General features: G+C 57.6%; 1 protein-coding gene across 1 annotated transcript; it reads left to right on the forward strand.

Annotated features, from left to right (window-relative positions):
* Positions 1-23,230: 23,230 nt before the first annotated feature.
* H6PD (hexose-6-phosphate dehydrogenase/glucose 1-dehydrogenase) lies at positions 23,231-34,551 on the forward strand. Its single transcript, XM_084242711.1, has 4 exons — positions 23,231-23,860; positions 24,679-24,796; positions 31,842-32,111; positions 33,166-34,551. The coding sequence occupies exons 1-4, from the start codon at positions 23,243-23,245 to the stop codon at positions 34,527-34,529; spliced, it is 2,370 nt and encodes a 789-aa protein (XP_084098837.1). The 5' UTR covers positions 23,231-23,242; the 3' UTR covers positions 34,530-34,551.
* The last annotated feature ends 34,819 nt before the right edge of the window (positions 34,552-69,370 follow it).

The raw sequence follows: 69,370 nt of genomic DNA on the forward strand, positions 1-69,370 counted from the left end.
TCAAGGTACAGGACGACATCCCCCACTCCAGGCTGGACGGCTCATCAAATTGCATCAGACAAAGGGAAAATCGTAATTTCTAAAGAATGGAGTCCACCACGCTCTTTATTTTGTGTGTAGGGCCCTCGGGCATCTTGTCTGTCTTCACACGATAGACAAGAAGGCGGTGACCTCATCCTCACCCTGGGAGCAAAGATGAAATTCTCAGGTGGCAAGGACATGTCCACTGAGGAAACTGCCCCTGGGTGAGACTCCCCCAAACTATGTTTATGTGTGTCCTGAAAGGGGGAGCAGTGATGATTTCTCCTATTGAGAAAGGGCAGAAGCTTAGGGGACACCAATCTCTTTCAATAAGGGTGTGGGGTGGGGGCACTTAGGCCAGGACAGGAGCTTCTCCTCAGCACCAGAGCCTCACTGCTCACGACGCAGAGCTGCCTGCGTTCTCCACGTCATGGCACTGGGGGTCTCGAGGCTCACAGGCTCTTGGTTAGCCTCTGGTTCCAACACCGAGTGACCAGAAGCCTGCAGCGGACACACTGAGAAAAGCCTGTCTCACCCTTCCAGGAAATGGACCCCACAGGACAAGAGCTAATAAGCTACAGATGTGAGAGTTGCTAAGCAAATAAAAGCTCTCACTAAGAGGAAAAACCTGTTACTATGTGTTGATATGGTGGTAGATGTGACCAAGACTTACTGTGGTGATCATTTCACGGTGTGTACCAATATGGAACCCTTAGGTCCTACTCCTGAAGCTCACAGGTCAGGTGCCAATTACACCTCAATTTTAAAAAAGGAAAAGAAAAAGGGTCTCATGTGATAAGCTTTAAATACCTGCCCAATCCCAGGGAGCGGTGATACTAGCCCATGACCTGCAGTCCAGGTAACCCTCACCTGTCCCTGTGTCCTCTTCCCTCGTCCCCCTGAAATGTGGGAGGAGGCAGAGGCCATATAGCTAGCAGGTGGAGGCATCGAACCAGCGGAAAAACAGTACCCCACCCTTCTCCCCTCCCCACCAGGAGCTGGGGGTAGTATAGGCTGTAACTTTGGGGGTTGGCTTGTATAGGAGACCAGGCGTTTTAAATCCTGGGGGAGAGAGAGGCCAGGAACATTGATTTTTATCCTTAGATTTCATCTAAAGCTGGAGAATGAGCATTGGGGCAGGTCTGAACCAGCGGTGGGAAGATAAAATTGTTTCTTTTGCACCCAGCGAATCCCACTCTTCAACTTACCCGCGACGCACATATTTTTAAAAATATCTCAGGGTTAGTCCTCCAAGTGCAGGGAAGCACATTAACACATGCATTAATTAGGGCTCCATTTACACCTCCTGCCTCATCTCTAAATACCTGTTTACATGGAGGTAGCTCTCCGAAGGGCTGCGCTCAATTGTGTCCTATTTGGAATGTGGATTCTTCAAGCACCTGGGAGCCTCGCTCTAAACAGTGCCCAATGTCTTGGAACTTAATGCGGAAAAACTCATTTTGAGCCTCATCCTGGTGGTGTTTAATTCTAGAAGAGTTAGGAGAACATCTTGTCGAGTTACCCCCTAGCACGGGCTCGGGGCAGGAAGTATTTCTGAGTGCCTGGTGAGTGTCTGAATTCCACGGCCTTTCCTCTTGTCACAGGGGCTCACTTGTCTGTCCAGTCAACCCCCGCCCCTCCTGGACTTGTAATCAAGGCAAAGCGTCTGGCTTAGGCTAACGCAGTTACGATAAAATTGTAGCCAGACAGGTGTGGGCCAGACAGGTGTTCCTGCGGTGACACTGACTGCCTCCCCAGCGTTGCCAAGTACCAGCTTCTGGGATAAACCTCCGTGTGTCCAACCCTCCCCATACAAACCCACAGGCTGCCTGGCTGGTCCTAATCTTGGGATGCAGGGGAGACAGGTGGGCAACAGGCACTTTACACAGAGTGCCTCTCAGCTCCTCTTCCAAGATGCTGCCCCAGTGTGACTTTTAAAAAATCGTATTTGTTGAATTTTTTAACCACAGTAAAATATACACAGCATTTACCATTTTAATCCTTTGTTAAGTATATAATTCAGTGGCATTGAGTACTTACAATGCTGGCTAACCACCCTTATCACCCATCTCCAGAACTTTTCTCTTCTTCCCAAATAGCTCTGTCTCCATTGATCACAAACTCCCCACCCCCTCCTCCCCTGCCCCTGGCACCCATCCCTATTTTAGGGTTGGCATGTAGTGGAATCATATTTCTTTTTGTGCCTGGCCTCTTTCAGTCAGCTTGCAGCAGAAGTCTCTCCCTTTTTTGTGGCTGAATACTATTCCATTGAACAAGAGAGCACATTCTGTTTATTCCTCTGTTGACTGATCCTTAGGCGGTTTCCACCTTTTGACTGTTGTGAATAACGCTGCTGAGAACATTGGTGAATAAGTGAGCCCCACTTTCAAATATTTTTTAATTAATTTATTTATTTTTGCATAAAAGAACTGGGGTACAGGCCAGAGGTTTGGCGGGTGAGAGGATTCGCCAGAGACAGAGTGGGGAGCAGAACAGGCAGATCCACTGAAATACCCTGCTGAGGGGAGACAGGAGAGGTCTGCTGTGCCATGAGGGTCAGCTCCCTGGCTGGCGATCGAACTCAGGCCGCAGCTGTGATAGCGCTGAGCCTGAACGCCTAGGCCACCAGCGAGCCTATTTAATTCTTTTGAGTATGTACCTAGGAATGGAATGGCTGGATCACAGAGTAATTCTATGTTGAACTTTTGAAAGAACCTCTACGCTTTCTCCACGGCAGCTGTATCATTTTCCGTGCCCGCCTGCAATGCATGAGGGTTTCCATTTCTCCACACTTGTTATTTTCGAGCTTTTGTTTTTTTGATTGATTCTGGTCATCCTCTTGGGTAGGAAGTACCGCCTCCTCATGGCTTGGAGCTGCATTCCCCTGGTGACTGAGGGTGCTGAGTGTCTTTCCAGGTGCTTATCAGCCTTGTGTATCTTTTTTGGAAAATGTCTATCCAAGTCCTTTGTCCACTTTTGAATTGGATCATTTGGGTTTTTGGTGTTGAATTATAAGGGGTTTTGCATATTTTGAACATTAATTCCTTATGAGATGTGACTTGCAAATATTTTCTGCTATTCTGCGGGTTGTTTTGTCACTCTCTTGACTGTAACCTTTGATGCACAACCAAATGTGACTTTTTGCATGTGTTGAACAAGAAGTTGATCTGATGAAGAGCCACCAGCTCTGCTAGACTTAGCATTTCGCCCACTGAACCAACGAGCATGTTGTTCAGAGAGCCTTGGGCGGGGCGCTGGGAGGGCTTTATGTCTTTAAGGCACACAGGCTGCTCACCTGTGGTATATATAGTCCAGGTGACTCTTGCCACAAAACAGAGAAGTTGAAAAACAACAACAGACGTTTGCAGGTGTCACACGATCATTTCAAACAAGTGAATTTCAGGTGATGTGACGGGGGTGCACCAGTTCACTCTGGGGCTCTAGCACCCCCAGCTAATCCCTTACCAGGTCAAGACTGAGTATAGGGAGAGGGTGGAGGCTGCACCATCAAATCACAGAAAGGCTTTACACAACACCTATTTTATTTTTTTTTTTTTTTTTTTTTTGTACTGCTAATATTTATTTATTACTTTGGACTAATGCAGTTGATGACATAACTTTTTTTTTTTTTCCCACACCTTATCTCATTTAATCTTTTTTTTTTTTTAATTAATAAATTTTATTTTTATATTCCCCATACAATTGCAATCCCCCCATTCTGACCCCAATCCCTCCCCTCCCGCCCCCCACCCCCCAAAAAGTGTCTCTGGTTCATAGTTTTTGTTGATTTTGATTTTCACTTTCTTACAGTTATTCATTTTCCTGGTCCCTTATTTAAGTTTTCTAGATCCCTGCTATGAGTGAGACCATCCGGTATTTTTCTTTTTCTTTTTGGCTTATTTCACTGAGCATGATCCCTTCCAGCGTCATCCATGTTGCTGCAAATTGCATGTGTTTATCTTTTTTGAATGCTGAGTAATATTCCATGGTATATATGTACCACATCTTCTTGATCCAGTCATCTATTTTTGGGCATTTGGGCTGTTTCCAAAGCTTAGCTATTGTAAACAGTGCTGCTATAAACATAGGGGTGCAGGTGTTCTTTGGAATTGATGTTTCTGTGTTCTTTGGGTAAATACCTAGGAGTGGAATTGCTGGATCCTGTGGAAGCTCTATGTTTAGTAGGTCCAGAAATCTCCACACAGCTCTCCATAGTGGTTGGACCAGTTTGCACTCCCACCAACAGTGCAGAAGAGTTCCTTTTTCTCCACAACCTCGCCAACATTTGTTGTTGCTAGTTTTTTTAATATGTGCCATTCTCACTGGTGTAAGATGGTATCTCATGGTAGTTTTGATTTGCATTTCCCTGATTGCAAGTGATGTTGAACATTTTTTCATATGCCTGTTGGCCATTCGCATTTCCTCTTCAGAGAAGTTTCTTTTTAGTTCCTCTGTCCATTTTTTGACTGGATTATTTTCTTTGTTGTTGTTGAGTCTCATCAGCTCTTTGCAGATTTTTGTGATCAGTCCTTTATCATTAGTGTTGTGTGCAAAAATGTTCTCCCAGTTGGTGGGGTTTCTCTTTGTTTTTGTTATTGTCTCTTTTGCTGTGCAGAAGCTCTTTAATTTGATGTAGTCCCAACTGTTGATCTTTGCCTTCACTATCACTGCTTTGGGTGATGTGTCTGTAAAGATGTCTTTGATATGCAAATCACGTAGTGTTTCGCCTATATTTCCTTCTATGTATTTTATGGTTTCAGGTCTTATGTCTAGTTCTTTAATCCATTTTGAGTTGATTTTTGTATATGGTGTGAGGTAGTGGTCAAGCTTCATTCTTTTGCATGTAGCGACCCAGTTTTCCCAGCACCATTTATTGAACAAACTTTCTTTGCTCCAATGCATATTCTTTGCTCCTTTGTCAAAGATTAGTTGACCATAAATCTGTGGGTTTATTTCTGGATTTTCTATTCGATTCCATTGGTCTGTATGTCTGTTCTTGTTCCAATACCATGCAGTTTTGATGATTATGGCTTTGTAGTAGAGTTTGAAGTCTGGGAGTGTGATGCCTCCATTCCCTTCTTTTTTTTTCAGGAGCGCTTTGGCTATTCGGGGTTTTTTGTGATTCCATATGAATTTCATCAATAATTGTTCTATTTCTTTGAAGAATGACATTGAAATTTTGATTGGAATAGCATTGAATCTGTATATTGCTTTTGGTAGGATGGCCATTTTAATAATGTTTATTCTCCCAATCCATGAGCAGGGGATGTCTTTCCATTTCTTTGTGTCTTCTTCTATTTCTTTTAACAGTGTTTTATAGTTTTCTTTGTATAGGTCCTTTACCTCTTTTGTTAGATTTATTCCCAAATATTTGATTTTTTTTGTTTCAATAATAAAAGCGATGGTTTTTTTGATTTCTTCTTCTTCAGATTTATTGTTTGTATATAGGAAGGCTACTGACTTTTGCGTGTTGATTTTGTATCCTGCCACTTTACTGAACTGATTGATGAGTTGAATTAGTTTTTCTGTGGAGTTTTTGGGGTTCTCTATGTATATTATCATATCATCTGCAAAGAGTGATATTTTGACTTCTTCTTTTCCTATTTGTATTCCTTGGATGTCTTTCTCTTGTCTTATTGCTCTGGCTAGGACTTCCAGTATTATATTGAAAAGCAGTGGTGAAAGTGGACATCCTTGTCTTGTTCCAGATCTTAATGGAATTGCTTTCAGCTTTTCACCATTGAGAATGATACTGGCTGTTGGCTTGTCATATATGGCCTTTATGATGTTGAGGTACGTTCCTTGTATCCCAAGAATTTCAAGGGCTTTTATCATGAATGGGTGTTGCACTTTGTCGAAAGCTTTCTCAGCATCTATTGATATTATCATATGGTTTTTATATTTCTTTTTGTTGATGTGTTGGATAACGTTGATTGATTTTCGGATGTTAAACCATCCTTGTGTCCCTGGAATGAATCCTACTTGGTCGTGGTGAATTACCTTATGGATACACTGTTGGATTCTGATAGCTAAAATTTTATTGAGGATTTTTGCATCAGTGTTCATTAGGGAGATTGGCCTATAGTTTTCTTTTTTTGTGTTGTCCTTGTTCGGTTTTGGTATTAGTGTAATGTTGGCTTCATAGAACGTGTTAGGTATTATACCTTCCTTCTCAATTTTTTGGAAGAGTTTGTGAAGGATAGGTACCAATTTGTCTCTGAATGTTTGGTAGAATTCATTTGTAAATCCATCAGGTCCTGGGCTTTTGTTTTTGGGGAGGTTTTTGATTACCATTTCAATTTCGCTAATTGTAATTGGTCTGTTTAGGTGTTCTATTTCTTCTTTATCTAGCTTTGGGTGATTGTAGAGTTGTAAGAATTTGTCCATCTCCTCTAGATTGTTAAACTTGTTTCCATATAACTGTTCATAGTAGTTATTAATAATTCTTTTGATTTCTGCTGTGTCCGTTGTGATTTCTCCTCTTTCATTTATTATCCTATTTATTTGTGCTTTCTCCCTTTTTGCCCTTGTGAGCCTGGCAAGGGGTTTATCTATTTTATTTATTTTTTCGAAGAACCAGCTCTTGGTTTCATTGATCTTTTGGATTGTTTTTTTAGTTTCGATTTCATTTATTTCTGCTTTGGTTTTTATTATTTCTTTTCTTCTACTGGTTTTGGGGCTTTTTTGTTGTTCTTTTTCTAGATCTTTGAGTTTCGAGATTAGGTTGTTTCTTTGAGTTCTTTCTTGTTTCTTGATGTGAGCATCTATTGCTATATATTTTCCTCTTATTACTGCTTTTGCTGCATCCCATACATTTAGGAAATTTGTGTCCTCCTTGTCATTCAATTCAAAGAATTTTTTAATTTCTTCTTTTATCTCCTCGTTAGTCCAGTGGACTTCCAGTAGTGTGGGTTTCAATCTCCACGAGGTAGGAGAATACCTTGCCTTCTCTTTATGGTTTATTTCTAGTTTGATGCCTTCATGGTCAGAAAAGATGGTTGGTATGATTTCAATCTTGGTGTATCTGTTGATGTTTGTCTTGTGCCCCAGTATATGATCGATCCTAGAGAATGATCCGTGTGCGCTTGAGAAAAATGTATACTCAGATTTTTTTGGGTTTAGTGTTCTATATATGTCTGTTAAGCCTAAGCACTCTAGATCCTTATTTAGAGCTTTAGTGTCTTTATTTATTTTTTGTCTTGTTGATCTATCCATTGTTGATAGTGGTGTGTTGAAGTCTCCCACTACGTATGTGTTTTCTCTGATGTCTGTTTTCAGAGATGCCAATAGTTGTCTGATATATTTTGGTGCTCCTTCGTTTGGTGAATATATGTTAATGAGTGTTATTTCTTCTTGAAGTATTATCCCCTTGATCATAATGTAATGACCACTGGGGTCTCTTTTTATCTTTTTAAGTTTGAAATCTGTTTTATCTGATATGAGTATAGCTGTTCCTGCCTTCTTTTTTGGTCCATTTGCTTGTAGAATTGTTTTCCATCCTTTAACTTTGAGTCTATTTTTATCTTTTGCAGCTAAATGTGTTTCCTGGAGACAGCAAAAGGTTGGGTTTTGTTTCTTAATCCAGCCTGCAACTCTGTGTCTTTTTATTGGAGAGTTTAGTCCATTTACATTTAGAGTTAGTATTGATATGTTAGCATCTGTATTTGCCATTGTGTTTGTCTTTCCTTTGATTTTATTTATTTATTCTTTTAATAACTTTCTTTGGCCTTCTTTTGTTGTTATTCGTCCCTCTGAGGTTCTGGCTTTAGGACTCCTTGTAGTATTTTTTGGAGTGGGGGTTTAGTCGCAATGAAATTCCGGAGTTTCTGTTTGTCTGGGAAGGTCCATATTCTTTCTTCAAAGAGGAAGGAGAGCTTTGCGGGATAGAGTATTCTTGGTTGGCATCTGTTTTCTTGGAGTCTGTTGACTATGTCCCTCCACTCTCTCCTTGCCCGTAGACAACACCTATTTTATAAAGTCCTGGGTGTACCGTTTTCTTAATCTTCATTTAAAAATACTACTACTAGGAGTTATTTACTGTTGTATATAATTGAATTTCATGAAATAAGTTCTTAAAAAAACGAAATATTCAAAGGCAATTATTCACATGGTCGAAAGAATCTCTATTTTTGAAAGGCCTCATCTTCTTATGAAAGGATCTTAGACACGGATAAGGTGGGCTTAGAGAGGTGCTTCATTCCTGGATCATAGCAGCAGAGTCCCTCATCGGGGAAGGGAGCAGGGTCTCGGACATGACTGCTGAAGTGACCATTTAAGTGTGTGGTAGAAATGTGATTCTAGATGGTTCGCATGATGTTTGCATCACATGTTACTTTTTAGCAACACTTTTGTGATCTAAGGCAAGGCACTTCCCGGAGCCTAACCCCACTCACTTGACTCCCCAACCCTCCCTGCCTAGAGCTGGGCTCTGCTAGGAGAGTAGAGGCTCCCTGAGGTCAGGCTCCCCAGGAACTTGCAGCAAGAGTGAGGACCCAGTCATTAAGCCAAACGCCCAGGAAGCATCTCTTCCTCACCCCCATCACCCACCCACCTCCAGCTCCGTCAGTGTCCTCCCCAAGTTGCTCTCCGCAGAGTCAGCATGTTACCCATGTTAACCATGCGCTCCTGCTGCCCGACGCCCTAGGTGTTGGTGACCCTGGAGGGGTGTCTTGTCTGGGGGTCAGTCAGTTTCTAGAGCGAGCACACAAATCACCTATGAGTGGGACTTTCACAGCCAGCGCAGAGCCCACCCCAGCCCTTCCGCTGCGGGCCTCCCCCACTCACGGCCACTCTTCCCAGCCCCCAGACAACTAGGTGCTGCGCAACCATCCCTGGCCGGGCAAGTTCCCAGTTGATTCAGGCCAACAGAAAAAGAATCTTGGAACCTCGGGTGTATGTGACAAGCCTTTAGTGCTGAAGGAGGGGACCAGATACGCAGGCGGAACAGCACGCAGGCAGGCAGGCAGGCAGCGGCTGAGCCTCCTGGCCCCTCCTTGCGAGCTCTTGTTTCTTGGCCTGGGTGTCCGTACTTTATAGGTGCACATGCCCCACGCTCGCACTCCTAAGTGCCTGTTGCAACAACACGGTGTCACATGTGGGTAATGACACTGGGAGGAAAATGAAGCCAAAGGTGGTGGCAGCAGAGGCTGGTGGCGGGAGGCAGAAAAGAGCCCGTGTTACCCCACATTCCTTACATAGGGGCAGCACCCCCCAGTCTGCCGAAACCACTCAAAATAGCCAGTCCTAAACGGGCTCACCCCGCCCGGGCCAGCCTCCCCATGGAAGCTGCAATCCAGGCTCTCGCCCACATTTCCCTGGCGCCCTCTGGCCCAGGCTGGTGCTGTCCTGTGGGGGAGGCCAGGCACCCCCCTCTTCTCGGGAACTGTAGCAAACTCTCTTCCAGGCGTCCCTGACTCCTGCACCTGGCTCTCGGCCGCCTCTTGCTCAGCTCCAGCCACACTGGCCTCCTTTCAGGTCTACAGAGATGCCAAGTGACTTCCTGCCTCGGGGCCTTTGTACATGCTGTGCTGTTCTCTCTGCCTGGAACGCTTGTCCCCCAGCTTCTGTGTGACTGGCCTCTCTCCCTCTGGCCTCAGTCAAATGTCACCCCGTGGAGCCGTCTCCCTTAACAAGAAGGTCAGCCAACCTAGGCCTTGATTCTGTTTGCTCTCTTTCCTTGCACTGGTCACCCTGTAATTATTCTTTAAATTCTCTATGATCTGTCTCCCCACCGCACACCCCACGTGGAGAAGAATATAAGCTCCTTAAGAAGAGGGGTGTTGCTCGCAGCTGTGTCCCCCAGCCTGGCCCAGTCTGGCCTGTAGATGTGAGTAATGGCACAAGGGGGTTCTTACCTGTATTTCCAGAGCTGGAGAGGGGAGTGCCGTGGGCCGAGGATTGTGAAATAGTTCCCAGTGGTGACCCCGCAGCCATGTGGGAGCAGCTGCTCACCAGGGCTCTGCACCCCTGGCCCCTGACCAGGCCACTGCAGCGTCAGGCCGAGAAAGGAGCAGAGTCTGCTTCCTGGAGAAGCCCCCGGGCAGCTGGCTTCTGTCTCCTGAGGGCCTCCTGACCATCACATTTTTCCTGCAAGGGTGCCCTGTCCTTCCCCTGGGCCCCAGGCTCGTTGGCTGCCTGCTCCAAAGGCCGGGCTGTCCCCGGGGCTGCGTCTCCACTTGGCCCCAAGGATACGATGCAGCTTTTGTTGGTGCAGAGACATCTGGGGCGGCTGCCAACACTTTTATCTTTTCGTTTCATCTGCCAGCCAAGAGCTTTTCCCTGCTTTTGCCTCTTGAAGCTTAAGGCAAAAAGTATTGACCTTGAGGACAGGTCTCTCTTACTGCATTAGTCAAAGTCCCCTGGTCTGGTTCACATCCAGGCCAGCTGCTCCCCAATCTTCTTCCTTCTTTTCCCCTGACCCCCATCCCTTAAGCACCCTCAGAACACCATTAAGAAGTTTTCCCCTTGAGTTCTGCTCAGGCAGAAACAGCACTGCTAGTTTTCCCCTTTCACCCAAGGGACCCAGCACCCCTCTTTAGCCTGTGGCCAAATGGTCACTTGGGGAGAACATTCTCAGGGCCACTCACAGCCACGTGCAGAGATAAGGGGACTCCGGCATCTGAACTTGGCAGCTCTGCCTCCCATCCCTGCCCCTCCTTGCCCCTCATTCATCTGACACATTCTGAGGGCTGCCTGCCGGTCACACATGGGTCTCTCAGGTCCTGTCTTACTGGACCAGGGAGGGATGCCAGTCATGTCACTGCTGTGTCGCTATCCAAGCGGATGCTTTCGGAACATGTTATTTGACAGTTCAGCAACGCAGCTGGGTGTCCACATGCAAATGAATGAAGTAGGACCCCCTCCCTCTCACCTTATAAACCAAAATGAACTAGAAACGGACCAAAAGCCGGAATGGAAGAGCTGTTCACCTCTTAGGAGAGAAGGCAGGAGCACATTTTTCACGACACTGGATTACAAGAAGACAAGTCAGACATGACACCAACAAAAGGAAGTAAGTTGGACACATTATAATTAAAAACACTTATGCTTCAAAAATACCCATCAAGAAAGTGGAAAGACAACCCACAGAGTAGGAAAAAATCCTGCAGAGTGGGATAAAATCCCGCAAATCGTGTAACTGTAAAGGACTTGCATGTAGAATATACAATGAATTCTAACAGCTCAATAATAAAAAGATAACCCAATTGAAAACTGGGCAAAGAATCTAACCAGACATTTCTCTGAAGAGATACAAATGGCCAGTACACCATGGAAAGATCTTCTCTGTTCTGCGTCATCAGGAGGACACAGATCAAAACTATACGGAGATACCACTTCGCACCCACTAGGATGGCTAGAATCAAAAGTCAGATAATAACAAGTGTTGACAAGGATGTGGGAAAGTTGGAACCCTCACACATTGTTGGGTGCAAATGCTGTGGAAAACAGTCTGGAGGTTCTCAAAGACTCCCCACGCAGCTACTACATGACCCAGAAATTCCGTTCCTAGGGACACACCCAAGAGGATGGATACCTGTTGTCCACACAAATGTACCTACACATAGGTTCACAGCAGCCAAGCCATAGAAACAACCGAAATGTCCATGAAGTGATGAATAAAGAAAATATGATCCACCCATACAATCAACTGTAACTTAGCAATAAAAAGGAATGAAGCACTGATATCAGAATGTACATAGATGCACACACGTGTGTCTGTGTAACACATGTACAGAAAAGACCAAATACTATATGCTCCCCTTTGTGTGAAATATCCAGAATAGGCAATACACAGAAACAGAAAGTAGATTCACGGTCATGTAGGGCTGAGAGGGTTGGGGGGGAAGTGGGGTGTAAGTGCTAATAGGTACGTGGTTTCTTATTGAGGTGATAAAAATGTTCTATATTGATTGTGGTGATGGTTTCACATCTCTGAGACTACTAAAAACAAATGAATTGTGCACTTTAATTGGGCAAATTACATAGGATGTGAATTATATCACAGTAAAGCTATTATTAAAAAAAATCATGTAGTAAACATTCCAGGTAATCAAGAGAGTTTGAGACTCTGCAAAGATATCATTTGGGGGTAGACAGAATAAGGACTCCCCAAAGGTGTCCAGGCCTTGGTGACCCCAGACTGAGTTCATCACAAAGGACTTTGCAGAAGTAATTGAGGGTAAGGACTCTGAGAAGGGGACATTGGCCTGGATTGAGTGTCCAACCTGATCGCACGAACTCTTAAAAGAGACCCTTCCTGTGCTGGGGCAGAGAAACTGAAACTCCCAAAGGAGGCGAGATTACAGCACTCACTCTTGCAGTGCTGGCTTTGAAGATGGACAGTGTCACCAACCAAAGCACAGGGCAGTTTCTAGAAGCTGGGGCTGACCCTCAGCAAGCAAGGACACAGGGATCTCAGTTCTAAAGCTTCAAGGAAGTGAATTCTGCTAACACCCAAATGAACAAGAAAGGGCTCCTCCAGAAAGGACTGCAGCCTCGAGACCCCTTGGTTTTAGAGTATTGAGTCCAGCATCGGCCCTCCGACCTCCAGGACCATAGGAGAACACAGATGCATTAAGTCGAAATGCTGGGAAAGCAAGACTTTATGAAGCCTTGAGCTCTGAGGTTTCTCATGTCTGGAAATGGAGAGATGAGCTGGTGGCTGGGAATCCACAGCACCTGTTCTCCCCTCCCCTCCCCTCCTCTCCCCTGCGGAGAGCATAGCCAGCCAATGGTGCGCTGACTTGGAGTGGAGTCCAAAAATAGAAACTGCAATGTGATTTTCCTTCTACCTCCTCAGACATCCCTGTGAGCCATTCATCTTTCGGGGTCTCCCTCTCCATGTCTGTGCTGCAGGCTGAGTTACCCTGACCTCGGCCCGCCCCATGGTGTAGGGAGATGAAAAAAAAAACAGCTCCACAAATCTAGGCCAAGCCACAGACACAGATGGGGCCCCAGGACCCCCAGGGGCATCACTCCCTTCTGGCTTCCTTCAGGGGCTCTTGGGTCACTTGGCCCCCTGTGGTGAAGTCTGGAGAGTCTGGTAGCTGCGTTAGCACAGAAACAGGAAACCTGCAGGTAGGCAAGGTGCTGGGGGTAACCTCACACCTGGATGAGACCAAATTGTTTTCAGGATGGGAAGAAGGCCAAGCAATGGCTCCGAAGAAACTGGAGGTGGGCAGAGTGATGAAGCATCTCAGTGATGGGTGGGAGGGGACCAGCAGGGGGGCATGGCCAGACCCTCCAGGCCCATTTCACATCACTCCTCAACCCCACCCCACAGGTACCTGTGTGGCCATTAACATTTTAATAAGCTGGTTTAGCAGACTTGGCATTTTAAAGATGCCTCCCAAGATGACCCTAATGCCTGCAGAGGGGCCTGAGGAATGTCGTCTGGATCATCTCGGTCTAGGGCACCATGCCTCCCCAGGCCCTGATTACACTGCAGTGCATGGAGAATAGAACGTGGCAAGGCTCTGGGCCAAGAGTCCGGTTTGGCTGCCCACTTCCAGCGGTGGCAGCAGCCTAGTGAGTCTTTGGCTCCTTGACCCTCCACCCAGGTCCCACTCAGCATGACCCAAATCTTTCCTGAGGCCCAGGAGCTCACAGCAGGCCCCCAGATGACAGTGGGGCACAGCGCTTCTTGGTCCCTAATCTTGCAACGCTCTTGCCCAACTTCCTGTGTGGTCAGCACGTCTGTTGCCCCACTTAGTCTTACAGACCACCACCGAGCTCCCTCTGCTCGTCTCCAGGGCTCCCACCTCTCGTGGAATCTTCGTGAAATCAAAAGCTGCCACAACTTTTTTCTCTCTCCTTTGGAGCCCTTCTGTTGGGTGGCCCAGGCACTTCAGCAGAGGAGCCAGCATTCGCCTGTGCCTGGGAGGGAGGAAGGTGCAGCTGCAGAAGAGACAGGAGTAGGGAGGGTCCCTATGTCCGGGAGGTAGTCCTGGCTGGTGGGGCTCGCTGGTGCAGCTGCAGCCCTGTCTTCATTAACTCAAGGTTGCTTGGGCTCTGCAGAAGGAACAGCATCTTCTAGTGGCCGGGACCCCAGTGGGGACACTGACAACACGTAGGGCTGGAAGAAAATTGGGCTGGAGATTGCTGCAGTTCGCACACATTATGAGGAGAGGGCGGAGCACAGCTCCCATCCAGGGGGCACCTAGTGGGGCTGACCCTTCACGTCCCCTCCCCTGCAGAGAAGGCCACCTTCCCCCTGTCTTTCCAGTGAAGCCACAGAGCGGCAGGCAAGCTATTGTTTATTGGCGCTTGTCACCAGCCAGACACACCTCCTGAGACTGGCGCTCCCGCTGCTCCCCCTGCACAGGTGAAGAAACTGAGTCTGGGGTTGGTGTCTTCAGGGTCCCTCAGGTGTGAAGCTGTCAGGTGGAGGCGGGGCACGTGTGCTCTGTGACCCCCACATCACCACTTTGGATGCTGAAAGTGGGAGGGCGCGAGCCGCTGGCCCTAAAGATGGGGGACCCGGTTCCGGGTCCCACTTCCCCTCCTCGGCGCAGGCCCCGGGGAGTCAGCCGTCGGCTCCCAGGCTTCCGCCACGCCTGAGCCACTTCCCTCAGCCGCTCCGGGGCCTCGCGTGTCCGAGCAGGCGCCCCCCTGGGGCGCGGCAGGGCCCCAGCCTGAGAGACCAGCGGCGGGAGGCGGCCGGACGGCCGCTCGCCCGCCCACTCGGCTCTGCGGCCCGGCGCGTCCACGCAGCCGGGACTCCCGCGGGAGGCCCCGCCTCCTGCCCTCGGCGACCCCGAGCTCGGGGCGTGGCCTCACCTGCGCCTCCGCCTGCGCCGCGCGCACCCCCGGGCCCGAGGCCCTCTGCGTGCGCGCACCCCCAGTCCGGGGCCCTCTGCGTGCGCGCCCCCGGCCCGGGGCCCTTTGCGTGCGCGCGCCAACGGCCCGGGGCCCTTTGCGTGCGCGCGCGCCCGGCCCGGGGCCCTCTGCGTGCGCGCGCGCCCGGCCCGGGGCCCTCTGCGTGCGCGCGCCTGGCCGGCGGCTCCGCCGCGCTCGCGAAGCCTGACGCGTCCCGGGCGCCGCCGCGGACGACTTGGCCGCGCGCCCTGCTCCCGCCCCGGCCTCGCGGGAACCCAGCGGGCGCCCCGGCCCGCGGAAGAGGATGCGGGGGGCCCGCGGGGGGCCCGCGCGCGGCCTGAGCCCGGCCCTCCGCGCCCCGCGCCCCGCGCCGCCCCCGACCTCGCGCGCGGCAGCGGCCGGCGCCGACCGCGGCCTGAAGTAAGACCCCGCGCCGGTATTTATAGCCGCGGCGCGCGCCTGCGCCGGGCGGGCCTGGAGGGCGCGGCGCGGCCGGGGGGGACCGGCCCGGGCCTCGGGTTCCGACGCGCCGCGCGGGGGGCCGGAGTCCCCGCGCCCCCCGCGCCCCCCGCGCCCCCCGCGCCCCCCGCGCCCCCCGCGCCCCCTTCCGCAGAGTCAAGCTCCAGGTCCTCCGCGCGGGGCCCCGCCCCGGGCTCCCCGGAATCCGGCCCCTGAGAGCGCGAGCCCGGGCCCCCCGCCCCCCGCCCCCCGCCCCCCGCCCCCCGCCCCCCGCCGGGCCCGCTGCTGCTTTCGCTTTCGCTCGGGTTTTCGTCGGCGCGGCCGGCACCCCCGGGCCCGGGAGCGGGCTCCAGAGCCGGCCTCTGGGGCCCTGACGAGCAGCCCCGCAAAACCGGAACCCCGAGTTCCTCGTCCTCCCCGGCCCGCCCCGGGGGCCCGACGGGGGCAGACGGGAGCAGACCCCGCAGGCGGCTCGAGGGGGCTTGTTTGGAAAGGGCCGAGCCCTGGGGGCGCAGCGGGGGGCGAGGGCTTTCCAGTGGCCGAGGCTGCCGCTGGGTCCCCTGGGGGAGCGCCCGGGGTGGAAATGCCCGGGGCTTGTCGTGGGGGGCTTGTCGTGGGGGGCTTGTCGTGGGGGCATCGCTGCGGACGGCTGTTTGCTGCTCAACATTGAGTCACTCCCGGCAAACGTTACAGTTACTTTTATCCAACAAGTAGAGTTCGCGAAGTTACTGTTACCGTCCAGTGGATTTCGGGCTGGTGAAAGGAAACCGTGGCGTCTGCGGGCGAGACCAGGGGAACGCAGAGGCCCCGGGGTGCGCCCCCCCCCCCGCCCCCGCTCGCTGGACTGGTGAGCTCCGAGGAAGGCGCGCGCCCTGACCCGTTGCCAGAGCCCCCGTGGGTGTGTGCGGCCTCACCCAGGGCCAGAGTGGGAAGCCTGGCTTGGCTCTTTGCTGCCCGGGACTTGGAATCCAGGTGTCTGTTCATCTGGGACCGCTTTTACCCCAGCGCCTCCCACACTTTCACAGCCCTTGTCGGGTTTTTGTTTGTCTTCATCAAACATTAAAAGGAGGGGACTGATGGGCCTGCTCCAGCTGGAGGAAAGACGGGGAAGAGAAAAGTGACAGATCTGTGGTGCCAGCTCTTTTCTTTGCTCCCAAATTCTCTGGGCCAGATTATGAACCCCTCAAGGGGGTTCATGAACCCCTCAGGGGACTTTTTAATCATCTCCGCCTTCTATCCCTCTGGCTTTTGGTCTGCGACATGGCAGGAGAAGTGGCGGGCTCTGCGCTGTCCGGAGCTGTGCCTGGGTATGTGTCTCCAGTGTGGGAAGGTTCCTCGGGTTTGCAGCTCTTAAAAAAAGTCCCTTTATTCCTGAGATTGTTGGTTTAATAGTGACAGGAGCTGGTGTTGGCAGCTCACCTGGGCGCTCTCTGCTGTGCTTCTCATCAGCTTGTTTTCCCATTCTGGTACTGAGGGAGAGGTTGAGTAACTCGTCTGAGGTCACACAGCTGCTAAGTGGCGGATCAAAGGATTTAACCCGGAAGTTCTCACATTTAACCAGTTTTCCAGAAACTAGCACTTTCTCCCCCCCCCCCCAAGTTTTAACAAAGCAGCTAAAGCTTAACCTTTTGCACTCCGAACCATTCTGGACATTGGCTACCAATGTCCCCTGAGAGGGGACAGGGAGTGCAAAGGGTTAAACAATGTTTAACCACTAGAGGTGCTGACCAGCGTGGGGAGCTCATGGGAGAGAAAGAGCCTGCCTGGCTCAAGCCACTGGGGTTCCAGTCTTTCAGGGGAACCTGTTCAGGCCCCATGCTAATACAGTGTTTTCAGGCTTGCCATCTGGGGTTGCAGTCACATGTTTTATGGATAGCTGGGAGGTCAGCCCTGGAACCAGAACTCGCATATGCAAGTCCTGTGGCCTTGGTGCTACCTGACCTTCAGGAACTTATTTTCCCTCCTGCACCTTCATTTCTCCTATACTTCTAAAAACAGGGGTAACAATGCACCTACCTCCCAGGGTTGCGGTGAGAATTAATCGGTGTGATTCATGTCAGGTTCTTAGCCTAGCATGTGGCTTTTGAGTAAACCCTCCATCAGTAGCTCTTCTTATGAATAGCATTGTAAGAGTAGTAAGCTGCCGTGTGCTCTGTCACAGTGCTTGAAGTCACCGTTAGACACTTCACTTAGACATTTCACCTTGGTGCCATCATTCAGAAGCAGAGAGCTCACATACTACAGGTGACAGTGTCCTGGGCAGGTGGGCTTGATCTCCCAGCAGATACTTACAGTGTACTTAGACTTTTAGGGGGAGGGGCGACAGACAATAAACAAAATAAATATGCTAACCACACACAGTATAGTAGAACAAGTTATGTACTACAAGAGAAATAAGGCAGCAGGGAGGATGTGTGTGTGAGATGGGGGTAGGATGTTGACTCTTTTCCACAGAGTTGTCTGAGAAAGTCTCACCGAGAAAGGGACATTTAGCAATGAATTACAGTTAAGAATGAACCATGTGGATGTCCACAGGGAAAAGTGCAGACAGAACAGCAAGTGCAAAGGCCCTGAGCCAGGAAGGTGAGTGACTGGAACCTCGAGAGAGGCTGAGCCATAGGAGGAGACACAAAGAGACAATGCATGGGAAGCCAGAATGTATGGACCCAGCAGACCCCTATGCCTGACCACTCTCCCCCCCCCAAGATTTTTTATTATTATTTTTTAATAAGATTTATTTATTCACACATACAAGAACCGGGGTACAGGTGAGACTCATGGGAAGGTGAGAGGATTCACCAGAGACAGAGCAGGGAACAGAACAGGCAGACTGACAAAATACACTGCTGAGGGGAGCAGCAGGTACGACAGGAGAGGTCTGCTGTGCCATGTGGGATTCTCACCCACTGGCCGGGATTGAACCCGCACTGCAGAGGCTGTGGACAGCTTCACAGTTCTGCGCTCAACCGCCTGCGCCACCAGGGGAGGCCCAAGATTTATTATTTATTTATGCATGCAAGAGCTGGGGTACAGGCCAGAGGTGTGGGGGGTGAGAGGACTTACCAGAGGGGGGGGGCAGAACAGGCAGATGTACTGAAATACACTGCTGAGGGGAGCAGCGGGAGACAGGAAAGGTCTGCCGCGCCATATGGGTCAGCTCTCTGGCTGGGGATCAGACTCAGACCACACCAGTGATAACATGAGAGCACTGAGACTTAACCCCTACGCCATCAGGGAGGCCCATTCGATCACTCTTAACTGCTGTGTTAAGGCCAAGATAGAAATGAGGGAGGGGCCAGTTGGGTGGTTCCTGCAGTAATTAGAAGCGGTGGTGGTGGGTAGGACCAGGAAGGTTGGGGACGGTGGTAAGAAGTAATGTATTTGGATACATTTTGAAGGTAGAAGCAATAGGATTTGCTGACAGATTGGATGACCCCCCCCCCCCCGAGTTTCTAGACAGCTCACCTGGAAGGACAGAGATGGCCATATACTGAGGCTAGGAAGATCTGGATTTAGAGGAGCTTGGGAGATAAATCAGTTCTATTTTGAACATGCTAAGTCTTGAAAACCTCCAATTAATGCTGTCAGAGGAGCAGCTGATGGTCTGAATCTGAAGGGGGGGATGTCTTGGCTGGAAATAAAGACTTGGTGCGTAGGCAGTGAGAACTGGTAAATGCTTAACAACTGGCCCTGCAAGCCATTGAGTCCGACTTGGCGTCTGTTCATGTCTGTGGTGTAAATATCCCCACTTTGGTCAGTTTCATGCTCAAGGTCATAGGGCCTCTTTACAAGTACAATAGATGTAAGTAATGTCAAAAACATAGAAAATGGTAAAATAATTAGGAGGTGGTAAGCTTTGAGTCTTTATCATATTTGCCTTTAATTCAATTTATTTATAGGTACTTCTCAGAGAGATCATGGATTTGAATCCAGGCCACGAAAATAAAATGATAAATAGAGTTGCACGGATAACTTCCCAGTACAGATCCAGGCTGGTCTAGAGTTTACCGTCATCCGAAGCGTGCAGCAGCGTTCTATCTAAAACAACAGTGTTTGTGCTTTATTTGTGACACAGATACCCACTGAGCAGGTGCAGCTGGAAAATGGTGCCATAGGTTTGCATGGTGCAGGGTGGCCACAAACCTGCAGTTTGTAAAAGGGCGAGATCTGCAAAGCCCAGTGAAACAGGCTTGCCTGCCCACAGTTGTCCATTTATATAATTGGGGTTTCTATGCCTGTGTTTAACAGTTGTCCTGAAAAGTTCCTGAGAATGTGGCACTTGAATTCTGTGCAGAAACCAGAGGGCTCAGCGCACCTTTTGGGTTTGAGGAGCTGCATTGTTACCTGAAGAGGTGAGGGCAGTAAGGCTTCTCTGAGATCAGGGAGAAAAGGGCCCCAGAGCCCGGCTGGCAGCTCTGTCCCAGCCTTGGCCCGAGGGGCATCAAGGCAGACCAGTCCTCGGGAAGTCTTGGCATCCAGTGGGTGTGTGTAGGGAGGGACAGAGCCAGAGGGAAGAGTTGCGGGGAACAGCTGGAGTTGGAGATTGGAGAGATTGTCCTTTAGAGAAAACCACCTTCAGTTTGAACTCCCATTTACACCCACGGAGTCCTTTAAAATTCCAAGGTCATGGGCTGTGATTTGAAGAACATTCCCCTCCTTTCTGCCTGGCAAACAGAAGACAGGTCAAAGGTAAGGCAGGGCATTGGGAAAGGGCAGAGGCAATCGCCACTGACCTGGCCCCCGGTTGCTTTCCCCGCCCCATCCCTGTTTCCCAGAAACCACTCTGCGGCTGGCTCCCCAACGGAAGCGGCCCGGGGCCGTGCGGGGCCTGTCGGGGCTCAGCTGCTGGGTCTCAGCCTATCTGCCTCTTGCCCCTGGGTAGACGGAGGCTGCAGAACCCTGATTCTGAGCCAAACCCTTTGTGAGGCCAGGTCAACATTTATGCTTTTGGGGGTGTTGGCAGAACAGAGCTTTTAAAGGTGAGTCTCCCTGATGCCTGGTGGGCGCACTCTGGCTGAGGTCGGGGCAGGGAAGGTGCCCTGGTTGTGGGCCCGTGCCCATTCACCCTGATTATAGAACACTTTTTGCACCTGCCTAGGAAGGGCCCCCACCTAGGGGGTGCCCCCAACGTATGGAGCTCTGTAGGGGAAGTGTGTTTCTGGCAAGTTCTTGAGTAATTGTTGTCAACTCGCTGTCCTTTTCCTAGGCGGTTCTTGGCACTTAGTTACTGTTCTGATCGCGCTTCGTCGCAGGCAACCTCTCAGTTACTCCTCACTACTCCTGGTTGGTGGTGTGTGTTAGCCTGTTTTACAGATGAGCAAACAGAGACCCAGACGGGACTGAGGGGGCTCCCCGCCAGGAGGGGTGCCTGAGCGAGGCTCCCGACCCTAACGCCACGTCCCTCCCCTTGATGGAGGAGGCTGCCGGGCACGGTCCCAGGGCCCCGGGATGTGACACGTGGCCTCACCTTCCAGCGTCCGCATCTGTAAAATGGGCATCACTGCAGACACCCCTCCATGAGGCGTCCTCTGCCCGCTGGTGGACATCAGTGCTGGCGCTTGGCGCTCGGCTGTGAGCAGCCAACTCGGCTCCGGGCAGCTTGTGCAGAGGGGCAGGCAAATATTAACCATGTTTGAGGCTGTTTTGAAATACCCACGTCTGGGCCTGAAGTTCCTTGCCTTGGGGAGGAGGAGGCCGGGGCTGTGTGTTTTGGAAAGCCCCGCCGCGTTCCACCACTCCGTCCAGGGTTCCAGGGGGGCTGGTCAAGCCAGCTCGCGGCACCTCAGGCCCTGCCCTGGCCTTCTGCGTCAGAATCTGCATTTTAGAAAGATCCCCAGGGAGATTGCCGTGCACATGGGCGTTGGGATTAAGTTAAGGCGTTTGAGTGTGAGTTTGTGTTAAGGTTACATACACGTGCGCGCGCACACACGAGAAACCCAAACGAAACACCACCCACGCTGGTTTGGGGAAGGGTCGCTCCCTGGTTGTGTGGCAACCCCGGAGTAAGTAACCGTGTTGCAATAACCAGAGACCCCGATTTGACTTGTTTAAGGAGTGCTGGGGCGTGAGCAGGAGACGGGGTCACCCGAGGACAGGAGCTGGGAGCCCGGAGCCCGCAGCGAGACCCCATGGGCACGGCGTGGACAGGTGCCATCCATCGACTCTGTAGTCCCCTGGGGCCGTGGTAGACGTGTGGCCTTGGGCTGCCTCACCTGCCTACCCTGATGCTCTGAGGGGCTTGAGCTCCTTCCTGGCACCAGGCGGGGCCAGAGCCCTGGTCCCCAGAGCCAACCATGCAGCCTGCCAGCTGGCGGCTCCACCTTCTCCGGGCTGTTTGCTGGGCTTCAGCTTTCTCTGCCTTCCCGCACTGACCTTGCAGCTCTTTCTTCCCTCCAGACAGGGGCGATTGCCAGTTGAGACAGAAATGCTTGAAGGGCCAAGGGCAGGGAACAGAAAGTAGGAGAGGAAATTAGCATGGTCCCGTGGTCCAGCTGTAGATTTGGGGTGAGTGAAGACAAAGGGAATGTGGAAGAGGAAGCTTGGGGGCCATTCAAGTGGCCCCTCGAGCCTCTAGTTAAAGCTCCGATAACTGAGGTGGCCGGAGTCCTTAAGATGCTGGTGCAGCCAGTGTTATTGGAGCCTCATCTGGAGTGGCCACTGGCTGGGCCCAGCGTTGGGGTGTATTGAGAGAGAGAACAGGAAGAGGCAAAGGGAAAGGCGGGAGGAGGGGTCTGATGTCAGAATCGGGCCAGCAGTGGGCCCCCCTCCATGGAGGGGAGGTGTAGGGATGAGGGAAGCTAACTGGCCAGGTCTGCAGGGCCTTGATAAATCCTGGATATCTCGTTAAACTTCGATTTCCCTGGCTGTCTACCCGGCTCTCTGCCTTCTGGGTGACAATGCTGTTTCTCTACCTGGCTCGGGCCACCCCAGTAGTCTTAGCCCCCAGGTGGGACCCCATCCCCCCTCTATTTCTGAGAGCCGGTTGCTGATATGACTCCTTTCCTCCTCGCCCCATTCGACCTTCCTCTCAAAGCGCTGGTCCTGGGGAGGCGCAGACCAGGGAGCCGTGGAGTAAGAGCTGAGCACAGTGGGCCTACAGCGCGTCACAGCAGGGGGCAGAAAACACAGGCTTTCCCGCGCACGCGTGACACCTTAGCTGCTTCAGATAGGGCTGAAGCCTGGCCAGCCCCAGGCCTTCCATGGGGAGCCCTAACCTGCTGCTGGGTCAGCTCAGGAGCTCCCCCACCCCCCGCCCAGGGACCTGCACCTCCTTGAGTCTCAGCTTCTCTGTCTGCAAAAGGGGGGCTGTAATAGCACCCTGTGCACTGATCCTCTCAGAGCTCTTGTCTGGACTTGCTGGAGGCCACGCACAGAGGCCCTGTGGGCATGGGCTAGCCCTCAGGTCTGCTGCTGCCATTACCATCCTGGAATAATCACGGCCACGCCCATGGGGTCAGCACGTGGCCAGCACTGTCCTAAGCACATCACAGCCACTCACTTTGTTCTCAGCACAGCCCCAGTTCAGATGGGGAAACAGGTGCAGAGAGGTGAAGTGGCTGCCCAAGGCCGAGCCGGGAGTCAGGCTCCGTGTTTCCAGTCTGTCTTCATCAGTGTGCGAGAGCTAGCAGGCACCTGGGCCTGGTGAGCAGAGGGAAGTGAGAGGAGGTGATGGCCACCTCTCACGGAGCCAGCTGTCACCTAAGGGCCTGCTCCCCTTCCTGGGCATACCACCTGTTTATGGAGCAGGCCCCCACAGAAGCCGAGCCCCTGAAGGTGGGTAGCTGGGGCTCTCCATTTTCTTGAGAAACACGTGGCTACCTCTTGCCAGGCAGGAAATGTTTGCGAGCCGAGAAATGTGTTTGACCCAACGTCACAGCCACTGGAGCCATGTCTGAGCCTTCCTTGTCCCTTGTTCTCCCCTTCCAGGCACCCAGGCCTTGGGAAGATGCTCCTCGTGGCCCTGTGCGTGGGCTTTCTGGGCTGCCTGCCGGCCCAGGCGCTGCAGGGACATGTGTCCGTCATCCTGCTGGGAGCAACAGGGGACTTGGCCAGAAAGTACTTATGGCAGGGGCTGTTCCAGCTCTACCTGGATGAGGCGGGGAAGGGCCGCAGTCTGAGCTTCCATGGGTCTGCACTGACGGCCACCACAGAGGGCCAAGAGCTCCTGGCCAAGATCCTGGACGCCCTCTCCTGCCCCAGCGACATGGCACCCGATCGCTGTGCCGACCTCAAGGGTCAGTTCCAGCAGCTGAGCCAGTACCGCTGCCTGAAGACCACTGAGGACTATGTGGCTCTGAGCGGGGACATCGAGGCACAGGTCCAGCGCACAGGCCGCCCGGAGGCTGGCAGGATCTTCTACTTCTCCGTGCCGCCCTTCGCCTACGGAGACATCGCCCGCCACATCAACAGCAGCTGCCGCCCCCAGCCCGGCGCCTGGCTGCGGGTTGTCCTGGAGAAACCCTTCGGCCATGATCTCCTCTCGGCCCAGCAGCTGGCCACAGAACTCGGCAGCTTTTTCCAAGAGGAGGAGATGTACCGGGTGGACCATTACCTGGGCAAGCAGGTGAGCTGCGGCTGGGGGCCTGCCTGGGTTGGCGTGAGTGGAGGCAGGTTGACTGGGTCAGACCCCCGAGAGTGGAATCGGGCCCGAGGCCTGTGGACGCTGAGCGCCCCGTGCTTGTCTCGAAGGGGGTGACAGGGGCGAGTGGGGGAGCAGCGGGCAGCGTGGGCAGGACTGCTCGGCGCTGTGCTGCTGCTTCTGTGTGTCCGTCTCTGCTTCCCAGCGGCGGGGGCCTGCTTTCTCAGCATGGCCCAGAGCCCCGGGAGCCCAGGCCTGGCTTCCGGTGGGGGAGCGGTGAGAAATAGAATTCATCTTGTTCAGCACACGCTGCCTTTTTTCAGGATCTTTCTCCTCTTGAGTTCTGCTTTGAGCCAGGAGGCCGGCGACCCAGGTCCCGGCTCGCAGCCGGATGGGTGCAGAGCAGGCCAGGCGGAGGGTCCCCCTGTGTCCTGCCCGGGCTGAGGCCCAGGGCCACGGGGCAGGCACACAGAGGCACCCCGCAGGGTGGCCATCGGCCTGGTGCCCGGCGTGGTGAGGTTTCCACTGGTTTATGGCAAAAAATGAGAAAAAGAATGAGCGCGTGCATTCAGTTTGACGCTTTTCTTGCTCCATTTTTGGGTGTTAAAATGTCTTTTATGAGAAGGTGTTGGTTATAAAGGGACCCCCTAATTTCTTCCTGGTGAGCCTGTGGAGTCCTTGCAGGAGCGCCTGCCCTGGCCACGGGATGCTCGGGCGGGGTCCGGGCTCCGGAGTGACCGCCCCGGAGCAGGCACAGAGCTGGGGGCCTTCCTTGGCGTCAGGGTGTCCTCTTCACCCTGCAGGCTGTGGCTCATATCCTGCCTTTCCGAGACCAAAACCGCCAGGCCTTGGACGGGCTCTGGGACAGGCACCACGTGGAGCGGGTGGAGATCATCATGAAAGAGACCCTGGACGCGGAAGGTGGGTGCATGTGTGTCCCCCGCGCCCCTCAGCCGCCGTGTGTCTGGGGGCCCTATGGGACTGAGCGGCCAGCTGGGAGCCCTTTGGCTGGTGCTTCTGAAGGACGAGATGCTGGTGTGTGATCCCGCTTCCAGGGCCTGGTGGGCCCAACCTGGGGGGCCGCAGCCCAGGCTCCCGCTGCACAGCCCTGACAGTTATCACCGCCCTCCTGGAGGGCCCGGCATGGCTAAGTACACTCACCCAGGCCCTGAGATGCTGGCCAGCAGGGAGCCTGCGGGGCCCTGCCCCTTGGGTGGTTTGTGGAGACCTGGACCAGTCTGGGCCTGGGCCCCTCCATCTCCTCACTGGCCAGCCCCTCCCAACCTCCTCAGCGCCTCTCACGTGTCACTCCCTCCCACTCCCTCCAGGTCCGCTCCCCACGCCCCCCCTGGTCTCCTGGCCTCATGCCTCCCAGCTGTAGACTCAGCTCCTCCTCCCAGGCACTTGGCACACCCTCCTGATGAATGGATAAGCAGTGGCACCTGGAGAGGAGGTGGTGCCCGGCAGCTCCACTTTCTCCCCGGGACATGGCACTCACTTCCCTCAGCTGTGAGAGGAGCTGGCTGCGGAAGGGGCAGCTGCTCCAGCCTTGGGCTGCATCTGTGCTCTCACCCCAGTTTAGAGTCTTGCTTCTTCTCCCAAGAAATAAAAGCCGATCCCTGGTGGTTCCCGATCCCCAGTGGCTGGATAAGGGGGGCAGTATCATTGCCTTCACCTGCCACAGTCAGCGGCAGGACCGGGCGGGACTGACCTGGACTCTGCACCACTGCCCCGGACCCAGCCCTGCTTTTCCTCAAGAAGTCACCTTTGGATTTGAGAGAGAAAAGCAGAAGGCGAGACAGAAGGGCTGGCGGGGGTCTGGGCTGGGCTCTGCGGCCGGGGCGGGGAGAGTCTGGGCTTCAGCAGCAGCAGCCGGGTCCCTACGGGTCCTGCCTTCAGGGCTGCCTGTGGGACAGAGCCCAGCCCGGTGCCCTGCAGCGTGGGCTCCCGGGAGGGCCTTGTTCTGCCCATCCCAGAGCCGAAGCTTCTTCACCCAGCTAGGCTCTGTACCCTCCGTCCAAAGGCAAGGAGAGAGGGGCGGACGAGAGGGGGACAGCAGCCCCAGGGGTGAACGGCCGGGAAGGGAGGGATGCAGGAGGACTCTGCTGTCCGGGGGCTGGGCCTCCCTGGTCAGCTGCTATTGCCACTTGCAGACACAGGCGGGGACAGCTGTGTCTGTCCTTTCCAGGGACCCCTCCCTGCCACAGGCTCAGCCCACAGCAGGCGGGCCTCTGGGCATGGGTCCTTCGACTGCAGAGAACCCCCTCCTTTCAGTGGCCCAGCACTGATCCTCGAGGGCCATCTGGGTCCTCCCACGCCCTGCCTAGACGAGTTCAGGCTGGAGAGAGGCCAGACCTGTGGACCCGGCAGGACCCCACCTCCGACCCACACAGGGTCCCACTGCGCTCCCCTGGGCTGGGCTGGGAGGGAAGGCTGCTCTGCTGGAGTTGGGTCGGGTGCCCGCGGGTGCTGCGTGGCAGAGCATGCCTGTTCCCTGGCACCCAGGTTCCGGGATCAGGCGGAAGCACAGTGCAGGGGGCCTGCTCCCGTCCCACCCTGCCAGCCCTAGATGACCGCCCTGCGGATGCTCTGGAGTGACCTGGCTCGGGTCACCTGGCTGCCACCCTGCATGCTGGAAGGGGGCACCGAGGGCGAGAGGCAGCTACTCTTGCTACCCTGCCCCCTGGAAAGGGACTTCAGAGCCCAAGGTCGTTTGCCTTGCCCCACGCACATGTCCAGATGGGCAGGGGCCGGCTCCCCGCTCCCTCTCTCCCCTTCCCTCCATGCAGCCAGAGTGGTTTTTTTCTCCTCTTCTGCCGCAGCCTCTGGCCCAGAGGAGTTTGCTGCAGAGTTAAGGCTGCTGCATAGGCAGGAGAGGGGTGAGGGGAGGAGGGAGCCATCCAGCTCTCAGGTCTGGGCTCCTCTGGGGGCCCCTCTTGGGAGTCCCCATGCGGTGAGCCCCCAAGTGACAGACACCCCAGCTTCCTGGACCTAAAGCAGCACTCTGGGAGTGACCTTGGCTGGGCCACTTAGTCTGGCTAAGAGCTGACCCCGCCAGCCTTCCCCCCTCGCCCCCCAGGAGGGCTGAGCAGAGAGGAGGGCTATGTTGGGAATGGGGCCCTTTTTCTCCTGGGAGGGCCGAACTTGAGCCTAGTTCTGTGGCTCCCCAGAACCCAGCCTCTGGCCACTGTGCTCTCCGGCCTTCCTGCCAGGATGTGCTCAGGTCCCTCCCTCTGCGCCCCTGGTTTCCCAGCTGGGGGAAAACTTTTTTTTGGCAGGAGGAAGGACGGGAACTTCCTGGGGAGGGTCCCTGTCTGGGGAAAGGTCGCGACGCGTGTTCACGTCGCAGGTTGCAGTGACAGCTGGGTGCCTCTCAGGGAGGGTCCATCGCAGCCGCTGGGCCTCGGGTGCACGCCAGCTGCCCAGCCTGCAGCCGGTGCTGGGAGGGGCCGCCAGCTCACTCAGCAGATGGGCCGCCAGGTGAGGCCAGGCCAGCTGCAGCCTCTGACCTGAGAGCTCCACCACGACCTGCTTCTCTGTGGCCCGCCCTTTTTTTTTTTTTTTCGTAACCCTAGCAGGTGTTAACAGGGATGGCAGCAAGTGCACAGGGTTTTTTGTTGTCAGATCTGTGCAGGGGGAATCGGGGTGTCCCATAGTGCAAAGGCTGTGGGAATCCGTGTCTGGGCCCAGCTGGGATGGCTGCCATTTCAGATAGTCTCTGGCTGCTGCTAGCCGGGACTACCTCTCCCGGCAGGGTCTCTAGCTGCTCTAGCCCGGACTGCCTCTCCCGGCAGGGTCTCTAGCTGCTGCTGGCCCAGGCTGCCTCTCCCAGCAGGTCTCTAGTTGTTGCTAGCCTGGACTCTCCCGGGATGGTTGTAAGGGGTGAGTCAGGTAGTGTCCAGAAATACTCCACCAATGGAAATGTTGTTGTCCTTCCAAGTTGGCAAGGAGAGGGGGCTGCAGTGCCCTTGGGCCCTGAGCACTTTTGGCGTCTCTGTGACTGTGGAAGATTCTGGAAAGGCTGTGATTGGTCTGTAACACTTTTTCATGTCCATTCGTAACCCGATATTTTTTTCCACTCTCACTTATATGAATATTGAAATCTCCATGTATGGATAATCTGCATCATAGAAACTGTTTTTTGTGGTCGTATTTCTGTTAGTTCTATTTATATCACAACCTGTGAATTGTCCTGTTATTAAGGCATCCTAGTTTGCAGTTTTTGCTATTTGAAAGAGTACTTTGAGATCGTGTGAAAAATTAAGATACAATTCGCTTACCGTCAAATTCACCCTTCTGCAGTGAACAAATCAGTAATTGTTAATGTATTTATAAAGATATGGGACCTTGAGCTAAGTAATTCCAGGACATTTATGAGCATTGAGTTTTCCCCCTTAAGTCCACACGGGTGAAGTGGGGCTACGAGGCTGAGGAGTAGAGTGACTTCAGAGCTGCTGCTCCGTCTCAGCCTGGTTTCCTGAAACCGGCCACAGCAGCGCGTCTGCTCTCCCTGTGGCTCCGCTCACGTCGCGCTGCTGCCTCCTCGGTCCAGCTGCCGGGCTTCCTAGCAGCTCTTTTGGAGGGGCACCACTTCTCTTGCCGTTGGTGGGGCTGCCCCGGGAGGGTGTGAGGCCCACACCCTGCCATCTTGGAGCTTGGCTGAGTCTTAGGCTTGGCTGGAAGCCCCGTTGTGGGTCTTCTCTCCTCCAGCTACCTACCTGCTGTGCTTTCTCTCCCCGGCGTTGTGGGTTTTCACCTTGACCTTTCAACCCAGGAAAGGGTACTAGGAGTCAGTCTAGGTCATTTTCAGGAAAAATCAGTCCACAGAAACTGGTAGGAATGAGGAAAAAAAAGTCAACTTGCCGCCCATCTCCAGCAGAGCTAGTCCAGTGCCGCCCTGCCTGAGCCTCTCCTGGGGAGACCTCTCCCCGGGGGACCTTTCCCGGCCCCCCCCCCCACCCCGCAAGCTGTCGACACGGAAACCCTGAAAGACAGAGCTAACCAGGAAAGAATCAAAGTCCATAAAATGCAGGGCTGTGCCGCAGTGCACCCCCTGAAGCTTGAAATTAAGGAATAAAGGAAGCTCTTTTACACAGCAGGCAGGAGGCCTGCGAAGTGCTTCTCCCCACGGACTGAGGGAGGATAAAAATAGGGACGGGCCGCGCGGGGTTTGCTGAACTAATGAATAGTAAGCAGATAGCAGGACGGAAAGGACGCTGCTGTGTTCTCGCCATCAAAAATTCATCTGTTCCCAAGGCTCCCCTCTCCTCTATACGCCGAAACCGCGGAGGTTCATCGACGCCCAGACACGTGTCTTCGCGTTCGCGTGTTCTCTGAAGTCGGGTTTGCCTGGGCAACAGCTGAGTTTCCTTCTCGCGGGGCATGAAACAAGGATGCTTTCGCCACGGGTGGCACCTCCGACTCGCCATCCGGGGCGTCTCCATGTTCCCCGCCTCCCCTCTGACCCCCAGCTGCCTTGTCGTTGGTTTTCCTGGACGTCGCCTCACGTGACCCTCTGGACCCAGCAGGCTGAGGCAGCACTAAAGCTGAAGTGGTGCTTTTCCTAAGTCCTTTATCTCCAAAGGGCGGCTGTTCCCTGACACCCCGGCCAGTAGCCCCGACGGCCTCGTGACCCTAAAACCCCAGCGTGTGTCAGCGTGCACCGGGCGCGTTCCAGACGGTGTCTGTGTCAACTCACCCATCCTCGCGGTCGCCCTTCTGGAGCTACTTCTGCCTGGAGACAGAGCCCCGGCCCCGGGTCACAGGGCTGAGACCGCCCAGCAGCGCTCCCCGCCTGGAGGCCCCACTGGCCTGCCTTCCCCACCCAGCCAGCGCACCTGCGCCGCAGGGGAGCATGTCCTGCCTCCTCCCCGCTCTTCCTTCCCTCTGGCCACGTCCCTCGCTGCTTCCTGAATTCACGGCCGCCGCCCCCACCGAGCAGGCCGCACGCGTGTCACCCCCACGGCACCTCTGCCTCGCGGCCATCTCCCTCTGCTAACACATTTCTTAAAAAACGGTTTTATTGGGACATAATTTGGTGTCATGCAATCCACCGTTTAAAGGCTATCATTCACTCATGCAGATCACCTGCTGAAGGGACACGATTTAATGGGCTTTCATCTGCTCAGCTGGGCATCATCAGGGCCCTTTCAGGATATTTCCATCACCCCGAGAGCAGCTCTGCGCCCCAGCTGCCATTCTCTGGCCCCTCCCAGGTCTCTGCGGGTTGCCTGCTCTGGACACGCCCCGTGAGGGGGTCGCACGGAACTCACCTCCCGTCCGCTTTTCTCCCTCAGCATCACGTTGTCGGGGCTTCCCCAGACTGCAGGGGCACAGCATCTCGCCTGTTCCCACTGCTGAGTGCCGCTGCACGGCTGGAGGGGCTGGTCTGTCCCTCGTCAGTGGATGGGCGCGAGTGGCTCCCACACCGTGGCTGCCGAGGGCGTTCCCGTCCGGGTGGACGGTGTCCTTGTTTCTCTTGGCTGCAAATACCCTGGTCCTCAGGGCTGGTGCTGGGCTGACCAGGCTCAGGTGCTCACTCAGGCCAGCAGGTCAAAGAGCAGGACCCGTGTGGCCGATGGGACCAGCGGGCCCAAGTTGAGCCCAGGATGCCCCCTCGCCCCAGGCTGGCAGCACCAGCACTGTGGGCAGGAGGTAAAGCCCCCGGCTGGTAGGAAGGCGCCCTCAGCCTGGATGCCCCAGTGCCCCCGCCCACTGAGGAAACAAAGGCTGAGTCCCTAGCCCCGCGGGGCCTGGTCTTCCGAGTCCCGGCAGTGTATCTGCAAAGGATCAAGAAAACGTAGCAGTGTCCGGGTATCAGCCCATCTGCTCCCCACGGGGGTGTGCAAGGAGGCCCGCTGTTATCTAAGCACCAGGAAGCTAAGCTTCGAGAAGTCAGCTGACTTGGCCAGGGGCCCACAGCTGGTAGAGGGGAACAGTGAGATTTGGCCCCAGCGCTGGCAGTTCTTCCCACCAACACCACCCCTTTCAGCTTCCCACTGAGATCTGAACAGCCCCAGAGCCCTTGGCCCGCGGTGCTCTCCCTGTCGTGAGGTCAGGCGGGAGCCGACCTGGGGATGCGAGCCCAGGGTAGGGCCTCTGTGAACACTAAGCTTCACAGCGGGTGGGCTGGATGCGTTCAAGTCTCAAATAGTCAGAGCTCTCGCTGAACTGGGAGGAGGGAGGGCTGGCAACTGGCACCAGGCTCTGTCTGCATTGTCCTGGGCCTGACTTTTCCCTCCCCTGAGGAGCAGGGACGACACTGGCACTTGCCCTGTGGGGTCCCTGGTGGGCGTGTCAGCTCGAGCCAGGCCAGGCCGCTGGAAGCCTCGGCTGTCCCTGTGTGCACTCCCTGTCACCCTCACAGCAGCCCTGTGCACCTGCCAACGGGTGTCCCCCCCTCCCCTTGAGCTCAAACTTGCTGCTAGTCTTCATCTGGACCCCCGAGGGCCCTGTCCGCAGTGCTCTTCCTTCCCTGGCTCTGGAGGTGCCAGAGGGAGCTCCCGTTGCCGTCTGCCTTGAACGCTGAGCTTTACCAACGGCTAGTCTTCCCCTCCCCTCTCCGCTCCTTCCCCCCCCCCCCCCCCCCCCGTAAGCTGTGTGTGTGTGGAGGGGGGACTGTCTCCCCGGCCCTTGCACATGTGCCGGCTGCTACATCCAGTGGGGGATCAGAGCAGGGACCTGGCAACCTGGCCCTGACCCCCACGCTGCAGCGTCTTGCAGCCCACAAGCCCTGTCCAGGGAAGGCAGGGCCGTGGGGGCCGCGGTCTGCCCTCCCAGTGGCAGGGGGGTGACTCACAAACACCCCCTTCCTTCTCCCGCCGTGGCGTGCTCTGCCATAAATCATTTAATGGGCTCTTTGGGCTGGGGAGCGGGGCTGCCTGGACAAGGAGTGGGGGTGGGATCTTTGTGCCCCTGGGTGGGACGTGTGGCCCCTGGTCACACCCTTCCCCTCCTCCGCCCACAGGTCGCACCAGCTTCTACGAGGAGTACGGCGTCGTCCGTGACGTCCTCCAGAACCACCTGACCGAGATCCTCACCCTCGTGGCCATGGAGCTGCCCCACAACATCAGCAGCTCGGAGGCCGTGCTGAGGCACAAGCTGCAGGCCTTCCAGGCGCTGCGGGGCCTGCAGAAGGGCAGCGTTGTCCTGGGCCAGTACCAGGCCTACAGCCAGCAGGTGCGCCGAGAGCTGCAGAAGCCAGCCAGCTTCCACAGCCTGACGCCAACGTTCGCAGGTGGGCTCCACAGCCGCCCAGCGCCGGGCTGCCCCAGATGCCCTCTGGTTTGGGTTGGAAGGAGCCCGAGACGGGGTTTTCACTGGTGCATGAGAAGTTGCCCTGCCTCCCTGGCCTCCGCCAGCTTAAAGAAGCAAGTCACCTCTGGGGTCCCCTAGGGGACAGACATTCCAAGGGGGGGTGCAGTCCGCCCACCCAGTTTGGTACACAGACACTGACCCTTCCAGGGCTCGCCGAGCCGGGTTTGGGTCTGGCTCCCACCCTTGTGGCGCTCCACCAGCCGGGTGGGCCATGGCTGGAGACCCTCCCAGCGGCAAGCGCAGGCCACAGCCCTCTCCCGGCAGTTCCAAGCAGCTGGGAGCCAGCCGGCTGCAGAGGATAGGCACCGCTCACGCAGCGGCTGTTTGTGAGGCTCTGACTGGGCGCCAGGCCCTTTATGCACGGGGCTGTGGCTAACCCTCCCCTGCCGCGCCTCACCTGTGCGCACGCTCAGCCCGAGGCAGGTACATTCTGATGCCCACTTGAAGGAGAAGAAACGTGACTTGGTAAAATTGCAAACACTTGCCGTAGTCCTGCAGTAACAGCATGCGGGGAGACCAGGCCCGAAGCTCAGGTGTGGGTGCTCCAGCATTTGGCTTACCTCCGTTGCCTGCCAGGCCCCTTCCCCACGCCCACAGCCCACCGGCCTCCTGCCGAGAGCCCAGTGCTGCCCTCCCACCAAATCTGTCTTGCTCAGACTCATCCTCGATGCGCTACCAAAACAGAGGCGCACCCCTGGCGGTCAGGACCCCCAGCCTTGTCCCTTCATAGCCCCTCTCGGGGCCTGCAGGCTGGAGACGCACCCGCTCTCTTTTGCTCAGGGGTCATGACTCAGAGGAAAAGAAGGTGACGGAGGGGCATAGGGGTGGGGAGAGCGAGGCCGAGGACGGGGTTTTCCAAAGGCCAGTGCCCTGGGGCGAGCCGGGAGGGGCCCAGGCTGGCTGGCGGGAGGCGAGGGGGCTGGGGTCTGGGGGTGCCGTGCTGGAGCGTCACCTCCGCTGTCCCGTCACCTCAGGCGTCCTCATTCACGTGGACAACCTGCGCTGGGAGGGCGTCCCTTTCATCCTGATGTCCGGCAAGGCCCTGGACGAGAGAGTGGGCTACGTGCGGATCCTGTTCAAGAACCAGGCATGCTGCGTGCAGGACGAGCCTCGCTGGGCCGCTGACCAGAGCCGCTGCCTGCCCCGGCAGATCGTGTTCCACATCGGGCACGGCCAGCTGGGCAGCCCCGCTGTGCTGGTCAGCCGCAACCTGTTCAGGCCCTCGCTGCCCTCCGTGGGCTGGAAGGAGATGGAAGGCCGTCCCGGGCTCCGTCTCTTCGGCCGCCCTCTGTCGGATTTCTACGCCTACAGCCCGGTGAGTGTGCAGGACGCCTACTCCGTGCTCATATCCCGGATCTTCCACGGCCACAAGGACTCCTTCATCACCACGGAGAATTTGCTGGCCTCCTGGGTCTTCTGGACCCCCCTGCTGGACAGCCTGGCCCAGGAGACCCCCCGCCAGTACCCAGGAGGAGCGGAGAACGGGCATCTGCTGGACTTTGAGTTCCACGGTGGCCAGTTAGCCTTCTCTCAGCAGCAGCTGGAGCAGCTGGTGCCAGGGCTGGGTCCTGCCCCCCTGCCCCGAGACTTCCAGGTACTCAGAGCCAAGTATCGGGACAGCCCGCTGGTCTCGGCCTGGCCCGAGGAGCTGATTGCCAAGCTGGCCAGCGACATCGAAGCCGCAGCTGTGCGGGCCGTGCAGCGCTCTGGTGAGTTCCACCTGGCGCTCTCGGGTGGCTCCAGCCCCGTCGCCCTGTTCCAGCAACTGGCCACAGGCCACTATGGCTTCCCCTGGGCGCACACGCACCTGTGGCTGGTGGACGAGCGCTGTGTGCCGCTCCGGGATCCCGAGTCCAACTTCCAGAGCCTGCAGGCGCACCTGCTGCAGCACGTCCGGGTGCCCTACTACAACATCCACCCCATGCCCGTGCACCTGCACCAGCGGCTGTGTGCCGAGGAGGACCAGGGTGCCCAGGCCTATGCCAGGGAGATATCCGCGCTCGTGACCAATAGCAGCTTCGACCTGGTGCTGCTGGGCATGGGCACCGATGGGCACACGGCCTCCCTCTTCCCGCAGTCCCCCACCGGCCTGGACGGGGAGCAGCTGGTCGTGCTGACCCAGAGCCCCTCCAGGCCACACCACCGCATGAGCCTTAGCCTGCCCCTCATCAACCGGGCCCGGAAGGTGGCCGTCCTGGTGGTGGGCAGGATGAAGCGTGAGATCACCATGCTGGTGAGCCGTGTGGGCCACGAGCCCAGGAAGTGGCCCATCTCGGGCGTCCTGCCCAGTTCTGGCCAGCTGGTTTGGTACATGGATTATGACGCGTTTCTCGGGTAACTGGGTTGATGGTGCCTTTGCCCTCGGTTCACCCCCATGCTTCCTTTTCCCGTCCTCTCCCCGCCCCCCCTAGTCCCACTAAATGCTCTGGGCCCGGCTTTCCAAGTCTGAGACCTCAGGGTCAGGCTGCAGACGGGGAAGGACAAGACCCTGTCCCAACCCTTTTGACAGCCAGGCCTTGTCTACTTGTGGACACAGAAATGCAGAGATGGAATGTCTGCTCTTAGCAGCTTTGCACCTTGAGGAAAGACCTGCAGCAGTCACAGGCGGCATCAGCCAGCACAAAAGAAGGCGATGTGGCAGTCCCAAATCCAGGAGGACTGCGGTGGGCTGCGGTTAATCAGGGGCGGCTTTCTGGAGGCGGTGATCCTTGAACTGCCTCCTGTGGACAAGAAGAGCATGGATGGTGGAGAGGGGGAGGCCGGCATCTGCGCAGGGCCCAGCTGTGGGGCCCTTTCCACCCTCTGTCCCCCTCCTCCCCAGCCTCCCCCCTCCTGCGCTCCCACCTGCCCCCCCTCCCCTGGCATGCCGCTCCCCCTGCCCCGTCTCCACGTCCCTTCCCGTCCCCGGATTCTTCTCATGGCAGGAGCCGGATTTAGGGTGTTAAAAGCCCCAGAGCCTCCGGGTCTGGAGTGCCCTTTCTCAGTATATGGGCGTGTTTGCTAGGTGGGGGTGCCAGGGTCCCCCAGTTTGCTCAGGGAGGAAGCCCTGCCCGCTCTGCTCTCTGTTCAGACCCTCCGTGAACCTGGCGACATGGACTGTCACAGGTGCAGTGTGGTCGGGGTCCTGACACCTCAGGGGTGCCCAGTGGGGGTTTCCGGCCCGCCCCCTAGTCTTAGCAAGAAGCAGCCGCTGGTTCTTCATCTGGTGCTGGAGTCCTTGGGGGGAGATGTGAGGTCCGGTGGGGCCCTGGCCCCGAGAGCTGCCCGCCGGCCCTGGCTGCACCTCCGTCCAGGGACGCGGCTGATTCTCAGCCCAAGGGGGCGGCCGCGCCCTCCCTCTCCGGGCCCTGCGCCCCCCTGCCACCCGGGCTGCCCCTCCCGGGGCTGAGGGCCTGGGCGCTCGGAGACTGCGGGGTGCGCCCCGCGCTCTGCTCGTAGCCCCGCGCCGGTGTCCCTGGTTCTCTGAAATCCTTAAAAAAAAAAAAAAGGCTTGGGACACTTAATTTTTATTTCAGCTTCCCCCAAGACCTGGCGACCGAGGAGGGGGTTCTCGGGCCCCGCTCCCCCGCTGGGAGTCCCGGCGGGGCCTTGAGTGTCTGCGCTTTCCTCACGCTGCGGATTCTGGGGGTCCCGCGGCCGCCTGAGGGGCGAGTGGTGAGCGGCGGGCGCTGAGCCCGGGCCCCGGGGCGGGGGGACCCGCAGGGGCTTTACCCCCCGCCCCCCGCGCCCGACCCGCCGCGCGCGCCTCCTTCCCGGGCGCTCCGCGCCCTCCGGCGCCCGCTCCGGCCTCCTGGGGGCGCGTGCCCCGCCCCGCCCCGCCCGGCGTTCTCGGGCGCCCCGCCCCCTTCTGTTCGCGGGGCTCGGCCGCGGCCCCCAGCTGCGCGCCTGATGTCCCCGTCTCCGAGCCTGAGTCAGCCGCGCCGGGACGTCCTGTTCCCCGAGGCGCGTCCTTGGCCCGGGCTCGGGTCGGGTACGGGGCCGGGCCCGCCCGCACCCCCGCACCCCTCCGCCCCCCCCTCCCGGGCGTCCAGACCGGACCCGAGCCCGGCTTTCCCGCGGTGTCTCGCCTCCTGAAGGGGCTCCTGCCCTCAGCTCCGGGGGTGCCCGCTGGGCCTTCCTTAATGCTTGTGAGCCACGAGATTGATGGCTGCGTGATTTGGAAACGCTGGCCGCCTCCGCCGGTCCCCGGCTTGGAAGGAAGCAGATGGGCCCAGCTTGGGGGGCACCTCTGACCCTCTGGGGAGCCCCGCCTTTCCCTCCCCGCGGCACGGGCGCGGGGTGCTGGGCTCTGCGCGAGGCGGAGCTGAGGGGCCGCAGGGCCGGTGCGGACGCGCCTTCCCGAGCCGGTGGGCGCCCAGGCCGAGCGCGGGGTCCTGCTTGTCCTCCCGGCCGGAGGGGCGGGCGGCGCGGCCGCGGTCTGCTGAGGTGGAAACCGAAACCGAGGGGTTCGGTGACTCAGGCGGTGCCGGAGACTGGGCTCGGCAGATCCTGGCTGTGCGCCCCAGCACCCCTCCCTGCGCCCGTGGGTGCAGCCCGCGCCCGAGCAGGGGGACGCCGCCCGCGTGTGCCTGTGCGCGGCCCGGCCAGCGAGCGCGTCTCGGCCCCACGCGGCGCCTGCTGCGGGGAGGGGGGGCTGTCCGGGTGCTGTGCGCCCCGCGGGCTTCCGCTTTAGAGTCCGGCGCCAAGAGCTCGGGTCATTCTCCTGCGGGTCCTCGGGCCCTGCCCACGCCGCAGACACGCCTTCCCCGCCCTGTCTGCCCCGCTCCCGCAGCCAGCGGGTGAGGCCGGGTCGTTCCCTCGGGAGTGGGCGCCGGGCCGGGACCCTCTCGCGCTGCCTCGCTCCTCCCTGGCCCTGGTCGTGCCCAGGCCCCTGGCGGTGCGCTGGGGCGGGGAAGGGAGAAGCGCGCAGACCTTCAGGGGTGATTTCCCACCAGTGGGGTTTGGGAACAGCTGCTTGTCCCCGCGAGGAGGGTGCAGCCTGGCGTGAGCAGGCCTGCGGCGCCAGCAGCTCTATTTTTATCTGCAGCAGATGGGCCTGCGCCCTGGTCTGCTGGTGGAGAAGCCCCTGCGCTTCTCGGCGTGGAGACCGAGGTCTCTTCCCTGGGTGCAGGCGTGGCCGGAGGGCCATGAAAGACTCCGGAGGCTGCCAGGGCCTTGAGACAGTCACTCCTGACATCGGGGGTCGCTGAATGTCCTGGCCGTGTGGCTGGGCTGACCTGTCCTCTGCTGCTGCACCCCCTGCCCCCACCCCCAGCTGCCCCGCCCTCTCTGCACACCTGGCGCCAACGTGGACCAGGTGGCTCTTGGGTGCTGCTCGCTCGGGCAGGTGCTGTCTTCCCGAGGAGGAGCCAGTTCCTCCAGCCAGCAGTGCCTGGCAGCTGGTCAGACCCCCAGCGGCACGTGGACGGAAGGCGGCGAGGAGGCCCTGCTCCCAGGGTGCAGGCCCGGAGTAGCCTTGGGCAGTGGAGTTCTCACCTTCCAGAGTCCTGCCCCTGACTGGCAGGGGCCAGCCCTCGGCCCCCAAGCCCCATGCCGCTCTCCTCGCTTGCTTGGGGGTTGGCAGCACCATGTCGTCTTGGCCTCCGCCCCGGGGGTCTGCAAATGAAATAGAGGTGCTCCCGGCCCCTCCTGCTTTGGGCAAATGGCCCCAATGCTGGGACCAGCCTTCGCTTCCTGACACTCGGCCTTCCCTGGAGGGCGAGCGTGCCCGGGTCCGTGTGTCTGGGCCGGCGTGCCTGGGCCCGCGTCCCGGGAGGCGTGTGAGCGCAGATGTCATCCTGAACAGCCAGGACACAGCTGGGTGGCGTTCTCTGGGCCTCCTCGCCTGCAGCCCGAGGGGGGCAAGCCAGGACCCCACTCTCCTCGGCCATCCGCCTCACCAGCACTGTCCTCAGCCCAAGATGGAGACAGCGAGAAACTGGAGGCAGCGCTTGGGACACTTCAGCAAGCCGGCGAGGGGGCCCCTTTGCAGCTTCCGGGGCTGGAGGGAGAAGGTGCCCGCGAGGAAGGCGTGTGGATGCTGTGAGCCCGGGCAGAAAGCGGACAGCGAAGTGGTGCTCCCCCACCCTGCTTCCCCGGGGGTGGTCCCTGCTTCAACTCTCGCGTTTTAAAGGGAGGCTCTGCCTTTCCGTCCGCCGGTGTGGGGAGGACCAGCGTTCTCGTCCGTGGAGCCTGGTGGGCAAGTGTTCAGATGCCCATCGGCTGTGGGGCTGGCCCTTAGCTGACCCCCGTGGAGGTCCGGAAGGGGCGTTTATAAAACCTTCCGAGGGCCAGGTGTGTCCGCCTCAGCTGTGGCCCCGGGCTCTGTGGCTCCTGCTGCCATCCGTCTGGAAGGAGGACCCCCCAGTGCCAGGGCGGGGTCCCGCCTGCGGGGAGCAGGGGGGCAGGCACAAGGCAGGGAGGATGTGTAGCGAGGGGCCGGCTCCGGCAGGAGAGGGAGACAGCATTCGCCAGCACCCCAAGAGCAGGGCCACGCCGTGACTTGGCCGAGGGAGAAACCGCCACTGCTGTCCCAGAGGCACTGGACACTTACGCCCTGGACGACGAGATGCGTTCAGGACGGTTTTTAACATGCCTTTTTGTATGTCAGATACATCTATTTTTTGAACAATAAATCGTTTTGTCAGAAGGCGCCTTTCCTGCTTCCTCTGGGAGGGGGCGCTGCCCCCAGAGAGGAGGGTGCCCTGGGCCAAACCAGCAGCTCCTGGCAGGGGCCGCCCGCCCCACCCCCCAGCGCTGCGGCATCAGCGCTCCAGCCGCCATCTCCGCCTGGGAGTGGGCTGCCGCGTACCCCCTTCCGGCAGGGAGCAGGTGGTCCGCAGCGCCTGCCTCCTGGCGCCTCGCCTCAGGCCTCGTGGCCTCGGGCTGGGGTTCCACTTTATTTCACGTGGGCCCTGCCAAGGATGGGGCTGGGCATGCTCTCCACGGGCAGCACAGGCTGTGGCCGCCTGGGGGCAGCACCCTAAAGACAAGCAGGAGATTGGGGAGCCAGGGTGCCAGCCCGCATCCCCCTTCAGGAGTTCCTGGGGCCCCGGCCCACACTCCTGCTTTCCCAGCCCCTGACCCGGGCCGCATGCCACCTTGTTCCTGGACTTTGTCACAGACTCCTTTGCTTGCAAGTGACAGAGCCCCAACTCAAAGTAGGCTCAGAGAGGGGGGAGCATGCCCAGCCCCCGAAGGCCCCCTGGGGATGCTGCCGCCTGCAGCGGCTGGATGGTGCGGTGATGTCCCAGGAAACTGCCCGGAGTCCCTGGCCTCAGGGCGGCCAGGTTTAGCAAATAAAGCTTCCGGGCACTCTGCGAAACTTGAATTTCAGATAAAGAACAAAGAGCAGGCAAATGGGTAGAAGTACGCCTGGTGCCTCCTTTGGGGCACACAAATACAAAGCATTGCTTGTTTATTTGAAATCCAAATGTGCTTGGGGTCCTGAGTTTGACCTGGCCCCCCGCTGTGTGTGCCCCCTTGTTCTTGCCTTTCCTGTGAGGGAACGTGGCTGCCAGGGCTCTCGGCATCCAGCTGGCCTGGAGAACAGAAGGAGAGAGGGCACTGGCTCCTGGCCTGGACACCCCAGGAAGACTGCTTGGGTCTAGCCTGGGTCCTCTGGGGGCAGCACCAGGAGAGCCCCCCGGCCACTTGTGCCAGCAGCCCCAGCCCCGGTCCTCGCCTGTGGACAGTGGAGCTTCTCTGCTTGCTGAGTGCAGGGCTGGGCTGCCTTGCCGCCACCTGGCTGCCCCCAACCCTCCTCGTGGGTCTGTCTTGGGGTCCATCAAAGGATGGGGCCGGAGGTGCCTTGTCCGCCCCCCGATGTTGCACCCACCATTCCCCAAAGGAGCAGATGCTGTGCCCAGACCCACAAGGGTCTGAGGGGCCAACAGCAGAGCAGAGAACTCCCAGCTCAGCTCTCCACGGCGTCGGCCTCGGCGGCCAGCGCAGTTTCGTTAATAGAAATAACAAGTCTAACAATTGCTCCATGTCCGGGAGAGGGAAATGTTCCTAATAGTTATTTCAGAAACAAGTTATCCCCCAAGAAACCCAAACCCAGAGTTTCGCCTTGGCCTGCTGCCACCTCCCCAGCCTCAGGGAGCCCTGGAGGAAGGAGCCAGAAGGAGCCAGAAGCTCCGAGGCCACCCAGCGCCCCAGGCCTCACGTGGTTTGACTCCTCGCAAATACCAGGCCTTACTGTGCTGCCAGAGCGATGTTCACAAAACCCTAAGCTGGGCGAGGAGGGCCCTGGGTACAGTTGCCCATCTCTCGAATTTGAGCGACATTTCTGGTCCTCTCGGGCAATGCCCGGTCACCTGAGGCCAGAAGCCCCCTGGACTGGCCCTCGGGTGACCCTCAGCTGCCTCTCCCAGGGCAGTGCCCCCACTGTCTGCCCAGGTTACAGCCACTGCCCTCCGTCCCCTCCTGGACAGCCCTGCGTGGGGGGTGTCCTGGGACTCCAGGCAGGCTGCGCGTGTCTCTGTGTGTGTGCGTGTGTGTATGTGTGTCCCGTGGGAGGGAGTGTGTGCTGCCTGGTAGGAAAGGATCCCACAGTGCACTGTGCTTCGGTGCCTGTGCCCCAGGGTGTCATGGGGACTGGTTCACTGCCCCCGTGTGCCCTGCGCATCCCGTGCCCTAGAGAGAGGAGGCCCACCACGGGCCGGAGCCCTAGGCCTCCCCAGCACCCCTTCCCTGCGTCTCTGGTCACAGCTGCCACCTCTTCTCTGGAAGGAGGCTGAGGCCAGGCTGCACCCGTAGGCCCTGGTTACGGGAGGACCAGCTGGTGGCAGCAGCGGGGCTTCCTGTCTGCCCTCGTCGGTGCTCGCTGGAGGTGGCTTAGGGTGGTTTGGGTGGAAAGTTTGAGCATCGCTTCATGGGAAGTCATCAAGGGGCTTCTAGCTGGGGAGGCTCTGGCTGCAGTGGGAGGTTTGGTCAAGGGGAGGGTGGTCGGAGCTGCCAAACCAACTCACCAGTGGAGCCACCCACCACCCACCACCCACCCACATCCACCATCCTTCCCCCCAACACTCTCTAGCACCCCCACCCCCTCTCCACGCATCCCTCCCGTAAGTCACCGGCTGCTCGGCCTCTTGCGGGGGGGCTGGAGTCACAGCTATGAACAAGGCTGGCGCGGTCCCCTCTTTCCATTGCTGCCCCCTGGCCCGGCGAGGGCCCTGTACTCATCTCTCCAGCCCGCTGCCGGGTGGAGCAGGCCCCCCCCACCCAGGGCTGCTTCACTGAGTCGCTGCGCTCAGCAGCGGGCAGGCCGTGTGGCCGGGGGTGTTTCCTGCCCTGCGTTTTGCATTAATGGAGAAGCCCCCGCGTCAGCCTCCCGGTTCCCTTCCGCGCTCTGCCCACACAGCCGGGTGCCCCGGTGGAGGGGGTCCCGCCAAGAGCCGTTTCCTTTCCAGCCCAAGGCCTGTCCCATCAGCCGGCGGCGGCTCCGCTTACCCTGCGGCTCGTTTCCCGCGCCCTGTACCACGCTGGGAGCGAGGGCCTGGGGGCCCCAAGGGGCTCGGCCTTTCCGCACGTGCTGGTGCGCTGTGGGGTTGAGGGTCGGGCTCTGGAGGCCGATGCCCAGGGAGCGCCCGCTTCCTCGCGGTGACTTCCTCCCGCTCGGGGAGAGGAGAGGGCGGGAGTCGGGCGTCCCTGCGCGGGGAGACTCATCCCCAGCAGCTGGAGGCCCAGCCACGGCGAAAGCAGGACACAGGTACCCACGAGCTGTTCCTCCGACCCCTGCGGGTCCCGGTGCCACGACACCCGCGTCTGTGCCCGGGAAACGAGGCCGACACGGCGTCCTCGGGGGCTGCAGCCGACCCCACAGACCTCGGGGCCGGCCCAGCGCGTCTCCAGGGAGAGATGGTCTGGGCGCCCCCTTGAGTGGTGGGTGAATGCTGCCAGCTGGCTTCACACGGCCCCAGGGGGCGCCTTGGGTGGCTACTGTCTACTAGTTTTGGGCTAAACGAGGCACAGGGCAGAGGAGGAGCCGACCCGGGTGCCTGGCCTGGTAGGGGAGACACCAGGCCCCCGGCCATCACAGGCTGTTTGGGAGGCTTGTGGGTGCCCGGTGGAGGGGGGGGCACCTACCCACCCAGGGGGGCGTCACAGATACCTCTCCAGGAAGGGACGCTCCAGCTGGACGCCTGCTTGGGACAGGGGCCAGCCCTTCCCGCCCTGGCTTCAGCTCGCTGGTGAGGGGGCTGAAGCTGCCGCCCCCGGTTCTGATGGGTCCGAAGGGCTGTAACCCCAAAGCCTCCCAGGGACGGGAGGATGTGCTACTTAGTGACCTGGAAGCCCTTTGAGGGCACAGAGCCTCCTGGAGCGCCCCTTTAACTGGAATCATGCGGAGAGGCCCTGGGTCCAGGTCTCAGCACAGCTGCGCCGGGGACCAGGGCCCTCATCCCCAAGGGGAGGCAGAGCATCTCCCCAGGCCCTTGCTGCAGTTCCCTGTGTCTTTCCAGCTCCCCGCCCCCCAACTACAGAATCGCCTTGAGCAGCTTCCTGCAGCCCGCCGGGCTGGCCACGGGGAACACGGGCTGACAACCGCGGAGATGGCCCTGGCTCGAGGCATCCGCTGCAAGTGTCTCCCAGATGTGGCTTCCAGACAGCTCAGCCCACTCGCGGTAAGTGCCAGCTGCCTGGGTGGTCCGGCGTCAGAATGAAATCCAGCGGCCAGAAGGAGCCAGGGTTCAAATTGCCACCAATTTCCTGAAAGTTCCTCCTGGAGCTCCAGGCAAACCCACTGGTCGAGTGGGGGAGAGAAACAGACCCCTCGCTTCAAACCAGATGTCAGCCTGTCCTGAAGCAGCCCCCCCACCCCCGCCCCCCATCCTCCCTGCAGGCCGGGTCAGGCCCCAGCCCCGGCCTGGCCAGATGCGCGAGACCTGTGCAGAGGGTGCAACTTCTTAGCTGGCACCTAAAAATACTGACTTGGGTTTTTTCTTTAAATAGAAAAGAAGTTCACCTCACCCCACCCTGTCCTCCTCCTCCTCGTTCCGAGTGGGCACCCTGGGGACCTCACCCAGACTCGCTTCCTGAATGCTGAGCTGCTGCGGCTCTTGGGGGGGCAGAGGGCGAGGATGGGGGAGGGGGGTGGGCAGAAGGGGCAGATCCTGAGGGAGGATTCCAGGGAAGGCGGAGGGCCTGAATGGCGTTTGGCTGAGCCCATATCCCAGGCTGCCCTTCATCCGGGCAGGCGCTGGGCATCTCTGTGGCACAGAAATCAGAGGACAGGAGCAACCGGGGGATTCGTGCAATGAGAAGGGAGGCCGGGGGGCTCTGGGGCTCGGGGTCACTGGGCTGCCTGACCTCACCTTCCCTGGTCCTCCACGGACCTCCCTTGGGGTTGGGCCCCGGGACTCTGCGCTCCGTGCTCTACCCGGGCCGGGGCCTGGCTTCACACAGGTCCTTGGGCAGGGGCCGTGAGCTCCCCCAGGGCCTCCATACAGTGCAAAGGCTGACTTGGTTCCAAGGCGCCCATCCGATGGGACGCTGGACAGGGAGGCTCTTGTGCGCTCGCTGGAGCCATTTCCAAGACAGATGGTTAAGGGGAGAGCATGGAGAGGGACCCCCGCGCACCAGCGGGCAGTTAGATGCCGCAGACGCATCCACAGACGCACGGGAAGCTGGCCAGAGCGTGGCCTCTGCGGCGGGCGCTGGACTGGGAATCCCTCTTGTACTGTGAGAAACTCCTTTCCTTGATTTGATTTATATTTTGATCAAAATAATGCGTGGAAATTGTTTTTAAATGTCAGGGTGCTGTACCCAAATCTATAATTGCAAGACCTCCTATCCTGAGATATACCCTTATAAAATTACCAAGTCAGTGATCAAGAAAAAATATGAAAGGCTGCTCGGGAAGAAAAAAATTGAACATACAAAGACACCTGGATCAGCCTTTCGTGAGATTTCTCTGCAGAAACTCTCAAGACCAAAATATCAGAGTTCAAGAAAAACAACACCCCCAACAGTTTCCTGCCTCACCCCTCCCCACACCCAGTGGCTCCCCCCACGAAGTGACTCCTTGCAGTCCTTTTTAGCTGCTTTTTCTGCTTTTACTTGCTGTGTTTCTCAATCCCTTGCTAGTTTTTATTTTTTTTGCTTTTGATATTACCTAAATACCTGAACTCTACGAAGTTACATAGAATAAATGGTTAAATGCTGATTTCTTTTATATATTTATTTATTTTGTAGAAGAACTGGGGTGTAGGCCAGCGGTATGGGGGCTGAGGGGATTCCCCAGAGACAGAGTGGGGAGCAAAACAGGCAGATCTACCGAAACACTGCTGAGGGGAGCAGCGGGGAGACAGGAGGGGTCTGCTGCGCCCTGTGGGTCAGCTCCCTGGCTGGGGATGGAACTCAGGCCGCAGTGGGGATAGCGCTGAGACTTAACCCCTAGGCCACCAGGGAGGCCCCAGGATGCTGATTTCTGAGCCAGGCTCTGCCACTTACTACTAGGGCCGCAACAATTTCTCCAACCCATGCTTCAGTTTCCTGCTCAAAAATGAGGAATGGCAGAACGTACCTCATGGGACTTGTAAGAAGAGCAGATGATTGACATGTGCGCGCCAGGCCTGGCCCACAAGCTCTCAGATGTCAGCCATCACCAGCGCCACCGCCACCCGGGGTAAGTAGGGCAGAGGCCTCGGGAGCCATGAAGGAAGTGAGCAGGAAAGGAGCTTCTCCCAGCATTCCCTCAGGGACCACTGGCAGGACCAGCGTTTCTCACCCCGTGGTAAAGGTGGGTGGGTGCTGAGCTCTCCCACAGCAGCTCAGTGCTACTTTCTTGGGGTCTCTGGGGGATATTTCCCTGCAGGCCAGCAGTGGGGCCGGGGCATGTCTAATTGCAAAGCATCCAGGGCCCCGAATTTCCTCATGCCTTCATCTCTGTTTGATTAATCTTGCTCCCCAAAAATGTTTTTAGTCAACACATAGGGGTTGAGGACTGCAAGAAGTTAGGCTGTTGTCTAGGAGTCTAGTGTGTACGTGAGCTCTGAGGCAGAGCGCAACAGGACGCGACGGTCGGAAGGGATGGGAGCTGGGAGCTGCAGGAGGAGCAGGGGATGACCCTGGGAAGCCGGCAGTGCCTCCTGGCAAGAGGGGGCGTGGGTTTTGGAGGGGCTGAGGAAGGAAGGAAGGTGGTGGAGCCAGAAGAGGTGGCAGAGGGCACCGTGTGAGGCTGGCGGGCGGGGGCAAGCCAGACTTCCTCGGGTCTGTGGGCGTGCTAAGAATTCCAGATTAAGACCTGTGGCTGGGGGCGGGGGTCCATGTGCAATAGAGGTGTTGCAAGGATCGCTTCTGCTGAGGGTGGAAACGGATGGACGGAGTCACAAGTGCCAGCAGGGCGGTGGTGAGGACGCCTGCTGCTCAGGCCAGCCAGACGTGACCTTGGCACCCGTGTTCCGGGGCTGTCATTGCAAGCGAGCACACGCTGGGGGGCCTAAAACAACAGATGTTTGCTCTCTCACAGCTCTGAGGCCTTTACTCTGCCATCCTGATGTGGGCAGCGCCTTGCTCCTTCTGAAGGCTCTGGGGGTGTCCCTGCTGCCTGCCCAGGGCCAGTGGTCGCTGACCACCGTGGGGGTCCTGGGCCTGTGGGTGCATCACACCCACCTCACACTCACCACACAGCCCTCTCTGTTCCAAATCACTCTTTATAAAGGACATTTGTCATTGCATTAAGGCGCGCCCTCAGCATGACCTCTTCCTAACTTGATGACTTCTGGAAGGACCCTGTTTCCAAATAAGGCCACATCCATAGGTTCTGGTGAGCAAAAATTTGGGGGGACACTAATCAACCTCACATGGTGTGGCATTGGGTGGGGCTGGACCCACTGTGGCTCTCTGATGTCCCCCCTTTCTCTTGACCCTTCCGCTCTACCTTGAGCCACTCCTGAGAGGCGGTACGGCTCACGACCCCGCCAGGCTTGTCGCCAACTCCACAGGCCTCCTGTTGGCGGTTGTGCTGACCCTGACCTTTGTCCGGGCGCAGAGAGGATGCTCTTACCCTTTTATCTGCCACTCAGCGCTCCCACTACCCTGGCTCTTTGGTGCCAGCTGGACCCGGGCCAACATACACTGCTCGAGCGTTGGCCACGCTCTGGGTTCAAGTCCTGGGTCCGCCACTCACTGACTGGCAGCTCTGGGAGACCTGCGTGACCAAGTCCGTCTCAGTGTCCCCAAGTGAAATCAGAAGCTCCACACATGGAGAGCCCCGTGCAGGGCGTATCGACAGCATTGAATAAGCGTGAACTTTGAATATGACGACTTGAGTACCTTCATTTTTTTCTTCTTCCAACCTGATCTCCCCTGGAGAGAAGGATCCAGGACATTCCTGATCGGCCCTGTTGAGGAAAGCCCAGCAGGGCCAGTGCACCCGTTCCTGGCTCCACGTGGAAGGGCAGGACGGGGGTCTGGAGGTGTTTCCCAGGAATCGGCAGCGCAGGAACTGGCTCATTCCCTCTCTCCAGACTGTGCCCTCGTGGAGTCAGGGCTAACTTAACAAACTTCCGGCACAGAGTAGGGTGTCCTACAGCTGGCTCCCAGGAGGTGCTCACTGAGTACATGGGGCTGGGCCCCGCCGCCCCCCCTGCTGGAGACAGGCCATCCTGAGGGGCGGGGGAGAGCAGAAAGCCTGGGCCAGTGAGTCCGGACTCATTTCAAGGTCTAACCCTGCTGTGTGGGACAGGAAGGAGAAATGAGTCCCTGGCTACTGGAAATCCCTGCTATGTCATTTGGGACAGAGGGTGAATTTTGTAGAATCTTTAAATAGAGTCTTAAAATTTGAACTAAGGCCACTGAATACAGGTCTCTGTTCAAAGAAAAATAGACCATTTAGAGGAAATGATTCATTATTAGCATTCGTTACCATCTGAAATAATCTCATTTACTGTGTATCACCTGCCTCTCCTACATAAAGGGAAGTTCTCTAAGTCCCCCAGACCAGATCTATTTTGCTTTCTGCAGTCCCCCCTCATCCACAGGGGATATGTTCAAAGACACCCGCACCCCCAGAGGATGCCCGAAAACTCAGGTGCTACTGAACCCTGCACATACTATGCTTTTCCCTAACATACATAATTAAACTCATGATAAAGTTTAATTTATAAATTAGGCACAGTAAGAGATTAACAATAATAACTTTTAACAACATAAAACACATTATAATAATACCATAACAAAAGTTTTATGAATGTAGTCGCTCATAAAATGTTTTGCTGTGCAAAATATTTTTGGAACACAGTTGGTCATAGGTGATTGAAACCATGGAAGAGGAAACTGCAGATAAAGGGGAGCTGCTGTCCCCTCCACTGCGGTGCAATATCCATTCATTCCTCAATATTTAATATAAAGGTCAATATTGAGGGACCAAGGCAATAAATACTTGGAGAATGACTCACTTCTATTTTTAATGGAATTTTATTATAATTTATATCATTTATTATAATTATTGATATAATTTATGTCGAAGGTGGTTCCCTGTGGGGGGAAATACACTGAAAGAGCTGAAGTCATGCACTGGGATCATTTTTGAAGAATTTTGCAACAATGATCACAAGTCCAAGACCATCGATTTATGGATTTGTTTTCAACGTCATGGGAACTCTCCTCGAGGTTATTTATCAACCAGAGTCTCATTTAAAGCTACGGAAACTGACCTGGATCTTTACCTTCGTTCTCAGCAAACCTGTGTCTGATAGAGCTACACTGCCATATCACACTTGGCCAGCAGGTGTCACTGTCTAATAATATGTGATCCTAGGTGCCGCCTCCAGCCATTTAAAGCCAGAGTTTATGAACTGAATCAATGCACTAATTCCTGAATGCTCTGCAATCAAGGTTCTGTAAGATGCGTCCACCCTATTTCAGTTTCACTTCATGACATGAGTGTGTCTTGTGATAGGGATGCAGAATGGGCCTGAATTTTATTAATAGGTTTCCCTGTTCTTTCTTGTGCACTGCTGTGATATGGAGTCCATACTTTTCTAGGAAAGCCCTTGCTCTCTTTTTTCTCCCTTATTTAGAATTTATTCAAAAAATAGTTAAAGGTGGGTGACAATATCAACATTCAGGCCAAAGTCCATGATGAAGCCCCCTCTTAGTCACTGATCAGAAAGAGAGTTGAGGTCGCACCACCATCTGCTCTCATGGGGCTTCTTTGTGGGTCTCCCTCAGATCCTGGATTTATTTATCCTCTGCTGGAATTGACTGTGGTTGTGCTGTGGGTTGCCACGCTTGCAGGCTTGTATTGTTTCTGGAATTTTTGTTGTACCGAGGGTAGGACATTTGATTTGGGATCATAACTCAAAAAATCTTGACTTCTGAGCCATGCTGGAAGCTTCCTGAATGCAGGTCCTGTGTCTTGTACATCTTTGTATTCCTGGTTCACAGTGGGTGCCCAGGGAATGGCCATGTGTGTGTGTGAGGGCGTGCAAAAAAAAAAGTTTCTTATTATTTATTAGAAATTACAGTGTATTCAAAGCTACAGTTGTTTTCTGCAATTCTGGCTTAAGTTGACAAGTGATTTTTTCTTTTTTTAACCCTCCACCAAACCGCCCATGCTCATATCCCACCTGCCCCCCTCCTGCAACACCCCCTTTTCCTTTCTTCTACTCCCTCTGGTAACCATTATCCTCTTTTTGCTGAGGTCAAGTTTTATTCCTTGTAGAATTTTTATTCAGGAGAGAAAATTCTCAGAAAGTTTTAAGTCATTTGCTCAAGGTCACACAGCTGGCGCACGGCTGAGCTGAGGTTGCCCTGTCATGACTTTTAACTCCAAATCCAATGCATTTACTCCAATCTGCGGAAGGGGGATTCTGACTCAAGGGTGTCCACTACATTCGTAGATAGAACTTTCATCACCAGATAAAGCAGCTGATGCTAGTCTGCTATCTGATCATTTCTCCCTCTTATTTTGCTGAAACAGATTAGAGAAATGAGCAAATTGTGCTAATGCAAGTGATGAAATGGGAGTGGGGGTGGACTTGAGGGGGTGATACCATGAGGAGCCCTCCCTTCCCCACCCCACTCACTCCATATGATCACACACAGATACTTGGTTTAAGGTTTGAGTCAGACTTTAAATTCCCGGATGGTGTTTATCAGCGATGTCACAATATTGCCAGATTATGTATCTTTTTGACAAACAATCATCTCAGCACTGATAGGATGAAAAACATCCCCCTGTCATACAATCTGGCCCCCACAGTTGCTCACCACGGCTCCCTGCTGCAGCGGGTCCCTGTGGTGACAGTTGCATGGCCTCACCCGGCCTACCTGGCCGCTGGCCTGGGGGAGACGGAGGCTCACGCCCCGGGACTCCTCTGGGAAATTTAGGTGGACTGGATCCAAGCTGAGAATTCCAGATGAATGAGGAAGGAAGGAGGGGGTATCGGGACTCCAAAGTGGGCCCTCACATCAAAGGTGGGGTTTCTGGCTTCACATCAACAGACCCCACGACCTGCATCACATAGTATTTGCCAGAGGATTCCCCAGAAGGTCTCCTCTTGGATAAGGGGAGGCACGGGTTCCTTCCACTCAGGAAAATTGTTGGCATCGTGGCCCCCGGCCAAGTGGCCACAGCAGCTGCCCCGCACAAGGGTTTAGCATGTGGTGCTGGTGAGCGGCCCCCACACACCCCAAGTGCAGCTGCTCCTCCAGGGAGCTCACAGAGCCATACAGAGGCCCTGGGCTCCTGGAGAAGACACCACTCAGGCCCACTGGTAACTGGGAAAGACCCCCTGCCACTCTAGATGTTTTCTCTGTGCCCCCAAGTGCCATCAGGTTCTGGGATGATGAACAGTTTTCAAATCGCAAAGTGTTTGGTTAGAGGGAATCCCCTGGTCTTTTGAATTTAAGCTCTTCTGGGTCGCCGACAGTGGCTGCCCACCTGGCCGCCCTGGGTTCCATATTCTAGAACCACAGTGTCAACTGAGGAGTCACCATACCCCCTGAGGCCCACCGGCCCAAGGCAGTCAGGATTTTTTTCATGGATAATAATAATACATTCAAATAATTGTTGAAAACAGAAAAATGAGGGGGGAAAAAGGCCCCAAAAGGGAGTCATTAATAAATACACATGGGAAAATATTTTGCTTTTCAATTATTAATGCATGGGAGGGATATGTATAATTCAGTAGCACAAATGATATGTAATTAAAATAATCAGTGCTGATGAATGTGCACTGTAACCAGCACGCCACTTTTCGAAGGCAACAGACTGGCTGATAGACTTTGTAATCCACTTGGAAAATGTAAATTAAGTTCATGTAACTTGATTCAATTTATTTTTGCCTCTGCACATCTGAGGATTTTGTCCCAATGTTTTATGCGAAGTTACTCACAGAAGTTTGATTCAATCTGCCAGCAGAAAAAATATGAAGTCTTTCACTAAGGGGAATCAAATGGTATTCAGTCGCAAGATAGTCAGCATTTACAATAAAGTTTTAAAAAGCAATGTCAACTGAAACTCCATACAATCGATACAAAATAAAATGTGAATAAACTACCTAAAAGGTACAGTGACTGGTTAATGACACAGAAACGGCACCAGACATCAGGGATTACCGTCTTGCATTTACTTCTTTAAACTTCTTGCCATGTGCTGACTGGATGGAATTTGGAAGAAAAAAGTTTTTGAACATGTCTCAAGTAATTACATGATCTGAAAACACCCCTCTCTTTATTTCTTCACTCCCGCTGGCCGCTGCATCTGCCCTCACCTGGCTTTGTGTGTGGAATCAGCTGCCTTGGTGACACCAACTCTTGGTGCCTCCACTGAGAATGCCAGTCTCGGTTCTGCCTGGACTCCTGCGCAGGGCTGGCTGCTGCTGAGATGCCCTGGGCACTGCGTGGCCGCTCAGGGAGGATGTCCTACACGGGACTTGGATGGCCACGCTGGTACGTGCTGTCCGGGAGTCCATCTAAGCTGCAAGGGATCCCTGGCCCTCCATCCTGTCTCTGACCCTCCCAGACCAGCCCCTCTGCCACTCGGGTATTTTGATTCAAAACTAAACCGATTTTCAGCACAGTGAGAAATAGAACTGAGTCCCCTGGGCTCCAAGCTCTGCTGGGCAGGGCCTCGGGGCAGTGGCTGCTTCCCCTTCTTACAGCCCCGACAGGAGCCCCTCCCCCCGGCCGTCCTAGAGACAAGTCAGCTAGAAATCACATTATTTCTAAGAGCTTCTCCCATAACGCTAATTCCCGTTCCCTTCGTTGGACACAGTGTGCGTGTGCGCGCGCAGGGGGCGGGGGTGTGATGTAAGATTTTGCTCTTAAAATGGTCTTTCTTTAAAACTTTCCCAGTTCTGGGGCGCAAGGGGCATCTCTGTTGCGGGCGGCCATAGGAGCAGCCCTGGGCTGAGCGTGCCCACCGCCCCTCCATTTGGAGAAGCCCTCGGAAGCCTCGAGCATTCATTCAACAAACACCGCGGCGCGCCCTGCGGTGCGCCTGGAGCCACCCGGGCCTGAGACCCGCCTCTGCAGGTACCGGGACCGAGACGGGTCGGGGCGGCGGCGAAGCGGAGAAAGCCCGGGTTTATCTGGGGGCGAGGCCCTGCGCCAAAGAATTCCAGGGTTTTCAGCAGCTGGGAACGTCGGATGAGGCCAGCGAGGCCTTGCTCCCGAGGCTGCGGACACATCCCGAGCCTCCCAAAAGGTTTCGAAAGTCACTCTCGGGGAGCACCCGCCAGCCCGCCCCCCGCGCCCGGCCGGCAGCGCGCGGCCCTCGGGGTGCGGCACCCCAGGCGGTGGCCCCGGCGGCCTGTCCGGCTTCCCCCCGACGCCCGGCGGGGGCCGAAGCTCCGGCGCGGCCCGTGGCGCCCGGGCGGCCTGCGGGAGGCGAGCGCCGGGCACGAGACGCGCCGCCCCCCGCGCCCCGGCCCGGCTCTCTGCGCTCGGGGAGCCGGAGCCCGGGGCGGGGCGGGGCGGGGTGGGGCGGGGCGTCCCCGCCCTCCGCGCCGCCCCCGCCCCGCCCCCCGCGGCTTCTCTATCTGCCCTGAGAGCCGCGGCTCGCCGCCTCCCCGGAGCCCAGGAGTCGCGCTCGGGCGGCCCGCGCGCTCGCAGCACAACCAGGCGCTGGCGCCGGCGCCGGGGCCGCGGGGAGGCGACTCGCTCCCTGGGCGGGCGCGGCCCGGGCGCCCCGAGTCCTGCGCGCCGAGAGCGGCTGGCGGCGGCGGCTCCCCGGTAGGCAGCGCGCGGGGCGGGCCGGGCGCGGGGCGGGCGCGGGGGGCGCGGGCATCGCGCGCTGGGGACCCGGTGGCGGGCGCGGCATCGGGCCTGGGCCCGCAGGGGGCTCGGGCGGGGCTGCCCCGGGGCGCCGGGGAGACCTGCCGTCGCCGCGGGGTCCGGGGAGGGGCCGGGAGCCGCTACCGCTGCAGCCCCGAGGCGGGGCGCGGGGCGCGGGTCCCACCTGCGCGGCCGGCGGGGCGCGGGCTGAGCTGGGGGCGCCCGCAGACCGCGGGGCCGGGGGGCGTGCGGGCCCCGCCGACGTCCAGGGGCCCGGGCGCCCCGGGGCCTCTCCTCGCCGCCGTCCCCGCGACCTGCCCGAGCGCCCCGGGCGGCGTGACCCCGCGCTGCCGACTTGGTTTCGCTTTTCCCGCGCGGCCCGACCGGGCCCTGGGGCGCACCCGCCGCGGCCGCGCCTCCCCGGAGCCCGCCTGGCGGCACCCGCGGCGCCGCCCGCCCCGCCCGCCCGGCCGCCCTGGGCCCTCGGGCGACCCGACAGCCGGCCCAGCGGATCGACTGAGGCGGGAGACCCGCGCGGGCGCGTCCTGGCGAGGCGGGCGGGTCCCCGCGCGGCGGGGGCGACCTGGGGGCTGCCCGCGGGCCCGGCTGTGCGCGCGGGTCTGGGGAGTCGGCAGGACCCGGCTCTGCGCGCCCGCGGGTGGGGCCGTGCCGGGTGCCCCTGGGCACGGCGTGGGTGTGTCTGTGCGCGCGTGTCTGCGGCCGTGCGCCCCTGCGCAGCCTGTCCGAGGGCGCCGGTGTGCGTCCGTGTGTCTCCGCGAGCGTGTGTGGAGTGAGTTGCACGTGTGTCTCTGAGTCTCTGCGTGTGTCTGTGTCTGTGTGTATGAGTGTGTGTTTCTGAGTGTGTTTGCACGTGTAATCTGCGTGAATGTGTGACTGAGTCTGTGTTTTTCTGTCTGCGTGTGTCTGTGTTTTCAGTGTTTGCGAGTGTGTCCGCGTGTGTGTCTGAGTGTTAGTGTGTCCATGCGGACATGTCACTCGTGTGTCTCTGTGTGTCTCTGTGAGTGTGCGTGTGAATCTGTTTCTGCGTGTGCATCTGTATGCTGTCTCCGGCTGTGTGCACACACGTGTGTGTGCGTGTGCACAGGCCACCCCTGCCTGTCCGGCCGTGAGGCTGCCGGCCCTGGGGACCCACCTGCCTGACTGTCCGGCCTGGCGCTCTGCGGGGGGCGGCTGGACCCCCGCCAGGGCGGCTGTGCCAGCTGGGAGGTGCAGGCTCCTCGCTGCCTCTCTCCATCTGAACACGAGCTCGGCGCTGGGGGGAGCTGGTGGGGGCTGCTTCCTGAGTGAGTAATATTTAATCAAACGCTGCAGCCGGTAGCATCAGAAACTCGTCATGACTTGAGCCCTAACAGGTGTCGAGGGTAAAAGCCCCTCCCCCGTGACTAAGGTTTGGTGTCCTTGGGAGAATTCTCTCCTGGGCAGAGCTGGAGGGGGGCCCAGAGCATCCCCTGGTTGTTGGGTGTGAGGGCTCTGCCCCGTTCCTAACGCCCCCACCCCTGGCTGGTGAAAGGCTCTGCATGAAGCACTGTGGGCACTGACAGCTTCTCCCCTAAGGAATCTGGGGGCCAGGGAAGCCCTCACTTACTGGCACCTCTGTCTGGGCACCTTCCTTCCCCCACAGAGGCCCAGAGAGGGTGACCGACTGACTCAGATTGCACAGCGAGGACTGTGGACCAAGTCTCAGGAGCCCTCGCTGTGGTCCTTGGTTACTGCCCCCTGTGCTGAGGTCACGGTGGACACCTCATGTCTGCTGAAAAGTGACGGCTAGATGAGATCATTGCAAATTCTCCTCTCGTTCCCTTACTGCCTTTTCTGCAGAGCTTGCCCCAGTGGACGGGGTGGGGTGTGTGCGCGCGGGGCGTGGTCTAATGCAGTAACTTTACAAACCTTCCTTATTGCTCCCTGACTGGGCACCTTGACATCGGTGACTTGGGCAGACTTGGCTTCGTCGGGCTGCTAGGCAGGGTGGTCCAGCCAGTGGCTTGGGTGATGTCCCCTTGGGGCTGGATGAGGCTGCGTTCCTCGGGCTGCTCCAGCAAGGCTGAACCCACCTTCCCAGCCTTCCCAGGGCCACCTCTTCAAATCAGCCCCCGGGAGTCAGTGTGGACGTTGATTTCTCCTGGGGGCAGGGCACAGGGTCGGGTCCAGCAGGTGGAGGTCAGCGCTGCCCCTGCTCACCATGCTGTGCTCCCCTGCCCTGCCCTGGCCCCCTTCTGGTACCTTCCCCTCCTTCTGGATGACTCTCCTGCTGCTGCGGCCTCTCATTTAGCAAAACCTCTGATTTTTGTGACACTCACGTTTAGTCTGGGAATTTCGCAACAATTACTCTCAAGAAATAGGTTGTGGCTGGTGTGAATGTGTTGATGTATTTTTTTCATTCTTGAAAAGTCTGAGGAGCATCTTTATCGGACACAGCACAGGGTGGGGCGGGGGTGCCTCTGTCTTCCCAGGGGTACGCAGCCCTGTCCTTCCCCGCACATGCCCTGTGGGCGAAATCCAGATAAAAGGGGTTTTTATTCTAGACTTTGACCCAAGCGCTCTCCCTAGTCCCAGAGGCCAGGGAGTGCCTCTGCCCAAGGTGCCGGGCACTATGTTGCTAAGAGCCTCGTGGACGTGACCTTGTCTGATGATGGTGGTGATGATAACAGGAAACACACCAGCACCAGGCTCTGTCCTGAGTCCCTGACTCATCGACTCTGGACGCTTCCTCAGAACCCCCGGGGAATGGATTCTCCCGTCTTGCTGCTTCTGTGGCTGCTTGGACCGGCCAGGTAACTTGGCCGAGATCTCTCTGTTTTGGGGGGTGGGGTGAAACCCTAACCTTGTGCTCCAGGCCTTTACAGTACAGTATGCCACTCCATCACTTTGGCCTTTTCTCCAAGATGTATGTTTATAGGTATCTAAATTGACACAAAAGTAGACAGTTCCCTTACCAGCTTCAAGTGACAACACACACGTAGCTTTATGCACCCGCACCTGTATGCACACACCTGCATGCACATACGCACCTGTGTGTACACACAGGCACCTGTACACAAACCTGTACACACACACCCATAGGCACACACACATAACTGTATGCACACGCAGGCACTTGTACACATATCAGTAATAAGCACACACCTGTGTGCACATGCACACACATGCACACATTCGTATTGGATTATTTTGACGAAAATCTCAGCCGTGACATCAAGTCAATGTTACGACTTGCTAAGATGCACTTAAGTCACAAAGAGGTGGCCCGGAGTCCCCCTGGAGGCTGTCGGGTAAGCGGGCTCCTCCTGTCGTGGTCTTGAGGTCCTTCCTTGGCAGTGATGACGCCACTGCCCGGAAGACAGCTCGCAGGGAATCGAGGCCTCTCTAGTTCCAGCCTCCCACCTTCCCGGGCCCTTTGAGGAGCTTCTTGCTTGTTTTGTGTTTTAAAAGTCTGTTCATTGCCCAACACTACAGATCAGTGCGTCCAAGGGTCACGAGACGCCATTTCAGCAGCACGCATGGGCTCTCTGGGCCTCCCTTGGAGATGGGGAGGGAACCCCCAGGGCACAGCCCAGCTCTGCCGCCACCCCCATCTGGGCCAGGCCTTCCTTGTGCAATGCGGGCCGCGGGACTCCAGGCAGCCGGGCGTCAGGGGATGTGGAAATGGGCTGTCAGCACGCGACTGACAGAGACCCAAGCTTAGTCACTGAGCGGGAGGGGGTGAGGGGGGGGAAGCGTGGGGCCTCTGAGCCCCGAGGGGTCTCTGGGGAAACGAGGGAGGCAGTGCACGGTGTGGATCCAAGATGAAGGGCACTGATATGTGAACGCCACACGGGCAGGACTTGGGACCTGCTGGTGACAAGGCCTCCCAGCCACCCAGCTGCACACCCCCTGCCAGACAGGCGCTGGGGCCGCACGCGGCTGCTGGCTCTGCTTCAGGCCTCCACTTGTTAAAACCGCTTCCTTGTGTTACGAAGCGTCTACTTCCTGCCGCTCGGGATGGAGGCTGGCAGCCTCTCTGAGGTGGGATCGCAGGCTTTGCTGACTCGTCAGACACGGGCCGTGCAGAGGGTGAGGAATCTCGGGTGTCTGCGGTTTTCCTGGAGACTGGGGGTCATCGCTCCCCTACTGGAGCGCTGGGCGAGAGACCTGGAGGGGCTTGAGCCCGTCCTGGGTGCAAGTGGTCTCCAGTGATGTGTGCAGGAGGCCTGAGGGAGAGGCCTGAGCAGGAGGCCTGAGCAGGAGGCTCTGGGAGGGGTCTTCTCTCAAAGGAAGTTAATCTGGCAGGAGTGGGTGTGAGATGGGGTGTGCCTGGGTTCGGGCCCTGGTTCCAGCGTTTTCACCTAGAACAGGGCCTTGGGCCTAGTGCTCCCACCCCGGCCTGTGCGTTTGGGGAGAGTCCACCTCTGCTAACGAGGGGGGTGTGCTGGGGTTCCCACTTGGGCGCCTGGAGCTCCAAGAACCTCTGGGAAGGCCTTTTTTGTTTGGCTTAGGGGTTTTCTACTTCCAATTTTAAATCATGGTAAAATACATGTTACTATGTACATGTAACTTAACTACTTTTAAGTGTCCAGTCTGGAGGTGTTCATTCCCTTTACATTGCTATGAGCTGTCACCACTGTCTCTCTCCAGGACTCTCTTCATCTTGCAAAACTGAAATGGTCACCATTGAATACTAAAGCCTGCTCCCCCTCCCCCAGCTTCTGCACCTGCCCTTCTACTGTCTGTCTCTGTGAATTTGACTGCTCTGGGTCCTTCAGATAAGTGGAATCACACAGTCTTTCTCCTTCTCTGACTGACTGATTTCACTTAGCATGATGTCCTTAAGGCTGCTGCATACTGCAGCATGGATCAGAATTTCCTTCCTTTTTAGGGCTGATAGTATTCCTTTTTAGGGCTGAGTAGTATTCCATTGAATGGACATACCACATTTTGCTTATCCTTTGTTCCACCCATGGACACTTAGCGTCTGTTTTATTTATTGTAATCCTTGAGAGTTCCAGGCTGGGTGGTGGTGGGGCCTCCTCATATGCCTTTGGGGTGCTTGTGGGGCTGCAGATGCAGGGGGCTCTGATGAGGGACTTTTTGGGATTCCACCCCCCCTAATGTGACCCACCCTGCCTCAAAGGCTGCTGCCCCCTCCAGCTGGTCAGAGATAAGGTGAGGCTGTTTGTGGGAGCTGGTCGAGGCTGGGGAGCCAGGGTCTCATGGAAAGAGGCCAAAGCTCTGGCTTTACTTGGGCACAAGTCCCCAGAGCTGCTTCCAGGGCGAGAGAGGTTGGTCTCTCCAGCCACCATCGAGCCTCTCCTTCCCAGGTCTGGCTCTCCACATCCTCACTTCCTACTGCTTCCAAGCCTGTGCAGCAGCCCTGGCAGTCCCATCCTAACTACCAACACTCGAGCACTTTTTGGTCTATGTCCACCCCCTCTCTGCTGCTTTGTGCTGTTGACCCCACCTCCTTAGAGAGCTCTCTTCACCCCTTGCATGCCCGCTGCATCCCCTTCCTGCTGCTGCCGCCTGGTCTTTCCTGCTTGTCTTCCCCTGGGATCCTCCCCTCTTGACCCTTCCTGCCGCTGCCGACTCCTTCCACTTCTCTCGGGCCCCCACCCCACTCAGGACCCTGCACCCCCTTGTAGCTCAGTCACCAGCATCTGCACCCTTCTGACCCCCACCCCCCACTCGGTCTCAGCACAGATGTCCCCATCCCACGTGCTTCATGCTCACCAAGCCCTGCACCTTCCAGCCTGATGTCCCAAGAGCCCTTCTGGCTAACAGCCCAGCCCTGGGTGGGGAGCCCAGCGCACGGGGTGGAGGCCGTGGGGGCTCTCATGGTGGTGTAGTGTGGTGACGGTGGCCTGCTGAGCTGGGACCCTGCCCCCCGGGCCATATATAGTGTTGTCAACCAGCTGACCTCAATTCAAAAAATACAGTTAAAAAAGAAAAAAGAACCCATCCATCCTGTCTCCAGTTCAGCCAGCCCCCTTCTATTCTTGACTTTGGTTAAAGGAAAATATTTCTTGGCCTGATAGTTCTTAAGATTAAACATACATAAAAATCTACTGGTTTTCATCTTGAAAACACAGATTCCAACATCCCGTGCCTTGCTAATAAATCTGGAGTTGACCCAGGAAAAAGAAAAAGCCAGCCTGCTGTTTCCTCTCCTTCCAGGCCCACTTGCTCCTGTGGTGTTCCTATGCGCAGGCACCCTTCCACCGGGTAACCCAGGCTGGACACAGCCCTTGGGGCCCCCCAGGACCGCGGGGTGCAGGACAGCCTGTCTAGACATGTGCCCTTGCTCAGGCTGCGTCCCCAGCGCTCAGCCCACCAAGTAGGTTCCTCTCCAGGCCTGCTGGATGGAGACTGTGGGGCAGGCCACTTGAAGGTTCCCAGCAGGGCTTGCAGCACTCTGGATTGGGGTGCAGAGGCCCTTCCTGACTGGTGACCCGGGCACAGGCTTCCCCTCAGAGCCGGCACCCCCCGACCGTGTGGTGTGGCTGCCACCTCCTGCGGTGGCCATGAGGTTCAGGGAGGTGATGTGTCACTGGCCCGCGCCTGCTGGGGCTGGCCGCCCCCATGCTCTCTCCATCACAGAACCCACTGCTGGGTTTTCAATTTGACCAAAATTTCCGCCCTCACCCCGTGAGAGGTCAGGAACTCCAAAACCTTGTGAGCTGTCATTGAGCCACTTGTCACTCATTCTGTCACTGAAACATTTATTGAGCACCTACTATGTACTACCATCTGCTGCGGCCGAGGACACATGGGACAGGGAGGGGCCTTGCTCTCCTGACCTCTCTGTTGGGAGGGGAGATAGGCTCTCTCCGGTGATGACAGCACCCACGTGTTGTGGGGACCTTGACAGGGGTGGGGAGGCAGGCGGGGCCCCAGGTGGGAAGGCAGCAGGTGTGGATGCGCGCGTGGGCTAGGGTGTGGCTGCAAAGGTCTGGAGGACAGAGAGGAGAGGAAAACAGGCCGGGGCCGGCCTTTTGGGAGAGGAGCTGGGAGTGGTGAGTGCTCCTGAGCAGATGGGCAGGACACGGTGAGGGGTGCTCCCTGCCAGGGGGTGGGGCTTGAGGTGCTTCTGTGGAGAGGGGTGGGCACAAGGGTGCCTGCAGGGTCAGCTCTGACTTGGGCTCTCGAGGCGGTGGCTGAGGGCCACTTGGATGGCTGTTCCTCCGCCGCTGATCCTCCTCTTCCCAGCTGCGGGCTCTGCAGTGGCATGGCGGGGTCCCTGGGCCTCCCTGGACGCTGCTTCCTGCAGCAGTTGGCAGAGCCCGTCTCCACTATAAATAGCTGGGTTTCCACCACCGGGAGTGTTTGGACACACCAGATTGGTGTGCTGGTGCAGGGGGGACTGCTTTCCTGCCTCGACCCTCCGGTCCAGATGGGGAGGTGGCGATGGGTTGGGGGGATGGGCACCAGGGGACAGGCGGGCTTTTGTAGGTCACTGTCACCAGCAGAAGAACCACACAAGAGAGATCCATTGGAGACGTTTGGTTCCCCGAGCTGGGCTCGGAGAACCATAGCCACACCCCGACATCAGCTTTCCAGATGCTGTGGTGCATGAAGTAGGTGGGTGTCCGTAATGCCAGCGAGACCTGTGGGCAGCACGACCCACTTCACGGATGAGAAAACTGGGGCTGGTTCAGGGCCACCTGGACATCAGGGGAGGGGGGGGCCCCACCGCCTGCTCCTGGGCCTAACCACAGAGAAAGACCGTGGCAGAAAGGAGGGCTTGAGATGCAGGTCAGAGGTCACATGTCGAGTGGCCTGCTGACTTGGCTTCTGGGGAGATGATGGTGCCCCCCGCAGAGCGGGGATCTGGGCTCCATGGAGTCTTAACTCCCGGGGCTCCAGTGGCCTGTGCACTGGCTCGTTATGTGCCTAGTTATGGTTATTAAAATTGAGGTGAAATCCACATAAAACTGGCCTTTTGGAAGCAAACGATTCCATAGCAATTTGCAGTCACCTCTGCCGCCTCTACCTGGTCCCGAACATTCCCCTGGCCCCCAAAAGAAGCTTCTTACCCGTGAGCAGCACTCCCCACGGCCGCTGCCCCCAGGCCCGGCCACCCCCAATTTGCACTGTCTCGTGGAGTTGCCTGCTCTGGACATTTCCTATACATAGAGTCCTCCATGCCGTGACCTTTGGCTGCTGGCCGGTTCTGCTGGGCGTGGAAAATTGAAGTGTTTCCCGGTGGAAGCTGGTTTCCTTTCCAGCTCATGTGGGGGCCACTTGAAGGGGGGAGCAGCTCTGTCCAGGCTGCTCGACCCAAAGGCTCCCCTAGGACCGCAGACACCTGCCTTGCCTCATGCCCCCCCCCTTGCCTCATGCCCCCCCCCCCCGCAGCGCAAGCCCAGCCTCTGCCCTCCTGCAGCTGACGAGCTTTTTCATTCTTTTTCATTGTTTCCAGCAACCTTGGTGAATGCATACATATACCTGGCGGGTTGTGACAGCCACCCTGACCTCCCCGACCTGGGACCCGGCCTCAGGGCACGTGGAGCGGCCCCTCCCCCGCCTCCCATGGGCGCTCCATGTGTCCCCGAGTGAACCGGCTGGGGTTTGGGGCCTGTAACTCAGGGAGTTTCCAGGATTGGTCCCTGCCAGTAGGACGCTTGGTGCCACTGGACACTCCAGCTGCCCATCTGGGACCAGAGTTTCAGCTTGAACAGCCTCTGGCGTCTCTTCTCCTTCCACTCCCAGTGTTTTCTGCGATCTGGCCGGGGCTGCGGGGAAGGGACTGTCTCCGTCTCATCTGGCGTCTGGCTGAGCCGCAGCCGACGCCTTCCGGGCAGGGATGCCCTGCCGTGTCCACGGCCTAGAGTCCCGCTACTGTGTATCACCGGGCCGGGTCACTGGCCCTCAGCGGCGCAACCAGGGGGCCGTGGCTGGGGGAGGGGGGGCGTCTGCAGAAAGCAGACTGGAGGGTCACCCTGGGCATGGGGGAAGCCCAAAGCCATGGCTCTTTAGTCCCTGGAACCCCTGACAGCTCTTTCCTGCCTCCCCCCACACCGCCCCGCTCCTGGGCCAGCATTTCGTTTAGGGCGTCTCTGCTCCATCTGCTCTGAGAGGGATTCAGCCAGAACAGTCTTAACCTTTCTGGAATGCCTGCTGCGTTCCAGGCGCCGCGCTTGCCTGGTCCGTGGGTTTCTGATCCTCCTGTCCATTGGGGAGTTAGGTCTGCCGCCCCACGGACAGGTGAGACAGTGAGCTTCAGGGTGCTCTGTGTTGCTGGGGAGACAGGGTGCGTGTGGGGTTGGCCTCCTTCCACCACCTGTGTTTGCTCTACAGCCAACGACTGGACGCTGCTTACTGGGCACTTGCTGTCTGCCGCCGTCACACTGCGGGGCGCGACGCCCCCGGGCCTGAGACTGATGGGGCAGGTGAGGACAGTGCCCGGAACCCCGGCTTCCTGCCAGCGTGTGGGCACAGTGGCCTCCTGTTCAGGAGCGAGGCTCCTGGGCAGGCGGGGAGGCGGAGGACCCCCGAGGCTGTTGCGTAGTGGGAAGGGCGTCGGGGCCAAGCCCAGGGCTTGTCTGTGGGGATGGTGCCCTTGCCCCCCCACTCACCCCAAAAGATGAGTGAACAAGCTAAACATCTTTGTCTCTCGTTTTCTCCTTGCGATACTCAGACCAGTGTCCCCCGGGAACCCCAGCGTAACACCCTGGCCCCGGCGCGGGGCCCGCTGGGGGCCGTCCAGCAGGTCAGCCGTGCACCAGGGCTGACACAGGCGCTGGGGGGTCTGGCTAGGCACGTTGCTCTGTAGCCCTGGGGCCACGGGGAGGCTCAGGGAAGTCCCTGCACCCGCGTGGGGAGGCCACGCAGGACACAGCCAGTTGGTGCGCCTGCCTGTTGGGTGGATCCCTGGACCCTGAGGTTAAACACTGGCTTCCGAGGACGGCAGGTTTTGAGTAGGGCTGGGGGCACCTCCGTGGATTTCTGGGGCCGAGCCCTTGGACACAACAGGAGGAGCGGAGGACCAGAACCTTGTTGCTTAATGACTCTGAAGCCTGAGGGGCGACCCAAGAGGGGTTTCGCTTGTCTAGGGGCTTCTCAATTTGGAGATTTAAAAAGCTATGACGGCAAAGATTGCCTTGCATTTGGGGCGCTTGGAGAAATCGTCCTTAGGGGCAGCGCCAGCGTGCGCGTGTCCTGATGGTGCATACATTATGTACGAACGTCAGGGACCCTTTTAAAAGGCTCTTCTCCCTGCGGAGCCTTCCTATCAGGCCAATTTAGAGCTCCTTTGTCAAGTGTGTATGTCTCACCCCCCTTGCTCTGAACCCCCTGGCGTCCCCCAGAAAGCCCGTCTTTCTTCCCACTCTGGCGGCTGGACGGGTGATTCCTTCATCCCTGCCTCGCTGCCTCGGGGCCCTCAGGACAGCAATGCCCCGGAGCGCCGACCCGGAGGCCCCTCCAGCAGACCCCGCGCGGGCTTTGCTTTGCTGCCATCTTTACTGTATTCTTTCAATGGAAAACCTGAAACTCACGCTATAGCAGACGCTGGCGTCGGGAGCCCCATCTTCTTGTCTCCCCCGCTCTCCAGTACTCCGGCTTGCACGGGGTACCCCGTGCTGGGACCATCAGGCTTAGGGGTAACGCGGAGGTCCCGGGCAGGCCAGGGGAACTGCTTGTGCTCTCGGGGTTTAAAACTGTTCATTTTCCTCAGTGGATCGCACAGGTGGAAGCTGCTCCCACTCGTGCCTGGGGCTCTGCCCCCCTGCTTGGAAGGAGTGGCAAGTGGCCCCCACATGCCCTTTTACCCCGCTCCCTGCAGAGCCCCTGGCTGCCTCAGCAGAGTAGCCACTTACGCGGGTCCAGCCGGCCCTTGTCGGTGCCTAGGTAGATGGAGTGAGGGCAGGTGTGTTGGGGAGGCCAGGAAACTAGAGACCCCGAATCTCGTGTTTTCCCTTCAGGAGCCACCAACACAAGTCGAGAGTGCCCTCAAATGCCCGCTGGACATGTTCAGTGTCTGCTGGGTCCTGCTGAATCTCCACCCACCCTCAACCCCCAACCCCCGCCACCATGGACCTGTGGGAAGGTGCGCCCGGGCTGCCAGCCCTTGGGTGACGTGACCCCCTGCCTGCCTTCCGCCTGGCCTGAGAGGCAGGACCGCAGGGCAGAGGCCCTGGCTTTGTTCATCAGCAAAAGGAGAGGGAGAGATGCTGGGGGATGGGAGTCCGGGCCTGGACCTGCTTCTGCTCTTTGTCCAGTAAATCACACAAAGAATCTCAGAAAATTACTGCCTCGTCCCCGGTGCCCCTGGCGCGCCTGGGGCATAGGTCTTCGTCGTCTTGTTTTTCTCCAAGAAAAATCAGCTTAAGTGTCAGACCTCACCATCCTGAGGGACATTTCCAGTGGCTGGTTCAAGTCACCAGGGGCTGAGGGCTTGCTCCTCAGTAAGATGAGTTTCAAAGTGGGTCACACGCTCAGGTGCCCCCAGGGCCCGGAAGGCGGCACAGATTTAACAGTGGGGGGGGGGGCTGCTGGGTAGGGGGAGGGCTGCGGCCGAGCAGGTTGTGGGCGTCTCAGGCCCGAGGAGCGGTCAGCATTCTCCAGCATCCATTTCCGTCCCCTCCTCGGGGAAGCCAGGAATCTTAAGCATTTTCAATGTTGCCAGATAATGACGGGGGCAGTGTGACAGTGGGGTCACACTTGGGGCTCGGGGCCGTGGGACTAAGCCTGCACCTCCTGGTGCCCGGCCTGGCCCCTCGCCGCAGCGTGGGTAAAGCAGCAGGCTGGGAGCCCACTCAGCACCTGCCACGGCATCGAGAGGGACCACATTACCCGAGAGGGCATGTCTGTGAAGTGTGACAGGTGCGTAGTCAGAAGCACTCTGCCCCCGCCACCCTGCAGGCGAGCGTGCCCCGGGCCGGCGGGCGTCTGGTTCTGGGTGGGGGGCATCACCTGATTGTCAGCTAGTTGCAGGGTCCTGCAGGGGATATGAGGAACACATTGGGAAACCAGCAGCCGCTGAAAACAGCAAGCAGGTATTAGAAGAGATAGGATGCTTTGGCCAGCAGGAACAACGGAGCCCCCGGGCAATAGCCCCCGTCACTCCACCCTGGCTCACACCACCGATAAGACACCCCCAAGAATGTGCATTCCTCCACGTACTTGCACTTGCCCCACCGTCTCTGCACCTGTTTCTAGATCAATCTGAGACTGCCCAGAGGTCGGGCTGCACTCCCTTAGGGGTGAGCCCCCCTAGACCTCTCTCACTGGACTTTGAGTATTCTTTCTCTCATCCCGCCTGCTCCCAAACTGCTGCCCCGCGAGGCGACGGGGGGTCGGGGCCATGCGGCTCCCCCGCTGGAAGGGACCCTCGAGAGCGGCGCTCCTCCCACAGACGGCTGCTCCCAGCTCACAAGGTTGCTGACTAATTCTCTTTGCAAACGGTTCAGTTTCACATGTTTGAGTTTCCAGTAACTACGTGGGTGGATTTGTTTCATTTAAGGGGAAAACAAAACAAAACAAAACATGGAGGGGGTTTTCTTTCCCAAGGAGCGTTCTCGCCAATTCTGGGTTTAATGCACGCGGCTCCGGGCACCGGGCGGCTGTGCAGGCAGCGGGCTCCTGGCAGGCGGTGGCGCTCCCAGGTGGAAATCGCTTAGTCATGTGCGAGCCGCCCAGGTGCCGGAGGTCGGGCGGGAGGGCCGGCCAAGGCCAGCGGCCAGGCCACCCGGGCCTGCCCAGGGAACAGCTGGCCAGGGCTCTTTCCCACAGGACCGGGGAGGGAGAGAGGAAGGTGCGGGGTTCACCGCACCTCCCTGGGGGCCTGACCGGGGAAGGAGAGGCTTCCCAGCTGCCCAGGCCCTGCTTCAGGTGAGCTGGAGTTGGAGGTGGCCCTGGGGCTTTGAATTCTGCTGAGGACAGGGTGAGAGGCCGCCCCGGGGGACAGTGGAGGGGGGTGTGTGTGTGTGTGCGCGCGCGCGCGTGTGCGTGTGTGCATGTGTGCGTGCGTGCATGTGTGCGTGCACACACGCCCACATAGGCTCAGCCGGGTAGTACTGTCCTGCTGGCTGGGGGTGACACTGGCTGAGGGGAGCGCTATGACATTGGCGCTGGGCGGGATCCAGGGTTGTGTCAGGCCTGATCCCTTTAGCTGCTGGTGGTCAGGGGCTCCTACGAAGGGAGGGGCTGATGATGGAGGGGCCTGCTAGGGCTCAGGGAGGTCACTGTTCACCCACAGGCCCATGTGCGTTGCCATCTTAGAGCCCATGCGCACGGCGCTGCCCGGAACCCGAATTCAGGCCCCCACTCCTGTGTGGGCTCCTCCCCAGGACGCCGTGTTTAGTCAGAGGCTGGAGCAGCTACGAACCTGCTGGGGAGTCAGATGGAGGCGGCTGGCGTCCCGCTCTGCTACTTCCTGCCTCTGGGACCTGGGCTCAGTTTCCCTTCTCTGAAATGGGGGTGTTGAGTACCCCATGGGTGGCACAAGTTGACGATACCAGTGAGCTGCCTGGTGCTCTCCTCATGCCTGGGATCCGGGACCTCGTCTCCCTTCTTCCTTAATGCTTTGGATTTATGCTCCTTAATCCTGGCCTCCATGGACTTGCTTCCTGTGCCTCCTGGACAGGGAGAGGGCACATAACCAGGTAACCCTCGAACAATCTATTTTTAAGCAGAGGGCCACGAAAGCAATTGGAGGCAAGCAGTGTTCTGGAGGGGTTTTGACGGGGTCGGGGTTTACTCTCAGCAGATGAATCCCGGAAGACTTCCTGGGCAAGGTGACGTAGAAGCTGGGCCTTAGGGTATGTAAGAACAGGAGGGGTAGGGGAAGACGGAGCTGTCACTGGGGGGTTTGTGTATAAGATGCCAGAGCTTAGATGTAGCCGGGGTGTAGCGAGCACTTGATGAAAACCATCACCAGCATCAGTGACTCCAGGATTGGCAGGTTGGGCATTGAGAGCCCATTTCTTTGGAGCTGCTGTTTCTATAGATGGTGGAAACCGAGGCTCAAAGAGGTGAAGTAATTTGTCCAAGATCCAGCTCGGAAGCCAGAATCAAAATCATTGCCTTCCCAGGGCAGGTGATAAAGGGGTGTGTGTGTGTATGTGTGTGCGCGTGTGTGTGTGTGTGTGTGCGCAGAATGTGAGCAAGTGCCTATGTGGGTACAAGTGGGAGTGCGTGTGACTGGGTGATAGGGTGCGGGTATGTGAGCTCGGGGCACAGCTTCCTCAGGCCACCAGGTGGGAAAAGGCCGCTTCAAAGCCGCTTTCAACCCATTTCCAGTGAGACGGGGCCGCAGTCCAGTCGCTGCCCTCAGTGGGCGCTGTTTTTCCTTTGCTGATCCTCCCTTCATTCCACCTGCTGGCTAAGGACCTCCGGGTGCCAGCCTCTGCCCTGCCCCAGGGCCCCATGGGGCCCTCCAGCAGGAAACCAGGACACGGGCAGGCACCCAAGGGGCGTCTCAGCCCGTGTAATTCCCTGGTCGGGTTTGAAGCCGGTGCTATTCTAGAACTCCCTCGGGCCCCGAGCCTGCCCTGGAGGGCCCAGGCTGGGCGCCAGCATCTGGCTAGCGACCCCTGGGAGCTGGGGGAAGTGGGGCGGACATGTGGCCCTGTCTGCCAGGTAGGGTGGGGAGGAAGCAGCTGCGTCTCTCCCTTCCGGGCAGGTGTGGGGCGGGATGCATTTCCTGTGGCTGACGAGGGCGGGGCCTCAGGCCCTGGGCTGCCCCTGACTCTGTCCTCTCTGGCTCCTGCCCCTTCGCTGGCTCCCTGGCAGCGGGCCTGCCCTGGACTGCCTTCTGTGCCCTCTTCCTGTGTCTCTCAGGCCTCCCACCTCCACACTCAGTCTTCCAGCATCCTGGGAAGACCAGGAGTGTTGATTCTGGCCTCCAGGCTGGAGCCTGGACCAATTACTTGGCCTCCATGAGCCTTAGTTTCTAGATCCTGACAATGGGCCTGAGACTCATCCTGCGGAATCGCAGCAGGAGCTAAGTGAGGACGCAGAGCGGGAGCCTCCTGGCACTAGTTTTCTTCATTCAGGGGCTTGTCCTTTGGTGCAGCTGGCCATGTGGGCAGCTTATGCAAGTTGGTGCCCCTGCCAGGCATTGGACTCAGCAGGGCGGGGCAGGCGGTGTCCCTGTCCGCCGGGGGAGAGTCACAGTGTGTCGGGTCAGAGGAAGCTCAGAGAAGGGACAGACTTGGCGAGTCCCCTGCCCTGCTTGGCTGATGTCAGCGGAGAGAGAAGCTGCAGGAGAGAGGGAGCTCCTAGGGCCTTAGCAGGGGACTGCTGAGGTGCCCTCCCCGAGGGGCCCCTGGGTCTGGGAACGGGGGGACACTGGATTGGGATGGCAGCCGGTGATAGATTTTAGGTGACTTTGAAGTACAGGCGCTCCCAGGCCCAGGGGTGGCTGCTGTGGCTTGGGTGGGGTGATGTTGGAGGTCCCCCTTCGAAGGTAAAGCACTAAAGCACTGTCCAGCCTGATGTTTGGGGAAGGGAGCCCCCACTTTAAGCTCCCACTGGTCCTGTGGTCCCTGGGCTGCCTGCCCAGCCGCCCTTACCTGTGCTTTGGGTGAGAAGCATATCCAGCCCCAGGCTCCCACGAAGCACCCCATTGGGGCCAGGCCCAGCGCCAGCCACCTGCCCACCCCCAGGTCCAAGACAGGACATTGGCCTTCTCAGAAAGGTGGAGGGGATGAGAACTTTCGAGTCTGTCAGGTCAAGCGACATCTGCTGTGGCAGGCAGGGACCGCTCAGGGACTCCCGGGGTCCAGGAGACGTGGGCCTCTCACTTCCCACCCCCACCTCGACTTCTTGCCTCCCTCTTAAATCTGCATAGCAGACGCTTCTACAGTCCTTCACTGAGCACCGCGCGCGTCTCAAGCGGGGGCTGCAGCAGGGACTAGTGGTGAGAATGAACCACCACTGTTCCAGCGGGGGCACCGCTGCGGAATGGCCCCCTGCCTCGCCTCTCTGCCTCCCCACAGAGGCTTCGCCCACCCCTCACTTTCCCAAGTGTTCCGAGCTGTCCTGTGATGTGGAGTTTCCGGTTTCTTCCTCTGAGCCCCCAGGAAGATGCATCCAACCCTCCCATCTCAGGCGATGGGGCAGGATGGGTGGAGCTGGTCCTGTCTCACTGCCTGGCGGCTGCCATGGTGCCCAGGAGGCTTTCGGGGGATCTTGGGGAATGTGATGGGAGGCGCAGAAACATCCTCCTGGGCAGAGAAATGGTTCTCCCTGTTGTCTCCTGGTGTCCACAGCAGCAGCGAGACGTGGAGGGAGCTTGGTTGGTCCTTGTGAATAGACGAGTGAATGAATGAGTGAATGGATGAGACTTGCCAACCCCTCGCCTACAGTGGCAAAGCTGACCTCGTGATTCTGTCAGCTCGCATCCTGATTTTGTCTGTTGATTGTCTGTCTGTCTCCACCAGGGCAGGGACTACCTAGATCTGCTGTCTCAGGGCCTAACACAGTGCCTGGCACACAGTAGCGCTGGCTCAGGCCACCATCCTAGCCGTCGCTTCATCCTGGCGGGGGGACCCGACTGCACCCCACTCTGACTGGTCACAGCTTTCCCTTTGGGGGTGCCCTGGAGGGTGGGCTGATGGCTCTTGTCACGCACGGCCCGGCTTCGAGAGCATGGAGGGCAGCTCTGCTCCCGGGAAGGGGCTCCTCCCTCAACGCAGGGACCTTGCGTCTCCCCTGCTCCATCCCATCTCTGAGTCCTGAGTCTGGGACCCACCCCCAGGCCAAGGCCAAGGTACTGACTTAGGCTGAAAAGGGTGGCAGTAATTACAGGTACTGGAAATAGTTCCACAGAACCTCCCCCACTCCGCCCCCCCCCCCCAGATGTGCCTGTGCTCAGACACACACAGACTAAGCTGAGAAAATCTCTAAACCCTTCTTAGTTTAGTCTGCAGACGCATCCCAGACTGTGGGCTTAAACGTTGCGTTCCTTGGGCTTAGCCTTTCTTTGAGTGTCGAGTTTCTGGGTTAGTAGTACGGGAGGGAGAGTGAGGCCAGACT

The sequence above is a fragment of the Talpa europaea genome (assembly GCF_964194135.1).
Source record: "Talpa europaea genome assembly, chromosome: 9".
Taxonomy (NCBI): Eukaryota; Metazoa; Chordata; class Mammalia; order Eulipotyphla; family Talpidae; genus Talpa; species Talpa europaea.

Excerpts from the sequence above, each read along its gene's own strand:
- H6PD (XM_084242711.1), top strand. The coding sequence starts at position 23,243 with ATGCTCCTCGTGGCCCTGTGCGTGGGCTTTCTGGGCTGCCTGCCGGCC. Across the intron at positions 23,861-24,678 it reads ACCATTACCTGGGCAAGCAG|GCTGTGGCTCATATCCTGCC; the intron begins GTGAGCTGCGGC and ends TTCACCCTGCAG. Across the intron at positions 24,797-31,841 it reads AGAGACCCTGGACGCGGAAG|GTCGCACCAGCTTCTACGAG; the intron begins GTGGGTGCATGT and ends CTCCGCCCACAG.